At 34.3% G+C, this 72089-nt stretch overlaps 1 long non-coding RNA gene across 1 annotated transcript; it reads right to left on the bottom strand.

Annotated features, from left to right (window-relative positions):
• Positions 1-29061: 29061 nt before the first annotated feature.
• LOC309846498 lies at positions 29062-58776 on the bottom strand. Its single transcript, XR_014301963.1, has 4 exons — positions 58702-58776; positions 52936-53042; positions 35091-35179; positions 29062-29096 (listed from the first exon to the last, which is right to left on the bottom strand). It is a non-coding gene; the product is annotated as an uncharacterized lncRNA (long non-coding RNA).
• Between the last annotated feature and the right edge of the window lie 13313 nt (positions 58777-72089).

Raw genomic sequence — 72089 nt, 5'->3', positions numbered from 1 at the left:
TGGGAGTCAATTTTTAGGTTTCTTCAGGCTTTTACTGAGTGGTCTCTCTAAAACAGAAGGCCAGATACATTTTTTCAGGAGGGGTTCACTCATTTCTCTGACTGTATACTTACATATATATGTAAGTATGTACATACATATACATACATATATATGGTAAATACCATATATTTATATGGTCAGAGAAAATTTTAAAAAATGTATTTTTTATTGAAAGAGTGAGCAAATGTGAATGGAGAAGGGGTGGTGGGGAGGGGCAGAGGGAGAAGGAGAGAATCTTAAGCAGACTCCACACTGAGCATGGGGTCCAAGGCAGAGCTTGATCTCATGACTCTGAGATCATGACCTGAGCCAAAATCAAGAATGAGAAGCTTAACTGAGTGAGCCACCCAGGTGCCCCACTCTGACTTATATTTCTACGTTGATTACCATCCAGCAGTAAAACATCACACAGCCTTTCTTCCCCACTTCTCTGAAGAGCCAAGAGGACACCCCAAATTATACCGCTGTGTTCCTCTTTCCTGTAAGTTTGTCAGATACTGCCCCAGGTCTAAGTCATATTCTCCAGTATAAGCTTTAGCTGGTTGAGTGTATATTTTGTTGTCTGTACTCAGAGACCTTTGAGAATGAATGCACATAGCAAATAGAATAAATACATGTTTATCATTTAGGCAATCTCAATTTTATCACCTGTAAAGCTGATATATGGAGTCTATCTGATTTGCTCCTATGCTTTATTACTCAATTGAGTAAGTCCTTATGATGGGAAGAATTTTGCTATTTTTGGATCCCTTCAAACCCCAACACTGATCATTTTTAAAAGTTTTCTAACTTTCAGAGCAATGACTTCTAAAAATAAATTACCTAATTAGTCAGTGTCAAAGAAAAAAATAAATCTGGAAAGCTATACCAAAACTGCCAATACTGATTTTTCTTTTTTTTTTTTCCTTTTAAAAGATTTTATTTATTTGACAGAGAAAGAGATCACAAGTTGGCAAAGAGGGAGGCAGAGAGAGAGGGGGAAGCAGGCTCCCTGCTGAGTAGAGAACCCGATGCAGGGCTCGATCCCAGGACACCGAGACCATGCATGACCTGAGCTGAAGGCAGAGGTTTAACCCACTGAGCCACCCAGGTGCCCCATACTACTTTTTCAAAGGGCAGGGTATTTGGTTTAAAAAAAAAAATATATATATATATATATATATATATATACACACACACACACACACACACATATATATGTAATATACATTGCCTGAATATGTAGAATGATATCTATCCTTCTATATAGTATCTGAATTTTTATAAGTATTTCTTAGATAATCAGGAAAATGAAATTAAAGAAAAAAATCTCATGATATCTAGTGAACATCCTTTAATGTAACTACCCTTGCATTATCTCACTTAACTCTATTAACAACATAGGAAGTGGGTCTTATTTCCTGCCTTATTAATTAGGACACCAAGACTCAAAGATATTGTGTTTAAGTAATGGTGAAGCCAGAATTTTAATGTAGGCCTGATTGGGCCCACAATCTATGAGGTTAATTGTGGTGTTATGTTGAGGTTAAAAAAAAAAAAAAAAAAAAAAATCTCTACATCCAATGTGGGGCTCGAACTCATGACTTAGAGATCAAGAGTCACACGCTCCTCTGAGCAAGTCAGCCCAGAACCCCGGTGTTATGCTGTCTTACTGTTTAGCTCATGATGGCTGATAATTGAGTTGGGAATTGATAGCTCATTTCTCATTTTACTCTATGTTATGTGTCTGGCTCATGTGTGAAGATAAGTGCACCTGAGCTCAGTTCTCAGATCAGCAGTGAGCACTCATTTCTAATTACTGAGAATATCTAGTATCAATTTTCATAGGCATAAAACTACTCCTTCACATCTAACAGTCACACTCCTACCTCAGTAGAAGTTTTACCAATTGGTTGGGATATCTTGCCTTCTGTAATATGATCGATTTGCATGTCTTGGATGTAAAATGCTACACATGAGCCATCTTTCCATTTTGCAGTATTCAGCACATTTTCTGCTATTTTTGTTTTGTTTCATAACTTACTGTGGAATCAACAAATGTGTGGACGCACATGAGTATGAGATGGATTAAGGACAATGTACTTCATTCAATTGTGTGTGCTGACAAATGGAATTAAATTTCACACCAAATCTTGTATTCCATGTAATAGCTCACTCTTTTCAAGGGAAAATTTACTTATGCTGAAAAATCATCTGTGAATGAATTAGATTTGGAGAGGCTGGAATGGAGGCCTGTGAAAATGACTGTGTGATCTTCTTCTCCACCAAAAATGCACTGATTTTAAAACATTAGTGTTTTAATTAGCTTTGGGATAATCTTTGTTTGGGACTCAATATAAGGAACTGATCTTAACCTGAAGAGATGTTGTGTTGTGATCAGCTCTGCAAGTGGTGAAAATCAAGGAAAACAGCTGGGAAGAATGAGCGTGAACAGACGTTATGACAAAAGGAACACAGGTGCTACCGAGGACAGTAAATGGTTTATTCCATGGGAAAACTTTAGGGGAAAAAACCCCTCAATTGCTTTGGAAGTCTTTATGATCAACTTTATGAATATGTTAACATTAATTTTTGAAGCAGAAATAACAAACAATAGACTTCTAAATATTTTGTCACCCCTTTAAGAAATTTGTCTAGTCCTAGGGTTTAAGAACGATCTGTTGTTAGACATTAAAAAAAAAAAATCATGTATTTCTACCACAGGTTATGATTAGCATACTTTCAAATACTATTTGTTTTTAAGCGACAACTTATCTATTGATTTAGTAAGCAGATATCTATTGCACATCGTCATTATATACAGTGTGGAAGACAGGATATGGATACAAGGAGTTACTTCTTATGCATAAGAGGTCATGATCTTGTTGAGAATATAAGCATCCCCTTGTCAGGAAAAAAGTTGATTCTTTTATGAACAGAAACTGCTTAGATTTCTCTAGGTTGAAGTAAAACTGAAACTCTTATTTCTAGAATGATTAGGCAACTTGAGAAAAATTGAAGTAGGGTTTTCTTTATGGGCACTCCCTTTTAATAAAGGAAATAAGTTCATATATTCAAGACCAAACATCATATATTAAAGTAGTAAAGCTTTACCTAGTGAAGAACATTTAAAAGTTTACAAATATTTTGACACTATGAGCTAGGAAGTAGATGGTTCACAGTAAATGGTCAGTATGTTTTTTCTTTCTTGTACTCAAATTATATTGGTGTTTATTCTTTAGTACAGAATTTTTAAAAAATATGATTAAAAAAATGAAAGCATCCTCTTTCCCAGAGCATTTACTTTAGTCTTAGATCTCAACTTTAAAAAAGAACCTTGACATAAAAATTGTATTAATAATTCATGGACTATATTAATGGCTGAGTTAAAACTTTAACAAGTTGGTGTTACAAAACTGTCAAAAACGTAACAGGCCTGCCTTCTTTAATTTCGACTGCTTCTGATGAAGCGTAGGGAAATGCCTTATTGGTGTGCAGTGTTACCAATTATCTGACAGAGCCAGAGTGTATTTCCAGCTAATCAGAAATAAGAGTGCAGAATTAAATCTCCCGTGTGAAACTCATCATTTACATATTTATGATTCAGAAATGATAATAAGGCTAATGAGAAACTCACATACTGCCTTAAAAGTCAAGTCAATCTTACAGATAATTTTCCAACGGATAAAGCTCCTGATATAGGGTTGTTGAAAGATGACGTCTGTTGATAACAATTTCGTTTAATTAAACATTACAAGTTATTTGTGTGGACTTATCCGTACATTATATAAAGGCATTTGTTTTTAAACTGCCACCTTTGAGCTAAGAGGGAGACATAAGTTTAATGGAAATGGGTGTAACGCAGAGTTTACAAATACAGTGCACTGGGGGAGAGGGTGATGAGAGTTGCACACACACACACACCCAACCCTAGCACTACTTTATACGTGTCCAGGACCAGGAGGTGGCCGGTTGTAGTTTGTGAGGGGTCTTTAAAGCTGTTAAGAGCTCGGAGTTGTGTGTGGCGTATACACTTCTGAGTTGAGACAATATGTCACGAGCTCTGATTATGCTCATTAAGTGGCACTACCTTCAGAGCCAAGGCATTTGAATATGTTCACTGCTCAACATTATTAACTTAAGAGGTGGCATGCTGCCACCCCCACACCCACTTTTGCTGAGAAATGCTTTATACAAGTCATCAATTTGCTGATGCTGGCGTATGACCCTTTCTGTGTAGGATACAGGTGTTAGTTCTCCGTGGGCATTCTTATCTGTGTAAGGATTTTGTCACACTTTGTGTAATCCAGCATTGACACAGACCTTATTTTCAAAGCACCCTTGTTTTCTTCCCACTGAGGTAGTCTTAAAAAAAAATGGAAACTTTAAGTGCCATAAGGTGTGTTTATTTCTATTTTGCCTTCTTTTTTTTTCCCCCTAAGATTTTATTTATTTATTTTGAAAGAGAGTGAGCATAGAAGGGGGAGGGGCAGGGGCAGAAGCAGAGGAAGAGACAGAATCTCAAGCATACTCCACGCCAAGTGCGCAGCACAATACAGGGCTGGATCTCACAACCCTGAGATCAGGACCTGAGCCGCAATCAAGAGTTGGTTGTTAACTGACTGAGCCAACCAGGCACCCCATATTTTACCTTCTTTTTAAACTCTTTTCCTAAGAAGAATTTTTTACATTGAATAACATTGCTTTGTAGAAAAGAATAGAGACTTGGGATTTTTAAGCTCGGTTACAATATTGTTTAGTGCCTTATCGTTATTCACATTATGATGATAATGTAATAATGACAGTCGAAATACCAAAAGCATTAACAACAGCTCATATGGTCATGTAAACCGCACAGGCCAAATACAGCTGCATAAAAATAAAATATCATGGCTTACACAGAATCTCATATCTACCTCACTATAGTACTTTTCTATTGCTCCAAAGAAATTATAACAAAGTGACTTAAAACAATACACATTTATTATTTTGCAGGTTTTTCTGGTGCCCAAAGTCTGGGCACAGCTTTACTGGATTCCTTGCTCAGGATCCTATAGCTGCATTCAAGATACTGGCCAGTGCTGTAAAGTTCAGGGTTGTCTTCCAAGCTAATACAGTCGTTGACAGAATTAATCCCTAGTGGTTGTAGGACTGAGCCTTTAAGAATTTAGAGTTTATATAATTTCCTTCTCTGTGGCTTTCTCCACTGGTAGTTCACATCATAACAGCAGAGGAATCTACTGCTCTAGTTCGCTAAGACAGCATCTTACATAATGCAACCTGAGTATAGGAGTAAAGTTTCATAACCTTTGGCATGCACCATTGGTTAGAAGCAAGTCACAGGTCTTGCTTTCACTCCAAGGGATTATATAACTTTGTGAATCATTGTAGGTGACCTTAAAATGTGTCCACAAGTCCACCATAACCACTGAAAGGCAGCAGAGAATACTAGTCATGAATACAGGTCCCAGCTCACACAGCCTCAAATATCAGCTCTATCATTTACTGGCTGGCGGACTTTTGCAAGGTACTCAACCATTCTGTGTGTCATTTTTTTGTGTCTTTAAAAGAAGGCTAATGATGAAATCCAGGCCTAATATTGTCGTGAGGATTAAATGTAACTCGTTTTAAACACGTAGAACACTGTCTGGCACATAGTAAGTTTTTCATAATTCTTACTGTTGCTGACTATTATGGTGAAATAAACACTTCTCATTTCCAGATTCTTTAGGGAGGAGGTTAGCACTGCATATGTAGATGAAGCCAGTGACCCTTGTGATGAGATGACAAATTTCACTAGATGATTTTCCTTCAGATTACCAAGTTATCTTATGACACTATTCATTGAGATCATTATTTGCATTAAATCCTTGTATCTTGGCCTTTGAAGAAGATGACCTAGTGAGTAAAGTTTATGCCTTGAAATCTCCTGTACACTAAACATAGCAATGCCGGATAAAATTTTTAAAATAAATAAAACAAAATGACTCAAGTAGAGTATTAAAAAAAAAAATCCATGCCCATCACCAAGGTACAGAAAAGAACTGGAAAATGTTAAACAACTCTCATGGAGGAAGCAGCTTTACAATGAGAAGCAGGGAGGGATATCTAGAGTTTGGCTCATATGGGCTAAAGATGACTGAAAGCATTCTATGTAAAACAGAAAGCTGAAGCCAGGCAAATGTCTTAAAACTGGGGACTGAGTCTGGACTTCTGTAACCCTCAACTATTACAGAAGGTGATGAAAAACAAAATCCGTGTCTATATTTTCCATGGGAAATGAACAACAACATAGGCGCATGCATACACACGCGGTAGAGACACAGAAGCAAATATGAGAGCTACCTTCTATGAGAATCTGCAAGAACTTGCTTCATGGCTCTGTGCTGCATTTGCAATACAAGAACACCACAAGGCAACAGGAAACCTGAACTGGAATTGTAACAGCCCTCCACCTGGTATTAGGGGTTAACTTGGTTCAAATGAACACACTCCTTACTTGCAGACCTAAGGCCCCTGATCTGTCACAAAGCTAATTTCCTTTCCTTGAGATTCGCGGACCACTAGCTTGAGGAGTGGAGGACCAGAACTTTCCCAGGCCACAGAGGCCAGTAAGTCTGCTTGAAGCCTCTTCTGCTTCCTGTTTAGCCTAGCAATTTTTTTTTAACAAAATGTTTTTCTTCCCTTTAGGTCACACAGATGATTTTACTGATCTCCCTTCGTGGATTTGTAGACCATGCCTTCCTTTGCAGAAAGAAGAGAGTCCTCCTGCGTATCAGGAAACAAGAACCAGACCCTCTCCCACAACCCTGGAGCACTGAGATCACACTTGTAGCTGGCATCACTGAGTCTGCACAGGATCAAGACATGTTTGCAGGCCACTGCACTCCCTTTGCTGATTAACTTCCAAACCCCTTTAAAAACCCCTGATCCAGGCAGTAACCTCAGAGGAGCTGGCTTTTGGACAAGAGTCTGCCTTCTGTCCAGGTTGCTAGCCTCTTAAATAAAGCTCAAATTCCCTTCCAACCAAAACTTGTCTCTTGAGTAATGATCCTTCATGAGACAGGCAGCCAAACTTGGGTTTGGTAACAGATTTACAAGATCTAGAGATGGAAAGGGAACCTCGAGTGTTGGAGAAACAAATGCAGGATCACATGCCCATGTGGAATAAGCACAGAAAGAAGAAGAGAGGGAACAATTGCATAAATAATAACAAAAGAAAACCTCCACTTAAGATGAGTTTGCAGACAAAAATGCTAAAATACATGAAGAAACAGAATGCCAAAACTGAAGGGCAGAATGTGAATTCATTGTAGCTAAAATTAATTTCATGCCAATATCTCTTAAATGTATAAAATAACTATTTTATTATGACCAGCAAAATAAAATGAAGGTATGACTTCCATAAGAAGTACAAAAAACTGAAATAAATACAGACAGAAATTATGCTAAACAAGGTTAATATTCCATGCATTAATTTAAAATATTTGAGAATAAAATTATGTATGTATATAAAAATAAAAAAGGATAAAACCTAGAGTGAACACAGTAACAAAGAAACAAGTGAACTAAAAGGAATTCTTGAAGCATTCTAAAAACAAACCATAAGGAGATTTGTTTTTTTTAAGCCTGGTAGTTAGTTTCTTTCTTTCTTTCTTTCTTTCTTTCTTTCTTTCTTTCTTTCTTTCTTTCTTTCTTTCTATTTTTTTAATACAAAAGAACATTTAAGAGACATAAAGGACAGACTGAGAAACACCAGAATTTGTCTAATAAGATATTTGGAAATAATGAATTATGGAAATAATGACAATATATATGTAAAGAAAATTGCTGAGACTTTTCTAGGCTTAAAGGGAGACATGAATTTTCACTTTGAGTTTATTTCGAGTACCTACCTGCAATTTTTAGAATGTAACAGTAAATGCATACCAAGAAACACTATGGTAAAATCACAAGAAATGAAGACAAAAGAAACAACCTACCAGAAAGAAAAAAAACCACATTGATACGAACAAATGAGTATTATTAGCAATAATAATTTCCAGAAGAAAATATTGTAATTGCTTCAAATAGTTAACTGTTACACTGGATTTACTCTGAGTTGTATATAACTTGTATATTTCATAAGGTAGCTATTATAATTACTCCCATTTTACAAATGAGAAAATTGAGGCCCTAAGAAGTTAAAAGATTTTCCTAAATTTATATAGTCATTAAAAGTTGAAGTTATCTTGTGTTTTTATACCTCGCTTAATTGTTATTTGACAGTGAGAGCAAATCAATATTTTTCAAGGTACTATCACGAAGAATTTAGCACTCTAAATCACTCAAATAACTCATGGAAACTGTACTTGATTAAGAAGATAAGTAAACTCTGAGCACATGTGTATATATAAGATATAAGAAAGAACAGAAGCATAGAACCTGACAATGTCAGAAATTTTGATTAACTATAAATTTGATTGATAGTCAAATTTGATTGGCTGTAAGAATAATAACTTTTTTGAGTTGAAAAGTAAGATGAAACTTCCAAAATATTAAGATGTGTTGATTGGGATGGTAGCTGTAATGGGCAGTTAATTATGGTAACATTTGCTGTCACATTGGGAAGAAGACAAAAATATTGAATAATAATTGATTTTGTTAGATAAATATACCAATAATTTATATAAAATTATACTCTAAAATATATATAGCATAGCATACATGTTATCTATTTTGACTTACAATCTAGTAAATGAATAAAAGAAGAATATGGGTCATAGAAAATAGTATTAATTTAATAGTAGAAGGTAGAAAACAAAAAAAAGAGTAAGTGTAAAATTCAGAATAAAATGGTAGGAAAAGCTAACCTATATCATCACAATAAATGTAAATGAAGTATATACACCTACCAAATTACAGATTTTTTTTGATAGGAAATAAAACACTTACCTACTGTCCACTTCTAAAAGATATATTGCAAATATAGCCATGTTGCAATGTTCCAAATAAAGAAATGAACAAAGATATATCGAATAGAAAGGGTTCAGAAGAATGTTATTATACCAATACAATAATAGACAAACTAAAAACTAAGGCAAAAGCAGTAATGTAGATAAATAGATAGCATAATAATCAAACAAAAATTTACCCAGAAAACATAAAAATTATAAAATGTATGTACCTAACAACATAGCCAGGAAATTAATAAAGGAAAAATTGTAAGTGTCATAAATTCACCAGACACTGGTAAATCAAGCAGATAAAGAAATACTTGCACTCAACATATTTTTCACACAAAACTGACTATAATTTCAAAGAAATGATTACCCACAAAACACATTTTTAACCATAAGGTAATGAAAATGAAAACCAACACCTAAAAGATCAGTTTAAAAAATAAAATATGCTTCAAAACTTTGAAAGCATTCAAAAATGTTTCTTTGAAATGTGTTTAAATTTTTAAAAAATCTAAATGCAGTATTTTATATTCAATCCTTTTCCATTTCATCTTATTAAATACTTGGCCCTTTGTTTCAACCTGACAAGATCACCTCAGACATTAACTCTATAACCAATGTAATTTTCATTCCTTCATGATTGGTGTCACTTTTTATATTAATAAACATGTCTTCCACACACTCCTTTGAGTCATTTATAAAAATGGTAAATCTGTTAACATGCAGGACAGAAACTTAAATTCCTAATGTATCTAATTAGTGATGGAACAATGTGTTAGCCCTTCCAATTTATAGAGATTTGTATTTTAATTATCTTTTTTAATTCTCTGATACTGTATAAGATAGTAGCAAAGCAGCTTCCCTTTTAAGCCTATATCTAATTATGGACCCAAACTATTTTTTATTGATCCATAATAAGACTGAGAAAACATTGAAATATTAAAAAAGGAAAAAGACTTTTCTAAAGGCTTAAATGTGCAAAGAAGGAATAAACTAACACATGAATCCTCAGACTTGTAGGTCTAACACACTCAGAGACATAAGGGTTTTTCTTTATTGACATAAGATAGAAGAAAGATAAAAAAAGAACCCCCACCTCAACATACACAATGACTTTCCAGGTCCTCATCTTTCTACTCATAGGATAAAGACTATCCAAAACATCACCTCTAAGTAATGCAGAAAACAAAGGCAAAGGAAAAAATTAAATTTCCTTACTACTTACAGGTAGTCCTTGAAACAGGCAGAGTGACCTTCTTCAGGGAGCTCAGTTGCCTCGATGTTTACACTTTGCTAACAGCAAAAGTCAATCTTGGATTACATGATCCCAACCACCCAGGATCCTGAAGTCTTCTTTGACAGATAAAAATTCCTCCGGAAACTTCCTTTATCTCTACCTACCAAGATACATGTTAGCAATCATCCTCCAAGCCTATGACCCACCAATATACATCTGAAGGGTCTCATGACCGGGGTTTTATTAGATGGTAATGAGTGACCTTTTCCTACCAATAGCTTGTACCCTTATGACTCTGGGAAACTTGCTTCCAAAATTCTTTAAAGACTTAAATTATCTCTAACACCATCCCAACTTGAAAGTATATAATCAGTCTCCTCTCACAACCCCAGTGAAGCTCTTTCTGTTCATGGGTACTGTCCGTGTGTTTTAAGAAAACCACCTTTTTGCACCAAAGACACCTCAAGAATTATTTCTTGGCCATCAGCTCTGAACCCCAACACTTCCCACATCATAAGGTGCGCCTTTACACAGCAAGATCAATTAGTGAAGCCCAAGTACGAGGACAAATTTATCCCACACACCATTTTGTGGCTGATCTCTAATTTTGTACATCTCGTCAAGATAGCTATATCTTAAGAGACAAAAAGAACACTAATATTCATATCAGAAGAGTTCCACTCATATGGTCATGGAGGGAATTGTTGCAGAAATACATTACATTATCTAGGTATGAAGTAGCTTCATTGCTAGTTCTCACTGATGTCAACACTGGAGTGTAAATTTGACCAAGATCTTCCCCTCTTTGAGCCTCAGTTTTCTCATTGGCAGAACGATGGGGTTGGATTAAGTTAGGTGTAGTTCTTGTTCTCATCTTTTGCTGGGCTACAATCTTCCCACCCACTCCATCTGTTCAAAGTTTGGCTCCCTGTAAAAATTGAAAAAAAAAACAAACAACCAAAAACCTATTCTCTCTCTACATATCCCAACTATCTAGAAAAAAAAAAGCTCTTTAAAAAAAAAATCTCTTGGCAAGACTATTTCATTTGTTTCTAATTTAAGCCTATGCTCTTCCTCCTTTAGTTGACTTAGGTCTCCCTTTTCATGGGTGTCCCAATTATGTTTCTGGTCTCTCCGCAGTAATGTTTTAGCCAGCTGGCTTTTTTTACTTTCCTGGTAGAGAATTAATTCCTATTTAGCCTCTTCATTTGTGAGACACATTGAGATTTCCTTTTATTGCCTGGGTCTTCTTTATGTAGAATGTTTTCTGCTATTTCCCCAAGATTACTGAAAGTAAGTCTTTTGCCAAATGCAAATATTCCCCAGTGCAATAGGCTTCATGACCCCAATCTTCTTCAGGCATATCCTTAGCCAACAGTACTCTGCTGACCCTGCAAAGCTGTTTTTAATCCCTTATCTTAAAAATGCATTTCCTGAGCAAAGTCATTAACTTTCCCTTCAGATGGCTATATCAACAACTTTTGTTTGCAGGCATTAAAGAATACCAACTATCTGACGTAAGTGGTCAGGTCCCTCCTTGCATTAAGGTGATTTACCATGAAATTCTATTGTCCAGTCACCTCACTCTTCAATATGCCATGAGTTGGTGGCAAACATACCTAAATCTAAGAGAAGCACCTTTGTTATTTAAGAGATTCGCACATACTAATAAATTCCAAGTTAGGGCATTAATCAGTAGCAGCTAGTTTTTCATTTCCCAGTTAAATCTCTAATTGTCTTAGAGAGATAGTGACATTTTAACATGGCGTTGAAGAAGGAGTAGTCATTCAGAGAGTAGAGGGAGAAAAGAATGTCAGGATCTAATATGGAAGCAGGAATAAATATTCTGTGCTTAGAATGAGAGAAATGTTCAGATATGTCTAAAGTATAAAGGATGTTTAGAGAAGTATTACATGAGATTAAAATAAAAGGCTGATGAACATTATCCAAGATGTAATCTTAAAGAGTTTCCTTAACATTACAGCAAAGGGCAAGCTTTTCAAAAATATCTTTGAGAGTAACATAATCAGACTTCTGTTCTAGCATGATCACGAAGAGGAGGAATTAGAGGGGATGAAAGTGGAGGTCAGATAAAGTTAGAAAATGGGAACTGAGGTTGTGACAGAGGAAAATAAGATACTTTATGACAAGGAGCTGGTGAGAGGAATAGAGAGGGTGAGACGATGTTTATAGTTCAGTAAATGAGTAAATGGGGATGTTATTAGCATAGCTGGAAAACAGAGAAGAGGTACAAACTTGGGAGAGCCAAAGGGAGACACGATTTCAAACTTTAGAGGTGTTTGAATTTAAAGTTGAAGATAGAAATTTGAATCTTAAAGGAAAGTTGAGATGTAGAGGTATGAAATTTGGGAGGTGGCTGAGAAACAAAGACAGTCCTTCTTAATAATTATGTCTATAAAATGAAGGACAGTCTTTACCGATATGGATGTCATTATTGTTAGCAAAGTCAGCTACATTTATTCTTAAAACGAAAGACAACTAAATTTATAAAGATAGTGATTTTATGTTCATTTGACTTCTAGAATGTAAACTTCTTTTTTTTAAGTCCATATTATGAAATGCCCTCAGCATGTTTTAATAACACATTTGCACAGTTAGTTTTAAACTGTGTCTAAAATAAACTAACATGTCTAAAATAAATTAATGGGAGACTTTAATACAGTAGTCCCCCCTTATCTATGGTGGGGATATGTTCCAAGACCTCCACTGGATGTCTGAAACTGCAGGTAGTACCAAACCCTATATATATCATGTTTTCTCCTACACATGCATACCTATACCTATCAAAAAGTTTGATTTATAGGGGCGCCTGCGTGGCTCAGTGGGTTAGAGCCTCTGCCTCCGGCTCGGGTCATGATCTCGGGTCCTGGGATGGAGCCCCGCATCGGGCTCTCTGCTCAGCGGGGAGCCTGCTTTTTCCTCTCTCTCTGCCTGCCTCTCTGCCCGCTTGTGATCTCTCTCTGTGTCAAAATAGATAAATAGAATCTTTAAAAAAAAAAGTTTGATTTATAAATTGGGCATAGTAAGAGATTAATGATAATACCTAATAAAATAGAACACTTATAATGATAAACTGTGATAAAAGCTCTGTGGGTTTGTTCTCTTTTTTATCTCAAAATATCTTACTGTACTGCATTCATCCTTCTTGGGCCATGAGATGCTGAAATGCCTATGTGATGAGATCTAGTGAGGAGCATGACGTAGACACCAGGACATAGCGTTAGACTACTACTGACCTGTTAATACTCCATCGGAAGGAGTATTAGCTGCTTCTGGGCTGCAGTTGGCTGTGGGGGACTAAAACTGCAGGAGGTGAAATTGTGGATAAGGATAGACTACAGTAAACATAGTGATGAGAAATTTTATGTTAAAAACTATCAGACACCATATAAGGCTAAGGCGATCTTAGCTGCCTATTAGATGGCAAGCAAGACAATCTGTCTTTGGAAGTTTTTAATTACATTTGACAAATTCCTTAAGTGAAAAATTGAGTGTTTCTTCTAATGTGTGCAGATTTATTTATTTACAAGGGGCGGTGGGTTTTCTATTTCTCCATGGTTCCCCAGTGCCTCAAACACCTGCCCTCAGTCTTTAGGATTCTTTTAACCTCTGCGTGTTCCACTTTTCCACATTTCTTCATTCTATTAGATCCCAATTATTTTTCCATTCCATCTAGAAGTAGCAACATAGGACTTAGAGTAAGGTAACTATTTGTTAATATTTGGCCACAATGGAAGTGATATCACATTGCTAGATAAGTAGCATATTAGCATTAGTGGTATTATTAATTCACATTGTTAAAAATTAATTTGCCATGCATTCCTTTTCTCAGAAGCTTTACCCAGCTCATCCTAGTAGAATCCTGGTCTACCAGCACACATTCGGTTCAACATATATTATCCCACACTTGCTAAACCACAACCACTCACCCCAAATCACATTCATCATATTTGTTTATAGCAGGAATACAGATAGATAGATAGATAGATAGATAACTTCTTTGTTTTCATCTCAGTCCTTTAGGACATACTCAGATTGCCTCAACTTCACAGAAAATAAGTACACTATAATATATCCAAAAGTAGACAAATTTTCTCCCTGAGAAAAATTCTGGAGGTGAGATCTTAAAATACCACTTTTCCTCTTCTACTATTATAAATTTTTCACCAGTCTCATCATATGTCAAGTTATAGTGAATAAAAATTCTTTCCTTCTATGAAGTTCTATTAGGTATTTCCCCCCCTTAAATACACTCAAAACTAAAAAAAATGACACATGGGTCACTTAAATGATTGCTATTTCATTTTATGGGAATGAGTTACAGTGTAAGAAACATTCTCTAGAAATTGATGATAAAAATATAAAAGCAGTTATTTAACTCCTAGAACAAATTCTATGTTTCTTAAAATTACGATAAAGCACAAAATATCTGAGTTATGACAGAGATGTTCATTTAGGGAATAACACACAAACAGAAATTTCCTCTTGGAAAGCAGGCTCCAGGAATAGAGCGGATGTGAGAAATGATGAGGAAGAATATATCGAAGATGGAACAATCCTGCCTAAAATTAGTGGTACTATTGCACACTGAAAGTATTATGGCTTTATGTTGTTTCATCCACGTGAAGTGTTTTGTGGTGAAAAGGAATCCTGGCATTAGTATTATCTTATCTAAGAAAGATGAGAACATGATGGATGAGTTTTCTCAGTATAAGAGGGTTCTGCACCTGGGAGAATCTTGTCAATCTATCAAAGAAAAAGAAATAAACCAGACAAATAAAGTTGATGAAGACCAAAAGCTCTAAGGAGAAATATAATTCCACAAATCCATAGAGACAAGTCTCTAAAAAGAGCCCATTCTCAAAGAAAGAATAACCCTGAAGCTCTAAAGATGAAAGCTCAGATAGAAATGGAGTGAAAATCATTTTGTCCCAGAGAGATATCCATGATACTGACCATCCAGTGCGAAGATCTCTCAGTATCACAGATCTTAACTTCTCCAGGAAAACTGTCTGTTCTGATGTTCATTCTGCTTGGATTCAAACGAACTCCAAAGCCATCTAGTTTACTTAACACTTACTTGAATAATACATCCATGTATTGCGCTCCTATTTTGTCCTAATTTTATATGTATGACTTGCTTTTAATTCTCCTAATCTTGTGAAACTAAAGTGACCAATAACGCTGTTATGATTTAGTTTATATTATTTACCAATATTATGCAAATAATTAACTGTGTGCATGAGATTTGAATCTAGGTATGTCTGGACTTAAATCACATAGTCTTATAGGGTTATAACTTACTTAGTCTTGGTAGAATAGAGGGCTGGAATATAAAAGGGATGAAAAATATATTAAGCTAGTCATCAATTTTAGGCCAACGAAAACTTTCCATTATGTAACATTTCAATTTTCTGCTACATAAGGATTGGAAAATTCCTTCACTCTTAAGAGACTAAGACCACAGGTAAGTATCACAGAGTGATACTCTGGGCAGTGATTTAATGCATATGTTTAGGCTCAAACTGAGCTCTTACTCTGCATAGCATTTAAGTAGAGGAGTCCACTGAGGAACGGAAAAAGGGAGACACTTTGGGAGGTAAGGGGCAAGTTCAAATGTATATGAGAATAAAATTCTACAAGTTTGACGATATCTGCAGTACCAGACTTTAGAAGGGAAAAGCAATGATTTGCTTAGTTGTTTATGACATACTTGTTCTTACCTGAGGACATTTTAAATGGGACTTCAGCTATGGCTATACTTGATGCCTAGAGTGGCTAAAGCAAGTAGTCTAGATCCCGTAAGTACACAGATTTACGCAGCAATTTTTTCAATGTAATTTCCAATGGGAACTTTTGCATTTATGATTGCAACTCTCATCATGCTCGAAATCAACGTAACTGGCCTAGTGTACTAAATTAAATGTAAAATTCGTAACAGTATAGTTTGAGTTATATGTATTTTATTGCATTAATATTCTCTAAGATGTATAAATGGTAACAGCCAAATGTGTATTATAGCTACTCTATTATTTGTTAGAAGAATAGAATTTGTGAAGTTTTGTAAAATGTATCTTACAGGCAACTAAGCGATAGTAAGAGCATTAAGTTCCAGGGCACCTGGATGGGTCAGTCAGTTAAGCATCTACCTTCAGCTCAGGTCACAATCCCAGGGTCCTGGGATTTAGTCCTGCATTGGGCCCCCAGCTCAGTAAGGAGTCTGCTTCTCCCTCTTTCCCTCTTCCTACCCCCTGCTTATGTTCTCTCTCTCTCTCTCTCTCTCAAATAAATAAATAAAATCTTCAAAAAAAAGAACAAGTTTCAAAAGGCATATTTTTACTTTATAGTTGATATGCATATGCAAATCCCTCCATATATAAAAATTCTTTTTTTGTTTTTGTTTTAAAAAATTCTTTAAAAAGTATTGACAAAAACATCTATTTTCTTATCCTCAACCCTAGATAGAGGAGGCATATTCTTCCTAGTTTGAAAATGAAATAATTTTAGGCTATAATGTATACTTGTGAGGTTTGAGTACTTGCTGAAAATAAATTCTTAAGAAAGGATACGAAGTTTGATTTACATGAGAGGTTTTTATAATAATGTGTGCTGTATTTCACCACTTGGTACTATGCTGATCAGCACTGTTTATAAATATTTAACATAATGGGGCAAAGTTAACTATTTTAGAATAACAATTATTCTTTTCTCATACTGCTATTCTTTTATTAAGTTCATCTGTGTGCTATGGAAAAGCAGAAAAGATATTTTTGATCTTCTAGAAATAACCACCATACTCTTTTCCCATGAGGCAAATTAATTCAAAATATTATTTTCCTCTGTAAGTTTTAATGTTATGCTAGTAAGCAACCAAATGTCTAGAGTAAGCCATTAAAGTTATTACCTGTTTTTATTCATTCACCAAGTATAGGGTAGGCACAGAAAGAAGTCCAGAAAGCTGCATAGGGGTCCCCTTGAATCTAGACACAAGTCTCTACATGCAGAGGGTAAAGCCCAACTCTGTTGGATAAGAATAACTTAAGAGGCAAGAACACTTCATAGGATTATTGTATGGAAAGTAAATCCCAGAGCAGGCATGGAGTTGGCAATCTTGTTCCTCTGATGCCAGAGAGGAGTAACTTTACTGACTTCACAGGTAGGTAAGTAAAGACTAGAGGAGGCCACTTGCAGAAGTCAGGTAAATTAGCTCTAAGATTAAGGCTAACTTTGATCTCTTCAAAACAAAACATTCCAAAATTTCTGAAATGTCACTAAGAAGTGATTAGAGAGAAATCTATAACATGCAAAGCTTAAATTAGCAAAGAATGATTTCAAGATGGCTGATATAAACTTCCATTTTGAGAAACTACTAAGATACTTTAAAACACAAAAAAGTCAAAGAACTAGAAAATAATTCCATAGGGAAAAGAAATCTATGATAAATCTCAAGTCATACAAACCTAGATGGAATAAAGAAGACACAAATTCTTAAAATCAGCAATGTAAGAAGAGACATCATACATTCTACAGATGTTTTAAAAATGCATACAGAAGGGAGAGCTTACAAGGGGGTATAAGGAAAATTTGGGAGATGGCACATATATTTCTCAGATTACTGTCAATATTTCACACATGCATACATGTGCTAAAACATTTCAAGTTGCAAACTGTAAACACATACAGCTTAGTGTATGTCAACTGCATCCTAATAAAGTTGTTAATAACTGTAGCCATTTCTATACATAAAGAAGTGTTACTGGGCTTGTGTGGTATGTATATATATTCATGCACATGTGTATGTGAGTTTGTGTATGCCAGTAAATATACATTTGCAGTTTTACTAACAGTTACTTGTAGCATTTACTTCTTTTTTTTTTTTTAAGATTTATTTATTTATTTTGAGAGAGCAAGAGCAAGAGAAAGAGAGAGAGAGAGGGAAGGAGCAGGAGGGGCAAAGGGTGGAGAATCCCAAGTAGACTCTGTGCTGAGCATGGAGCCCAACACAGTGCTGGATCTTACGACTTGAGATCATGACCTGAACCGACATGGAGTTGGATGCTCAAGTACCACCACTCAACTGTATCACCCAGGTGCCCCTTGCAGCATTTAATCCTGACTGATCTTTTCCTATCATTATTAAGAATACATGCTTTTTCCTTAATTATTTTTACATTACAATATAGTGACATAGTTAGGATTTCTAGTTTTCTGACCTAATACTCACCAACAGAATTAATATTCTAGCATATATATGATGAAAACATTTTTTTCTTCATTAAATAGAAATTTCCTACTGCATATATTGCTGTTCCAAAGACTCATTTATATTTATTATGCATTATGTGACACAAACAATGCTAATTTAATCTATGAAACACCCTCTAACGTAGTTAGTTTTATTATCTGATTTTATAATTAAGGATCCTGAGATTTAGAGGAGTGAAGTCATTGTGTGAATATAGCACACAGCTGGTAAATGTTGGCACTTAAGTCTGGCTGACTCAGGACCTGGTTCTTTTTTTTTTTTTTTTTTTTTTTTTTTTTAAAGATTTTATTTATTTATTTGACAGAGAGAAATCACAAGTAGATGGAGAGGCAGGCAGAGAGAGAGAGAGAGAAGCAGGCTCCCTGCTGAGCAGAGAGCCCGATGCAGGACTCGATCCCAGGACCCTGAGATCATGACCTGAGCCGAAGGCAGCGGCTTAACCCACTGAGCCACCCAGGCGCCCTAGGACCTGGTTCTTTATTTACCAGCCTGCCCTGCTGTTGTGGCCGTGGTGGATGCCCATACTTGAGCATTTTACCTGGACTGTAACATGTGGAATGAAATGGAAATCATATAATAGTGGGAAATGATCACATTTAAGAAACATTTACAGGGCATCTTCTTTATCCCATACATTGTGCGGTACCTGAGAATCTAGAAATAGGTTTTCATCTGGTTAGGTACCGAATGAGTGATAAATTGTTCCATACATGTATATATAAAATCCTTATTGTCATTTTATTTGTAAATAGAATTAGAAGTCCATGATTAGGCTCAATAGCATGACGTTTGATATAGCTTTTCCTGGTTGCTGAGATTTTTTTGGCTGGCCATTTTAAACTGCATGTTTTATTTTATTAGTTGCTATCAATGTACTTATATTAGAAATGGCTTTGGGTGCCTGGATGGCTCAGTCGGTTAAGCAGCAGCCTTGGGCTCAGGTCATGATCTCAAGGTCCTGGAGTCAAGTCCCACATCGGGCTCCCTGTTCAGCAGGGAGTCTGCTTCTCCCTCTGCCTCTCCTTCCTGCTTTCCTCTCTCTCTCTCAAATAAAGAAATAAAGTCTTTTAAAAAAGGAAATGGTTTCATCTCTTTTGCTGCTTCTTATTTTCATCTCTCGGTACTTAGAAATTTCACAATAGTTGTGACTGTCATTGATTTATAAATGCAGTTTCTACAGCGCCCTCTGATTTCAGCTGGTTCTCCTCATTCATACAGAGAACTCAGCAAAATCAGAGGCTAAACACATTCTGTAGAATGAGAGACAAAGGAAGCATATCTCAAAGCAGTTTCTGAAGTACCTGCATAAACAGCTCCTAGGAAGTTCACCAAAATGCAAATTCCTGGCTTACCTCAAATCCAAGGAATCAGAATCTACATTTGCAGCCAGAGAGTCTGCATTAACCCTCCTCCCCCAGGCAAAACTACAGTCAGAGAGGTATTGGTCAGAGAAGCTGGCCCCAGAGACCAAAACCTATTGACCTTAACTACAGGGTTATCAACAACTCCTTTATTCCTGAAAGCTGCCTCTGTGATGGTAGCTTTTTATATCTTGTTTCCAGAAATGTCTTCTTGTGTTCTCTTTTAATATTTGTGTCATCGAGACGCAATCCGCTAACTCTGCAGAATGCCTACCCAATCTAATGGCTTTGGTCACCTTCCAGAGATCAAAAAAATTACCATTCACTTATGGTTTATATTTAAAAGCCAAGAGAAAACAAACAGGCTAATCCCCTGGAATCAAGCACTTGAATTTCCCTTTATCACCCCAGCCATGCCCTTTAAAAGGACTTTTTTTGTGTGTGAAATTTCACAAGCATGACAGAGAGCCATGAGATCTCAGATTTACCTTGAACAAGAAACTTTTCCTACAGCTCTAATTAAAAGGAAGTTTCAAACCTACAAATTAACAGTTTTAATATGCTGTTCCTGGTGATTAACTGCTTCATTTTTAACAGGCATTCACTGTTAACGCTGCAACTGTTAATTTTAACGGCTTGATTTTTAAATTCCAAGAGGAGTAAAACTGGTTCAAATTGATTTCTATAATTTTTACCATTGGCCTAAAAATCTTTATTTAGAAAATCTTCTTGAATAACATTATTCTCCTCTCAAGAATTTTTCTCTTTTACCTAGAATAGAATAGACACTTAAAAGCAATTGCCTTCACTTTTATTTTTCTTTTTTTGGCCTGTACTTCGAAACTACAGTTACATGTTACTATGCCTCTGGAGAGTTGATGAGAAAATTGTCTTAATAATAATCTTTTTCAATCAAACATTTACATATGTGTTTTTTAGAAAACATATAGTTTTTAGAAATAAATCTTAAAAATCGAGCCAAAATATAACCAATTATAGTGTATATAAAAACATATGATAAATTAAATCTCTTGAAAAATCTAAAATAAATATGTAAGGCCATCTTTGTAGAAAGTGACTTCTGACTTTTTGCTTATTCATTTGTATCTTGAGAGGACGCACAGTTCCTAAATACCAAGAATACCAAATCCACAGATAATCCAAAAAATTCCTTTTAGTCTTTAGTTTTAAATCTTTTCTTGAAACGATCCTTCTTCAAAACAGCTAATAAGCATCTAGAGTGGATAATTTAGAATGCATTTCTGATAACTATATATTATATGTTTATATTAAATGTCACTTGTATCCATTCTCTCCGATTTTAATCTCCATAGTTTTCAACCTATTTGGACCTACCTCCTACAATAACCAGTATCATTCATTTCTAGTTTATTCTTTCTTTGTGTTTCTGTTCATCCTTTCTGTTCATTTCTTTATGCACAGAGAAATATACAGTTCGTTTTTATGTATTTTATACATATAGTAATACATGTGTATGTATGATTATATAATCATACATATATTATTTCATATATAAATATATATTATATGCTATATATACATATATTTTATTTTGTTCTTAAGAAAAATGTAAAACTATAGGTATTTTCCCCTTGAGAATATATATCTTGAAAACCCTTCCATATCAGTTCACATATACCTTAAATCTTTTATACAGCTGCATTGTACTATGTTATGTGTCCTATAGTTTACACGGCCACTCTTTTGTAGTATAGTCATCTATTTTATTTTCGATATGCAATTATAAACAATGTTGTGATGACTAATCCTGTGCATATATATTAAGTTTCCATATGTTGGAAGTATATCTTCAAAGTAAATTCAAGAAGTGGAAATGTAGGGTCGAAAAGTAAATGGAGGAGGGTCTCTATCTCCTTGCAATTGTTCTAACAGAAAATTCTTATTTTTTAGTAATTTTTATTAGAAATTTATTTTCATATGTTTTAATTTATGCTAATATATCTCATAAATATCTTATTATAATTTTTATTTTGAGAAATCTAAGTATGATTGAGAGTAAATATCTTTCATGTAAAAGCCATTTTAATATGTATTTTTGGGAATTGTTCATATCTTTACCCATTTCTTTTTTCTGTTGGGTAGGACCTCAACATGAGATATTCTTCATAATTAGTGCCCCAAATTTCTTCTATCAATTCCCTTTTGCTTTTCTGGGGTGTTTTGCTATGGGAAGTTTTAAAGACATCTTAAATAGTCAAAATCGTCTATCTTTTATTCATTGCATCTTGATTTTGAATCATAGGTAGAAAACCATCTCCTGTACCTACCTTGCTGACAAATTTACTAGTGTTTTCTTTTAGTATTTGCATAGTTTTATTATTATTTTACTTTTAGATCCCTGATTCCCTTAAAGTTTATTCTTGTGTGTAATGTAAGGTGAGAATTGAATTTCCTTGATGGTTAGTCATTTACCATAGTTCTATTTTTCTTTAAAGTTCACCCTTGAGATATTGTGGACTCTGAGAAACAAACTCAGGGTTTTAGAGGGGAGGGGAGTGGCGAGCTGGGTGAGACTGGTCGTGGATATTACAGACGGTTCGTATTGCATGGAGAACTGGGTATGGTGCATAAGCAATGAATTTTGGAACACTGAAAAAAAATAAAATAAAATTTAAAGTCCACCTTTGTTCAAGTGATTCAAAATGCTAACATGATCAGATATTAAATATCTGTATGTGCTTTGGCTAATTTCTGGGCTTTTTATTCAATTCCACTGTTTTGTCTATTCATGCACAAGTAACACACTATTTCTACTACCAAGGTTTTAATGGCTGAGAGTTTTGTCCACCATCACAGGTTTTTGTTTTAGTGTTTTCACAGATTGTCTTGAATGTTAGTCTATGTCAGTTTTACATCATGTAATGTTCATTTATATGTCAATTTTAGTAACAACTTCTCTAGTTGGATTGAGAAGTAAAACTTGCTAGTATTTTTATTTGGATTGAATTCAATTTATAAATTAATATGAAGATTACTTTGCAATTGTTGACTTTCTTTTTTCAGTCAAGTTATTCATGATTTTTTTTTTCAATACTGCAAAGTTTACCTTGGATTATTGACTAATTTGTGCTTCGCTTATACACTTACGATTGGCCTCAGAAGTGGGGGGCAGTTTTGTGGGACTGAGCCCTTAACCTTTGGGCTTGTACTAATTACAAGTAATTGGTGTCCAAATGAATTAAATTGTAGGACACCTAGTTGGAGTCTGCAAAGAAATGAAGAACTGTTTGGTGTGAAAAATGCAAACATTTGGTATCAAAGTTTTTTTGTTTTGTTTAGTTTTTTAAGATTTTTTAAATTTATTTGACAGACAGAGATCACAAGTAGGCAGAGAGGCAGGCAGAGAGAGGAGGAAGCAGGCTCCTCGCCGAGCAGAGAACCAGATACGGGGCTTGATCATGACCTGAGCCAAAGGCAGAGGCTTTAACCCACTGAGCCACCGAGGCGCCCCTCAAAGTTTTGAGAGAGTAGAGAAAAATACATTTTCCTTGCTCATATACATGGACAGTCTAAAAAACTTTCTTGTGCTTTATTTTCAAGTATGAATAAAAAATACAGACCAAAATACATTTTAAAAATCCTCATATAGGGATGCCTGGGTGGCTCAGGGTTTTTAAGCATCCGACTCTTGATTTCAACTCAGGTCATGATCTCAGGGTCCTGATCTTAGGGTCGTGAGATTGAGCCCCATGCCAGGTTCAGTATGAAGTCCACTTGAGATTCTTTCTCTTCTCCCTCTGCCTCTCCCTCTGTGCATGCTCTCTCTCTCTCTCTCAAATAAATAAATCTTTAAAAAAAGAAATAAAAGCTTCACATAAATATTACAATAACAAAAAAAGAAAAACAAGAAGAAAGGACAATGGAAAGAGTAGAAGAATATTGCCAATAATTATAATTAATAACTCATAGAGACAGGGAGATATTTATATGCATGAAATAAGAACAGAAGTTATTGTGGATAAATCAGAAGGTAAACTATAACCCTGGAAAAGTAAAGTGTATAAGCAGGAAAATAAAAGTTTAATGAAAGGCTCAAAATAAGCAGCTGAGAAATAATCCCAAAGTGGAACCTGAAAGGAAAAGGCTGCAAAACAGGGTAGAAAAGTAAAAATCAAACAGGCATTGCAGGAAGGGCAATATCTGATTAATTGGAGTTTGAGAAGGAAAAAACAATGAAACTGTTAGAAGATAAATTATCCTAGAAAATGAGTTTCTATACTTAAACACTCTGGGTTTTCCAAATCACTACAATAAGTGCAATTTCAGGACACCAGAGATAAAGGTATCTTTAGAAATTCCAGAGAGAGATTGGATTCATTGCTTTTGGTTGTTTTGTTGAGGAAAGAAAAATGAGACTATATGCAACTTTGGTGTTGTTATAATTGCTCCATTTATATAAGTTTTCAATTTCAGGTAGCTCTTACTGTTTGCATAAAGATTCCCAAAATACCTAATATTGCATATGTCCATTGTCACTTTCATTTGTAGAATAAGAATTTGAGATTATGGGTGTATGCTGAGTACAATTAACACTTACATATCAAGTTCTCCAAACGTAGTATCACATGTATGGAGCCATATAGTTATGATGGAAAGAAGGCCTAGATTTGGATCTCTGCTCCAATTCTCGCTGAACCAGTCAATTGCTTTCATGAATCTGAGAATGATTAGTACTTTTCCTGCCTTACCTCGCATTACTTTCAAATGAACTGATGACCATAAAAACCATTTTAAAAGAACGCCATGCGTATATTCTCTTACCTAAATAATATAGCCTACATTTCCTCATCTTTAAAATATCTTCACTTTAAAAGATCTATTCACAGTTAACTAGACAGGAACTGCTCTTCCCAAATCATCCTCATCTCAAATTTAAGTCTATATCATGCATATGCTGCGTTATCAGCCTCAGTTATCAGGAAATTGTTTTAGTCACCACACTGATTGTTTTTCCATTTACTATTTCTTTCTGTTCTGCTGTTTTGTGAAGTTTGGCTATGCTCGTACTTCCTTATTGATGCTATCTATCCCACATTGGGAAGATTTTACCTCTCTGTCTCTGACAAGCGGCTAGTAGTATGCCTCCTCTCCCTGTGCCAAATTCTGACCACGAAACGAAATTAAATGAAAAAAGGGGGCAACACTATTACATTTTGTTAACATGAGTAAATTTTCATATTGGAAATGGTTTTGTATGAATAACAGAAAATGTGTATATTGGTCTCTGCCCCCAGTCCCTGGTTCCTCGCACCGGGCTCCTAAAACCCTGGTCAATTCCTAAGTGATAAGAGTGGTGGGAGCATCTTTTGTTCTATTGAGGCAACCCTGGGTGAGGGTTTTATTTCCTATTTCAGCTTTAATTTCCTAGAGGGATCCTGGGTGGAGCTGGTCACCAGAAGACCAAGTTTTGATTAGAAGCTTGGAATTTTTCAGTAGCCCCACCCCACTTCTCCAGAGAAGGGGGAGAGCCTGAAAACGGAGTTAGAATTACCATGTCTATTTGGGGAAGCCTCCATAAAATCCCAATAGCATAGGGTTCAGAGAGCTTCCAGTTTGGCACATACTTCAATACCTGGCAGGTGACACATCCCAGCTCCACTGGGTCAGAAGCTCCTGTGTTAGTACCCTCCCCGATTTACCATATGCATCTCTTCTTTTTCTTACTCATCTGTATTCTTTATCAAATCCTTTAGTAAACTTGTACAAGTAAACAAGTCTTTCCCTGAGTTCTGTGAGATGCTCTAGCAAATTAATCCAACCCAAAGTGGGGGTTTTTGGAACTTCCAATCTATAGCCAGGTGGTCAGAAACACAAGTGACAATCTGGACTTGTGCCTGGTATCTCATAGGAGGGGACAGGAGGAAAGTCTTGGACTGAGCCCTTAAACATGTGGAATCTGATGCTATCTCCAAGTAGAGCACGTTGGAATTGAGTTATATTCTCAGACACCCTACTGGTGTCACAGAGAATTGCTTGTTGTGGGGAAAATGTCCATACATTTGGTGACCAGAAGTGTCAGAAGTGAAGTCCAGTGTGAGCACTGAAGTATGCACGCAGGGAAGAAGCATGCAGTAAGGACTAGGTTTTCCCCCACCTAAGAACTAGGTTTTTCCCTACCTAAGAAAGAAAAGAGACGGGTTTATTTTTCCACTGCATTTTGTTTGTAGTCTATCCAGAAGCCAAGAATACTCTGAGACTTGTATAAAAAATTCAATATAATACAGCTTTAATTTCCAGAAGATTTCAACACTGTCACTGTTATGGACCCATAAAGTGGACATTGGCAGCCTGGGTGTTTGTTTTCCTTTTCTCCCTATGGAGCTAATTTCTATATATTTCTGGATAGTTTCTGTTTTTGATGGTTACATTTACTTGGCCAATAATTATCAGTGCTATTTTTGGACGTGAATGTCTCATACATTGTATTGGCACTGGTTTTTTCATAGCAGTGTTGCCATATATTTGATCCAATAAATTAGCATAAGCATGCAGTTGATATATTTGTCAATAAAATGAATTCATATTCTTATATATGGGTTTGTGTATGTTTTGTAAAAAATATACGTTATATTTTTTCTGTTCAAACCATTAAGCCCCAATATTTCCTTTTCTTATTTTCTTATAGCAACAATCCTGATCTGTGCTAAGAATTTGCCACTCAATGGGAAGAAGGAAAGAGCTATAGGAAAAGGAAAGAAACAGAATTAGAATATGTTTATGATGAGAAAGGTAATCTTATTTTTTCTGACCCAGTTAGGTACGAAAATTATGACTCTACATACCCTACTCAAGTTATTAAGTTCAAATGATACTTGTTTTCCTTTCTGGGAAAGTGGAAGCCCATTCTTCCAGAGTAATCCTCCAAAAACTGTTTAAAGGACCAAAGTTTCAAACACAAAGGAAACCTTACAATAGCTCTATAAAAATTTAAAAACATCATGAACATAAATATTATTAAGGATTTACAATTAGATATGGGACAGTTGGGGCTAGATTAAAAGGTGTAATTTAGAGTTGACTCATAACTCCCCTTCCTGAGAAAGTAGGTCAATATTTCTATTAGAAAGCAACTACTTAAAAGCAAGGATTTGGTCTCTTTTGCTCACTACTGATCTCCTGTGTCAAGAAGATAACCTAGAACATAGAATTATTCAATTAATAATTACTATTTTACTAAATCACTCAATGAATAAAACACTGGGATAAATGAACTTCATGGAATTTAGGTAAAAGCATTTGCAGAATTTACCAATTATCCTATAACTTTGGAGGCTCATGGACTGGAGTTCTGACTGAATTAAGATGAGGGATTTTTTGCTTGAACCTCCCTTTCCAGTGGGTGTTAAAAACACTTAGTGGGATCTGTACCTGGGATTAAAAGCCAAGAGTAACTCCATTAAACCAAAGTCCTTGGGTTGCACAGGTTGCTTTCAAATGAGGTTTTCCCACTTTGGATGAACATATTTAAATTTTTCCCAATGGCACATAATCTCTCTTAATGGAGCAGGCAGTCTCTGGTTAAAGGGGTAACCACTGGGGAGAATGCCATTCTCAGACATGGTGGGGCCTAGAATAGACTCCAGGCTACATTGAAAATTAAAAATGAAAAATTGGGGGCGCCTGGGTGGCTCAGTGGATTAAGCCGCTGTCCTCGGCTCAGGTCATGATCTCAGGGTCCTGGGATCGAGTCCCACATCGGGCTCTCTGCTCAGCAGGGAGCCTGCTTCCTCCTCTCTCTGCCTGCCTCTCTGCCTACTTGTGATCTCTCTCTCTGTCAAATAAAATAAAATCTTAAAAAAAAAAAAAATGAAAAATTGGTCACTGACTAAGCAGTTTCAACAAATACAGGCCAGAAATCATATATAGCGATGCTTTCTCTCCTGGGAGAGGTTGTTCTACTAGTTCCTTCCCCTTCACCCACCAAGTCTGTGGGATTCCTAAAATGATAATGTAGAACTACATCATACAGTTCCATGGTTTATGATCTCAGTGGCAGATTCTGACAACGTTTCAGTGAAAGGTAATAGGCCTAGTGAAAAACCACTCACACTACTTTTGTAAAATATCTGCCTAGGAAAGATGTATTTTCAATTAAGGAGAAATAGACTTGAAACTTATGTTCTTTGAACAAATTACACAATATAAATGAAAGGAACGTACATAGCCCTCATGGGGTAGAGGAAAGACTATCGTATAAATAACAGTGTGAATCACAAGCAAATTTTAATAGCATCTGATTTTTACTGTCAAGTAAATGGATGGCAATATAGACAATAAAGCCTGAAAGATTAGATAATGAGCAAGCACACCAATATGAAAAGGGAGCTATCAGATTTATAGACATATGTTAAGTATTTTATATGTATGTATACAAAGTTGATAAACATTCTTTCCCTTCTTATATTTTCAAATACTTTATTAAGTATGGTAAATTTTCCCCTCAAACCTCACTGGCGTACTGGTAAATTTCTGTAGTGAAAATTGTTTTACATTGGTTTAAAAACAAAACTTTAGCCTATGCTTGGCTTCTGGGAATGTGTGTATGTATGAATGAAAACAATTTAAAATTAAGAGTATAGCAAATCACTTTTGGAAATTTCTAGAGAAAATTACTTTATATGTCTGATAAAATATGATGAAACAAATAATTCTAGAACTTAAGTATTGCATTGCCAAAGTAACTTGAGTTAGCTTCATAAATTTACCAAGTAAACGAGGGATCCATCATTTTAGGTAGGTAGTGCCCTTCAAATTATAAGCCATTTAGTATGTGAACATTTTAGTACAAAGGGACTAACTAGCAAGGGGCTTTGGAAGTGTCAAGTCTGTTGGAAAGAAATTTATTTTATATGAGATAGGTGAACTATTTTTAATATGACAAATTTGCCTTGCATGGAAAAATGGCTTTTTCTGTGGTGCCGTGAAGTTCACCAACAGGCATCTGTAACCATATTACCGAAACTTTCCAAATATTTCCCATGTCAATTTTTATATTTTTTCCTTTATTGTCCAAATTCATCACTCTGACAAGACTCAAATAACTTTCTTTATCACTGTCTTTCCAATCTCAAGCAATATATGCATCTGGAAAAGTCTGTCATTCTCAAACATTTATTTCTATAAAAAAGTTCTTTACAATAAGGCTGAGTTCCTTCAACTCTGTGTTGTAGGGTTTTGTAATTATTGGTAGTCACTCTGACTCTTCACTGTGAATGCCAAAAAAAAAAAATCATTCAGAAGCTATCTCTGAAATTAAAAAATAAGACTTAAGTTAAATCATAAATTACTTAATTCATTATGGCAAAGCTGTGGATTTTTTTGTGAACTTGACTTAAAAGTGAAAGTACTTTAATTAAGTGTACACACACACACACACACACACACACACACAATACATTCGCTTTTAAATAGATTCTCAGAAATGATCAAGATCTTCTATTTAAACAATTCAATATATCCATGACCACTCAGGAAATGATAGATTCATTTGAGTATTATTTCTTTTAAAAGAGTTTAACTCAGTAATACTTAAGGAGACTTGTTAAACTGCAAAAAGAAATGAATCAGAAAATATGGGTAAAACTAATTGAAACTATATAGGGACTAAAATACAAGATCATTCTAAGGAGAAATATTTTGAGGGTGTTTTTTTCCCTGTGACAACTGTTCAGCACTCTTGTGAAACAATACAAGTACTCTGTGTTTAAAAGAAAAAAGATCAAGAAAGCTCTAACTACATAGGCCAGATTCAAGGTAACATCTATAACTTTGAAGCCTTTGTAAAACTGATTCATAGCAAAAGAAGAGCAAGATCATTGGAGTTGCAATGATTCACTCACCAGTTAAATTCTTTTTGTAAAGACAAAACTATTCCTTTTTATTATTTATCATAAATACAAGTCATTGAAATTCAACAGGTATTTATTGAATGTGTTTACCACTTACCACGTACTGATGACACATTAGTGAAGCAAACAGATAACAGATCTCAGCCTTTGTGAAATTTTATATTTTCATAAAACAGAGTAAACATTTAAAATATATATATATATATATATATAGAGAGAGAGAGAGAGAGAGAGCATGAGAGCATGGTAAGTTAAACTGGGAGTGTCAATGGCTTGGTGGTACATCAAATCCACTTTAAAACAGAAAGGTAAAAATAGACATCTTACTACATTGCTAAATTCACTTTAAATTCTAGTAGATTATTTTTAGATTTGTTAGGATTTTCTATTTAAACAATGCTGTTGTATGTGAATAAAAACAATTTTACTTTTTCTTCCTCAATATTTATAACTATTATTTCATTTTCTTGTTTATTGCCTTGGCTAGAACCTCCAGTATGGTGCTGATTAGAAATGATTAGAGTGGATATTCTTACCTTGTTACTGTAAGAGATAAAGTTCCAATATTTTACTAGAGCGAATCATGCTTAGCGAAATAAGTCAAGCAGAGAAAGACAACTATCATATGATCTCCCTGATATGAGGAAGTGGTGATGCAACATGGAGGCTTAAGTGGGTAGGAGAAGAATAAAAGAAACAAGATGGGATTGGGAGGGAGACAAACCATAAGTGACTCTTAATCTCACAAAACAAACTGAGGTTTGCTGGGGGGAGGGGGTTTGGGAGAAGAGGGTGGGATTATGGACATTGGGGAGGGTATGTGCTTTGGTGAATGCCGTGAAGTGTGTAAACCTGGTGATTCACAGACCTGTACCCCTGGGGATAAAAATATATGTTTATAAAAAAATAAAAAATTTTAAATAAAAAAAAAAAAAGTTCCAATATTTTATAATTAAGTCAGGTGCTGACTCTAGGTTTTCTGAAGAAGTTTGGGTCTATATTTTAAAAATAATTATGTCTTGGGATGCCTGGGTGTCTCAGTTGGTTAAGCCACTGCCTTCAGCTCAGGTCATGATCCCAAAGTCCCAGGATTGAGCCCTGTGTTGGACTCCCAGCTCTGCAGGGAGTCTGTTCTCCCTCTGACCTTCTCCCCTCTCATGCTCTATCACACACACTCTCTCTCAAATAAATAAATAAAATCTTAAAAAAAAATAATTATGCCAGAGACAACTGAGTGGCTCAGTGGGTTAAGCATCTGCCTTCAACTCAGGTCATGATCCCCTAGTCCTGGGACAGAGTCCTACATTGGGCTTCCTGCTCAATGGGGAGCCTGCTTCACCCTCTGTTTGTGCTCTCTTTCTCTTTTTGACAAATAAATATTTTTTAAAAAATAAAGAAAATAATTATGCCATTTTCTGAATTTTATTATGCCACTTTTATTCATCTCTTATGTTGTTTCTTTAATGTTAAACCAACCTTGCATTCCTAGTGTAAATCCACCTGGTCATTATGTCTTATATTTTTATGTATTTCTGGATTCCATTTGCTATATGTTGTCTACAAGTTTTGTATCCATGTCCCTGAGGGACATTGGTCTCTAATTTTCTTATCTTGTAATATCTTTGTGAGATTTTGGTGTATTAGTTGTTTTGGCTTCATAAAAACAGGTTGAAAAATATTTCCTCCTCTTACGTTTCTGTAAGAAAAATTTTTGAATTGATACTGTTTCTTAGAAGTTTGATAGAATTTAACAATGAAATCATATAACCTTGAAATATTTTTTATTGAGAGCCTTTTAAATGAATTTGATTTTCAAAATAGCTTTAAGATCATATATATTTTTACTAATCTTTATTTTTCCTGCGTTCTAGGACTTAGCCTTTAGCTAAGAGTCCTCAATTGGATTGTCTGAGAGAAAAAGGAAGGGAAAAGAAAAAATAGAAATCCTCATGTTGATTAGGGGGCATACTCTGTGGTAGCTTTGACCTTAAATCTCTACTCTCCACCAGCAACTGGCCATAGTTTGTTGGCAAACCAGTTCTAAAATCCAAGGAGATATGTTTAATTAGCCCAGCATAAGTTTACAAGTGGCGTTGTAAACTTACTTTACATAAATAAGTAATTTTAATCACTTGGGGTAGCACAGCAATTTTTCATGGTTATTTAAGACATGAAGAAGACTGACTAATACATTTGCCTTCTGTACAGAAGGGACTCGGGGAGCTACCAAAGGTAAGACAAACTCATGGATGTTTTAATATTTGTCTAGGACTTATCTTAAACAACTCAGCACATTTAAAACAATGAACCAAGGAAAACAAGCAACCTAAGTAGAGATTTAGGTCACAATAGCTGAGGAGCTTCATTGAAAATAATCAAACAAGCCTGATCCACATCATGGGCTCTGTGCCTTGCCTCTTGGGTCCTACTCAAAGCTGGCAGTGCAATTTTTCTCTTCCAAGCTTGACCCACTTGTGCATGGTGCTGATAATTATTTCAGTCTAAATTCAGTATTTTAAAAAGCCTCCCAAGTTTTGCATAGTGCTGTATAAGACAATCATTTAAAGAAGTAAAAGTTTAAGTATAAAGTTATGGGAAATCAAACAATGTACATGATGAATTAACTGTATTTGAAGCCTATACTTAGGAATGTCAGATGGAGTCCTAGACCCTTTACTTTTTTTTTTTTTTTTTGTATTAGCTACTAAACCAGGAAAAAATTATTTACTATGTTGCTTTTTCTTGTAAAACTATCAAAAATTTTTCTTATAGTGGGTCATTTATTTGTAAATGGGGTAGAAAAGTTGTTGCAAAAGGCAAAGTTTGGAAAACTAAGTGAAAGAGAAAAAATTCCAAAAGCATAGAACTTAAACTATAATTAAGAAGCTAAGTTTTCCAAAACTATGTTATTAATTAAAAAGACTCCATATAATCTTTTTATTGAAAAGGCTATAAAGTCATTAATTTAAAAGATCCCATGTAGTCTTTTAAAATAAATATACCCCTTAATTCAACAGACTGATAAGAATATTGAAAAAGACTTAAAGTTGTTTTGCCTATAACACAATAATTATAGACATTATGTAAGAATACAAAGCTGTAGCAATAAATCCCGTGTAAAAAGTTATGAAGCATATTAGTGAGGTAGCAACATAGTGACCCATATAATTCATATTAAAGATTATCACTGAGGTGCTTGGGTAGTCAGTTGCTTGAGGCTCTGACTCTTAATTTCGGCTCAGGTCATGATCTCAGGATCATGAGACTAAATCCTGCATCAGGCTCTGTGCTGAGCCAAAAGTCTGCTTGGAATTTTCTTTCTCCTGCCCTTTTCTAACACCTCCAGGCTCTCTCTCTCTTTCTCTAAAATAAATAAATAAATCTTAAATAAAAAATATTTTCCTTAGTTATTGGCTGAAAGTTCCGCAGTTTTGTTCATTTCAATTCTTTGCTGTTAAAAAACATGCTAAATATTCCAAAGTATTCCAGATTAGGGAAATGTCATTAACTCAAAAGTTAACCACATGATGATTATTAAGAAAAAACTTACTTTATGAATACTAAGACATTTTAATTAAATCCTTTGTAAAATAGAAATGAAAGATATAAATAATTTAAGAGTCAGGTCGATGAATTAAGATAAAATAATGAAAGGAAAAAATGAAATATGGTTATCGAGAGTTGTGTCCTTAACTGACAGAGTAAATGATGATTAATGCTTTTAAAATTAATAAAACATATTCCCTATCAAGACTCAAAATAGGATATGAATGCACATTTTATTATTCATCATTCCATAAGGTTATCATTTTGGGGAAAAGTAACAATTATATGTATAGATAGATAGATATAGATGTAGACATATAGACAAATGCAGGACATATGAAATAAAAAAATTAAGAGTCTAATTTCAAAAAAGTTAACATATACTTCAAGCAAAAATAAACATCCCAAGTGTAATAACAGCTCTTTGATATATTTTCTAGGATTATTTATTTAGTAGTTACAAAATACAACATTTATAGCATTTCAGGGTTTCAGGCTTTCAAGAAACCCATAATTTCTATGACATATATATCATCCCAGATCATTATAGATAAAAATTTCCCTCAAATTAGTAAAATTGTGAAATTAAATCAAGGCAAAACTATAAATATTTGCAAATAAAATATTACTATTGTCATTTTTTTTTTTGCTTTATAAACATATCCTCATGTAAAAATAAATAAATAAAATCAGCAATAAGTTAGAATTATACTCATTAGTTTGAGGAATTAAAAGGCAATATATCTACAGTGGTTTAATTCTCCAGTATCTTGATGTTAAAGTATTCAGCACAGCTTTTCAAATGAAAGAGGAAATTCTGACCCAGATCACTTTCTGAGATGTGTGGGAGTAGAGAGGTGTTAGGCTCAGAGTGAAATAATAGCTACCACAGAAGACTGAGACTCCTTCACTTCCTAAACCAGGTAATCTGACTCCCTGAAGACTATTCACTTGGTCCCATATTAGGTGCTTGACCCCAAGTTTACAACCACGAGAAAGGGGGCCAAGATACCTATAACAAATGTAGCTCTCACTGAGACTGAAGAGGGAATTTCATGTGATCTACTAGTACTGATCAATAAAGACCTTCAGTTTTAAACATGGCACCACAACAAAGAATCAAGTATTTGAGGAAATTAGAATCATGAAAGAGAATCAATCACAGAAAGAGCACAGTTAGAGCCCCTGGGTGGCTCAGTAAGTTAAGTGTCTGATCTTGGCTTCGGCTCAGGTCATGATCTCATTTAGGGTTGTGAGATCCAGGCCCTGACTGAGCTCTGTGCTCAGGGCAGAGTCTGTTTGAGATTCTTTCCCTCTCCCTTTGCCCCTCCCCCCCTAAAAGAAATAAAATATTTTAAAAAGCATAGAAAAATTAATATACAGAATAAGAGTAATTATTAGAGAAATAAAAGATAAACACATGTAATTCAAATCCACTGAGATTACTGAGAGGGTGTTATAAGAAGTTACTTGTTATATAAAAATGAAACACTTAGAGCACTGAAAATTAAAAACCTGGTGGGTAAAATTAAAAAAGAAACAGATAATAATAATAATAATAATAATAAAGAAAACAGACCATAAAATAAACCTGAACAGACTTAATATTAGGAGAAACATATCCAAAGATTGAATCTTGATTTGGTCAACAGATTGTCTCATAATATTCCATGAAAAGATAAGGAGATGAGAACATTAGGACAATATTGCAAGTTGGACAATCTCTCTAATAAGAGTTGTAGGAAGATTGAAGGAAATGGAGAAAAGAAAATACAAAATAAGTAATTTTCTTGAGCTGAATGAAACCTCAAGCTAGGTTGTTGGTGTTGGTAGTGAAGGAGATCTACAGACTACGTGTAAAAATTGAACAATTCCGAAGCTTCATAAAGAGTTTCCTATGAAGAAAGACCGCAAACACAAGATGATTTTTGTCAAAGGAATCATAATTAAGCTAGCAGAGGATTTATGTTTTGTAACTCAGGATATTAAAAAAAAATGGGAATATTTTAAAATCCAAAACAAAATGGTAAATGTAGAATTTTATTTACTTCAAAACATCATTAACTTCTGAGGGCAAGTTAGTGACATATTCCAGCTTGCAGGATGGTCAGAAAGTCTTTCAAAAACAGTAAATAATCTACTCTAACAAAATAAGAAAGCATGAGGTCAAGAGTTATTGAACTCATAAAATATGAAAAACAGGGTTGAAAAAAGAAGCCAGCAAAAAATAGAGTTAAGTATACTTGACAGACAGTATGACTACAAACCTTGAGACAATCAACAAAATTTATATCTAGAAAAGTAGAAGCATATTGAAAATATAATAAAAACCAGAAACTAAAACTCAAGAAGATTTCAACAAAATATGGGATATTGGAAGGAAAAGGAGAAAGTGACAGCTTGCAAAAAGTATTTTTATTTGGAAGGAAATGTTATAGTTGCTGATTAGTTCTCCATGTTGATGGAGAAATATGTTTAAATATTAAACAAATGTTTAATATAAATGTTACATAAATAATGGTAGAGCCACCATATTAGCACTGGATCATCTACCTCAAAACTATTTTTTACATGAGGAATTAATAAAGCTCTGTCTTTTTAGATTATTTATTCCTATATACAGCAGAAGCTGATTCTGACTGATGTGTCTTCTCTTTGAGTGAAAAAAATAAGCTCACCATGTTTTTTCTTTTTTAATCACTTGAGATTTTAGCTTCTATTTCTGCTAATTTTTTACAACTCCCTTTAGATGTTATAATACATCATTTTTCCTCCTCCTGATTGTTTCTTGTATACCATCTTCTACTTAATATATTTTTCTTGATAAAATGCATCCTCTAGTTACATTTTTTACGATAGTATTTTGAAAACAGTATCTTCTTACATTCAATGTTATAAGTAGGAAAGCTAGGATCAATATGATTTCTGTCATAGCAAACTTGTATAATTTTTCTCTTTTACTTTGGAGTTCTAAGATTTTGCTATGGCATTTCTAAGAGTGATTTTTGGATATTCTGCTTGGGACTTGGTATGCCCTTTCCATTACAGGATTTTAAAATAATATTTATTTTAATTGATTTTATTTTTTTTAAACAATACATTCTTCTTTCTAATTTGCCTTTTATTTTTCCTGTAAGAACATATAGGTTTCACTCCCTTAGCATATTTGAATTATATAATATGATTTCAGTTATATAATGAGTTGATAACTATATACACTACTTTTTTTAATGGGAATTATGTTGTGTGGGAGGAGTACCAATTGTCCTGATTGTTCTGGACCTGGAAGTTGATCGTTTATAGCAAGTCTAATATGTGGTTGTGTGTGGTGAAACTTCCCCCTGAAAAATGCTTTGGTTTGACTTTTGTCCTGAGGTAACTTGAGCTGATGTGGCAAGGCAGCCCAACTGATACAAACATAGAATTTCTGGATAAATTATAACAAGTTTCAAAAGAAATAACTTCCTTAAGCAAAGTGAAATTTTAGATGCTAGAAACAAAGAGAAAAATCAAAACCAGTTCAGAAAGTGAGAGTTGGTAATGCCAATGGCCCTCAGGAGTTTGGGACTTAGATATGGACCCTAATAGGTGGACACTGAGGTTTTCCCTTGGATCTCTAGAAAGGAAGAGACTGGAAAGGGAATCTGTAACATAAAACTTCCAGGTCCAAAGAGCTGTAGCCCCGGTGAGTAGGAGCTAGACATCTTCATTCTCTTTCTTGGGAATCAGAACACAAAAGCTGTCTTTAGGTGGAAAAAGTGAGAAATCCAGTAGAACTTGATGTAGAAGGAATTAGAAGGATAAAAAGTAAAATATGTGAATTCAGCGTCACTGGCTCCTTCAGAATACAGGCAAACAAAGAAGTACTCTGTAAAAGAACTTCCAAATTAGGGACAGGGTTCACTTGTATTTAAAAAAAAAAAAGTAATAATAGAGATGATCTCACAATGACAGTATTACATTTTGCACTGGGAAATCACTCAAAAGGTGAAAGATTCAGTAAACACAACAAACAGAAAAATAGTATACCAGGAATGGAATATCAGAAAGTTCTGAAAAAAATTCTGAAGACTCACAGGGATCATTGGTTGTTAATGAGCTGAAGCTATTAGTGTCTTAAATTGTTTGATCTTCAGTATTTACAGATCTTCCCTATGACAAAATTAAATTAATTGAACTATCTAAAAAATACATTTTAATAATTCCTATTTTAGAATAATATAAAAATTCTAAGAATAATATTAAAAATCAATGTAAAGGTTTGGTTTGTACCTCTGTAATAAAAGTTCCTAGGCAAAATAAAACAGAAAATTACAGAACATTATTATCATGCTTTTTGTCCCATGGAGGTCAAAACAATTTTTTTAACCTAATTTTTTACACTTTTTTAAAAATACTAGTATGTACCTATAGGTAAATTAATTTATCTGACCATGAGTAGTAGATATTGACATCATTATAAATTGCTTTTGTATCTTAACACTGGTCACAGTTTATGAAAATATATCAGATTTCTATAAAAGAAGATTTTTCTCAAAGATCTACATTATCACTTTCTGTTTTCCTACTTTGTATGTTATGTTTTGTGTGTCTATGTATAAGTTTAAAATACTTAATAATAGAACATTGATGCATAGGCAGTGAGGTTTGTATGGCATTAAATGGTATGTAATAAATAGGAAAGCAATCAGGTAATATATTGAAATCAAATTTTATTTTTTTCCATCACTAGTTAAATTAGTTAAAAACATAAAGAACATGATTTCCAGACTAGATACTTTTTAAGTTTTTCATAAAATAAATGAGACAAGAATTAATTTGATATTAAAATAGCTAGAATATTCAAATCAGACCTGGTAAAGTTTAGAGAAAAGGTGGTCAAGTACTTTTTTCTAAAAAATAAATAATCTACACAACAAAGGCATCTTTTATCACAATTCAGTATATACACTGGCAAGCATATATACATGATTGGAAACTGATTTTCATATTTATCCTTATATATACAATACGATATAAAAATCTTTCTTCTACTTTATTTTTTAAAGGCTTAAGTGATTATTTTAATCACCTAATTGATTTTATGATCTACTAAAAGTCCTTAATAAATCAGTTTTAAAAGCCACAGATCTAAATTAATCTATTTATCTTAGAGATTAAAGAGGAAGATCCCTGAAAAACAAACTCCCTGAAGTACTTGTGCTGGAATTTGGTAAAATCTAATTTTTTTATTGTTAGTCCCTTTATTTTTCCCCATAAAATATTATTCTGTTCCACTTAGAAGCATAAGCATAATAAGAACACATGTAATTTAATTTGACTATTATGTGAAGAGATTTCATAATAAATTTCTGAAATCTAAAGGGCTGACCTCTTCCAGGTTAATAGCATAAAACAGCATTTTGTGGAAAAGTTAAGTCTTTTGTATTTTGAACTCTAGCCACTCATTTCAGAAGAGGGTGGAAGTCACTGAAAGTTATATTCCAGGGAATCTGGGAGGCCAGAGAAGGTCAGGCCATTTGCTTTTGCAGTTTAAGTTTGTATGATTTTGACTCATTCCCACTCTTGAGGTAGGATGTACTATGTTCTGACATACTCCTAGTTCTGACACACTAAATAGACCACTAAATAGACCTCTTTCTTACTCATTAATGTATTTAAATTTTATCAAATTCTTAGTGCGTGTTAAGCCAAGTACTACAAAAGACAGTAATGACCAACACGCAGGCACTATACTACAGCAGATCACTGAATTTTGGTAGAAGTTAGATCAGGCTGCCTATTGAGAATGTTTCCCAAATCCTCATCTCCTCAAAATGATTCTTTCATGTGTTCTGCTCTCCTGATTTGACACAGTTTGTCTATGTATTAACTACCTTCCAGGATTTACTTGGAGCAGAAAACATGAGATAAATGACTATGGGGTGCCTGGGTGGCTCAGTCTGTAAGCGTCAGACTCTTGGTTTCTGCTCAGGTCATGATCTCTCTCTCAGCCACCTGGGTGGTTCAGCAGGGAGTCTGCTTGAGATTCTCTCCCTCTGCCCTGCCCCTGTCCACAGGCTCTCTCTCTCTTTCTCAAATAAATAAATAAATCTTTCTAAAAAAATGACTATGCTTATACATAGATAGGTTTCATAACAGGACTGGGAATGTTTTATGTAAAAAGAAAATACTATCCTAATGCCATAATGCATTGTACTAGAAGCACAATTATGAAGGTGTTTTTGTTTTTGTTTTTCTAAAGGTTCATTTATTTATTTAGAGCTGGGGGGAGGGGTGGCAGAGGGAGAGACAGGGCATGGGAGGGGAGAGGTCAGAAGGAGAAACAGATTCCTAGCTGAACAGGGAGCCCTATGTGGGACTCCATCCCAGAACTTTAGGATCACGACCTGAGCCGAAAGCAGTTGCTCAACCAACTGATCCACCCAGGTGCCTGAGAGAGAGAGACTCAAGCAGATTCCTGCTGAGGACAGAGCCTGACATGGGGCCTAATCTCAGTACCTTGGGATCATGACCGAAGCCAAAATCCAGAGTTGGTCACTTAACCGACTGACCACCCAGGTAACCCTAAGGAGGTATTTTTTTATGGTTCCTTTGCTAGATTACTCATTTTAAGAAATTTAAACTCAGATGATTCATTTTTGAGGGGAGTATAGAAATCAATAGTAGGATGTTCACAGATTCTGCATAGGGTATTTAGAAAAAAAAAAAAAAAATATATATATCCAAATATCCCTTAGGGCATGGTCAATCTCCAACAATGCTCCTATTCCAAAATGGTTTTCATAGTTGATAATAACAAAATCAGATGACAAAAAACCAGTCTAAGAAGTAAATAAAATTCTCAATGAGAATATTATTGAAGATAAAATATCGAGCCAGTCATATAAAGAGTTAAATGACCTGAGGGTTGCTGGGGGTAGGTGGGTTGGAAGAAGGGGGGCGGGGTTATGGACATTGGGGAGGGTATGTGATTTGGTGAGTGCTGTGAAGTGTGTAAACCTGGCGATTCACAGACCTGTACCCCTGGGAATAAAAATATATGTTTATAAAAAAAAAAGTTAAAAAAAAAAGAGTTAAATGACAAATTAAAACTTTAGTATAAATGAAAGTATAATGGTACAGTTAGTGGGGGGAATCTAAGTTGAGAAAGAAAATAAACTAATCAAAAACAACAGAAATAAAATCTACAAAATAGGTTGATATCATCTAAGACAAAGAACAGTATACAAAGAAATGAGCAAAAAGAAAAGTTATAAAAAAGTTATATATACCAAGCCAGCTAACTCAGCAAACTAAAACTGAGTGGAGAACAGGACAGAAGGCAGAGGAGCATTCTAGATGTTTACAGTGTTACAAACCAATAGCAACTATATAATTGTCTTCTAAAACCTGGTTATTCCTGATAGTCTTTCCCCAAGGAGAATCTAAGGAAAGAAATTAACTCATTAACTCACTTAAATTTTTTCATCCTTTTTTTTTTTTTTTTAAGATTTTATTTATTTATTTGACAGAGATCACAACTAGACAGAGAGGCAGGCAGAGAGAGAGAGAGAGGGAAGCAGGCTCCTTGTTGAGCAGAGAGCCCGATGCGGGTCTTGATCCCAGGACCTTGAGATCATGACTTGAGCCGAAGGCAGGGGCTTAACCCACTGAGCCACCCAGGTGTCCTTCATCCCTTTTTTAATGATAAAGTATTTCAAACAAAGAGATATAAAACTTGTATTTTTCCTCATAAATATAACATGTTCCAAATATTTAAATAAAGTTACGTAATGGTAAACAAATTTTTGTCTACTGATACATCAAATCTTACCATTATCCATATTTGCTTCAGATATTTTGTTATTTAATTTTTAAAATTTTATTTATTTGACAAAGAGAGATACAGTGAGATAGGGAACACAAGCAGGAGGAGTGGAAGAGGGAGAATTAGGCTTCCTGCTGAGCAGGGAGCCCAATGCAGAACGGGGTACCAGGACCCTAGGTTCATGCCTGGAGTCAAAGGCAGACAATGACAGAGCCACCCAGGCCCCACGCCCCCCCCCCCCCGATCAATATTTAATAGAATATAAAACATTAAAGTTAAGGCTAGAGGTCTGTTTAAAAGATCTCATTTGCCTTATTCACACTGTAGAAGTAACTACTATTTTATGGCTGTTATATATTTCACTACAAACATATGCTATCAATTTTACTATAGTTATATAGACATTAATGATATGTAATACTGGAGTTTGTTGTAGCTTTATTAAAATGTGCATAAATGTTATTATAGGTTATTCATTATTGTGTAACTTATAGCATTAATCTTTAAAATACATACATTATTTATTTATGTACCTAGGACATTCACCTCACCTCAACTATGGTCTTTTTTTTTTTTAAGATTTTTATTTTATTTATTTGACAGAGAGAGATGACAAGCAGGCAGAGAGGCAGGCAGCGAGAGAGGAGGAAGCAGGCTCCCTGCTGAGCAGAGAGCCCGATGTGGGGCTCGATTCCAGGACCCTGGGATCATGACCTGAGCCGAAGGCAGCGGCTTAACCCACTGAGCCACCCAGGTGCCCCTCAACTATGGTCTTCTATTTTGATATCTGAACATGTTACTTTATTTACCAGTTTCCCTATTTATGAGTCTATAAATGATTTATATGAGATAATACATTACATATACATACACATATATATATGTATACACACATATCAAAATAATGCATTTTCTCTTTCTCACTAACAACAAATTCTTTTGATGCACAACTACATATGGAACTAATGGATCATAAAGAATTTGCCTCTTCCCTTTACTACATATGACCAAATTTTTATATAAAATTCTTTCCCACCAACATATGACTACTAACAATGTAAATGTTGCCAGTTCCTTACAGCCTCATTGATATTTTATATTATCAGTCTTATAATTATGCCAATCTGCTTAATATGACAGTAAACTATTGTTTTAGGTTGTGTTTTCCTAATTATTAGCAAGACTGAGCATTTTTTCATATGATTATGATCATTTAGATCTCCTCTATGAATGGACTGTTGAAACTTTTCTCCTGTTTTAAAACTTTTGGGTTGCTTGTCTTTTCTTATTGATTGAAACAAATTCCATTATATAGTCTAAATATTAACCTATGGTCAGCAATCAATGTTACACTTATCTTTCATTTATTTTGTCCAGTATGTTGGCAGTCTTTACATTTTCGTGAATCTACCATCTACCTAATTTGTGATATACACAATGGCTTTATAAACACTATTTATAATATATATTAAAATACATTTCTATTATATGTTACTGGTATAGGGAATTCTATATTTTTTCTAATAGTTTTGTTTTCAGTTTTAATATTTATATTTTTATTGCATATGGAATTGATTTTTATATATGTTCAGATGAGGAATATAATTTAGTTTTTCTGTCCATGGAGATGACATTTATTTAAACATTACTGGATAGTTTATCATTTTTTTCACTGATTTATAATGCCGGTTTTTTTGTGCACAGGTCTATGTTGTGAATTATGAGACAGCCCCACCTTGTAACACTGGCAATATAAGCTTAGAATAATTTCATATACTTGAGAAATTTTCTTTTTCCCCACTTATTTTATACTATAGCTTGTATAATATGTACTTGTGTATCTTTAAGTTTTGATAGGACTCACTTTAAAACCATCTGTAGCTCTCTCTCTCTCTTTTTTAAAAAAAAAAAAAAGCAAAAGAGAGCACCCATGTGTGTGGTGGGAGGGAGGGATAGAGCGAGTGAGAGAGAGAATGGTAAGCCCACTTTGGGTACCAACTCAGGAGGGTTCAGCATGAGGCTCAATGCAGGGCTCAGTTTCACAGTCCTGAGATCATAACCGGAACAGAAACCAAGAGTCAGACGCTTAATGAACTGAGCCACCCAGGTGCATGTATCTGGGACTTTAAAGACAAAAAGTTCTTCAATTACAATTACTTAATAGTTATTGTTGATACAGATAAAAAAGTTCTTCAATTACAATTACTTAATAGTTATTGTTGATCCAGATAATTTTTTCCTATTCATGTTAAAATATATATATATATTTGGAATTATATATCTTTTTCCTTTCATTTGTTTATGCAAATATTCTTTTTCATCATCAGACTCACTAAAAACTTAACTTTTAATAAATTTTAAGAGATAAGATAAATTTCTGTATTATTTTCTTATTTTTGTTACTTATTATGTTAATTTAGCCATTATATTTATTATTGATCTTTTCTGGGTGTCTTTAGGTTTGTCCATTTAAATTTTTCTTTTTCCCCCCTACTTCTTAAATATTTAGATCACTTTCCCCAATATTTCTTATTTTCTGGTAAATGATAACAAAATCACCTCTAAGTAAATATTTTTGTTCTGCAAAATCTGTCATATATAGTGGTGAATTTTCATTCAAGGTTATAGATTTTGTATTTGCTCTTATGATTTCCTCTGTAACTCACTTTCAATTTAATAGAAGAGTTTGGGGGCACCTAGGTGGCTCAGTCAGTTAAGCTTCGGTTCGGGTCATGGTCCCAGGGTCCTGGGAGGGAGGCCACATCGGACTCCCTGCTCGACCGGGGGCCTGCTTCTCCCTCTCCCTCTGTCTGCCGCTCTGCCTGTTATGTGTTCTCTCTCTGTCAAGTAAATAAATAAAATGTTAAAAAAATAGTTTATTGTTGATTCTAAAACTTTTCTCTATGTTTCTATTACCGATTTCTAGTTTTGTTCCATTAGAATTATGGATCTTAGTCTATGTAAAGTTGGTTATGTTTTTCTATTTCAAAATCTGATGTAATAATATATAAATCAAATATGTTGTTTAATAAATGTTAATGATAAACAAATACTCATTATCCCAACGCTCACCTGAAGATCTAAAACACTAGCTTTTCCAAAGACTGCTTATTCTCCCTTCCATATCCCTTCCCTTTTACTCTATGGTAATAGAAGTTCTAGCTCTGCACACAGATGTAGAGTTAAACACTAGAATTTCAAATCTATATTAAAGCTTGATGTGGTGATATGATTAGATTCTCAGTAAAATGATAACAGAGACAGTGACCTATGAATCCTTTAAACTTTACTTTTTTAAAAAAGGATAATAATTTATGTCTCTCCTTTCTTTTTTCCCAGTCCTACGGGCTAGTAGAATGATGTAGTTTTGTGCTATCTTTAAAAATGCAAATTAAAGGTGTCTTGTTCAACAGCGCTGTCCAGATCCCCTATAAGCACAGGACTTTGCCATTTGCACTGGAGAAAGAAAGAGAGACAGACTGAGACACGGAGAGAGAAGGAGAGGGACAAAGGGCGTCAGGGAGGGAGAAAGAAGAAAAAGGAGAATGAGGAAGAGGAGAATAAGAAGGAGAGAAAGAAGAAGAGTAAGGAGAGAAAAGAAGGAGGAAGAGGAGGAGGAGAAGGATGAGAAGAAAAAGAAGGCAGAAGGAGGAGGAGGAAGGAGAGGGAGGAGGAGGAGGAGGGGGAGGAGGAGGAGAGGAAAACAACAAGGGGAAGAAGAGGAAAAAGTAAGAATTTTTCTTAGTTAAGCTACTATATTACTATATTTTGGAGTTTCTTTTTCCAGCAATATAATATGAATGCTAGATAATGCTCTACTATGATTGATAAACTTCTTGTGTATTCTCTCCTGATCCTTTCCAATGCCTCTCTCACTTGAATCATAAACACCATCTTGACATTTTCATTATTTCCATGCTTTTAAACTTATGTGGGTCAGCACCTGACAAAGTTATGAAATCAATGAAAGAAACGATGTTAAATTATTTATTTATTATATTTCCAGGGGAAAGGTCATTATCCCTTTTCTAAGTATAAAGTATGTTGTTTATTTGACCCACAACTATCTCTCATTGGTCTGTGCCAATGATTTTAGTCATTGTAGTTACTTGTAGTTACTGATGGAAATGATTAAACTATCCTCAAGTGAAAAGTCCAAAAGAAAGAATAAATTCTGATTGTATGACCTGGTCATAGAAGAAGACCTACTTATGCCACTATTATTTATGTCACTATTATTAAATATATGCACTTTAATAATGACTGTGACATAACTTTTCCCTTTCTTAAAAAGAAATAAAAAAGAGGTGAATAAACCTACTTCGGGTTTCCTGACTTGTAATCTCTGACTCATCAATTCAGTGAGAATGTCAATCTAGCATTAAGCTGCTGCAGTCAGAGGGTTTACTTTCTTCTTTCCTTTTTCTCAAGAGATCATAGTCCAGCATGGTTTAATTGTCAAACAACTAGAAATATTTTCTTATATTTTAGTTGTTTCCTATGTTTTAGTTGTTCAGTTGCTTCATGTAGCTGAGAACTTCATATTCTAGTTGTTTAATATATTTCTAATTGTTTAAAGCAAGAGAGTAAATCTTTCACTCTTATTCCGTCTTGGTGGGGAACAGAAATCAAAGCATTTTCATTACCTCATACATTTTTTCTCATTGATTTATAGGATATCTTTGTGTATTCTGTATAGTAGAATTAAATATATGTATTGCAAAAATCTTTTTCTCATCTCATTTGTCTTTTCAGTTTTCAGTAGATGTAATGGATTTTTTTTTTTTTTAGTGCAGACTGTTTAAGAGTCTCTAATTAACCAGTGGTCATGAAGGCCTTCTCCTATGTTTTCTTTCAGATGCTTTATTATTTTACTTTTCTCATTTGTGTCCACGATTCACTATGAATAAATTTTAGTGCTTATATGAGCTACTTTTTTTCCAAAAAGATATCTAATTAATCTGTCATTATTTATGGAAGAGATCATGTTTATCCACTTGCAATTCAGCACTTTTGCAAGAACACATGTGACCGAAAATATAATCCTGGTCTTTCTCTGCTGAATGTTGGTGCATTTGTCTATCCTTGTACAAAAAGACACCACACACTATATTAAGTATGGTGAATATTAAGTTTGATAACATGAGTCCTCCAACTTCGTTCTTTTAAAATATTGTGCTACCCACCCAAGATGTCTTAACTTCCAAATTCACGTTAGAATCAGCTTGTCAGTTGCAGAGATTTAAATGTTAACAATATTGATTCTCTTCCAATATAGAAACCTGTATATTTTCCTACTTATTTCTTTCTTCTTTAAATTAAGCCTAGAAGATTATTTCTTTTTTAAATTACTTGCTCCATTCCTTGTAGCTCTACAAATAGGTGGTTTTATCCAGAAGCTTGCTTATATTCAAGTTAAATTTACTACCTTAATTTTAAGGACAATTTTTGTATGCCCCATATAAAGTTACAGAAGTAATATACATTTGCCATGATCCATTGATTGAAACAAAAGGTTTCGTAGGAACATTCACCCCTGCTGCAGAAAAGCAACATTTATCATGTACAGACTTCTGCTGTCCTTTCTCATACCAATTTAGACTACCATACAGTCAATCTCCATTATCTTTTTTTTACATGAATAACATCATGTTAATCACATTGCAATTGAATTTGTTTTTGTAAAATAAAACACGACTAATAAAACATGACCATTTCTGCTACTCAAGAGATCAGGGCTACGGTGTTTTTTCACGTATGTTGCAAAATTCTACTTTCTAAGAAAGTTGATAATACAATCAAACATTTTCCTACCAATGGACAGTATGCTTGCTTCCAATTCAACCATAATGCACATGTCAGGATGACTCTACATCACTGATGGGCACAGTAAGCACTTCTGTGCTTGTTATGCTTTCAGAGCACTGCATTCTATACTGTTACTAAAGAGTGGATTTTATATATCTAGTTCTTGTTTATATATGGTTATATAATTCTTTGATTTGAGTAAACAGAATCCTGAAACCACTAAAATCTCAACTATTTTATTTCATTGCTTGGTTGCACTTTGTATTTCTTTGTTTCTCTGAAGACATTTTAATATATTTCTATTTGGCTCTGAGACAGCTTAATGCCTCCATTCAGACCCTTAAATCATTATTTTTTCTATTTTGAATAAATAAGGGTCTTCACTCCACTGCACACGTCACTAAGGTTGTAGCTAAGTTTTTCATCAATCTCTTTACAGCCTGATTGAATTTTTTTTTCCATATTCTTCCTTCTTGGCAGAGCTGTAGATCTTCCAACTGAATATGTTTTCGAAGTTTAAGGCACAAAAATAGTTTTATTTAGAAATCACTCAAATAAAACTTTTGCTACTTTACTTCTTATAATGAGAAGGAAGCATGGCCTTAGAGTTTTGTCTTAGTTACTATGAAACCAACAAATCTAGAAGATACTTATAGTTCTCAAGATTTAAAAATCTTACTTATGAACAATTTAAAAAATAAGAACAGAAGTAAAAGAAGCAAATATATCAATATTCATGAGCTAGAAAATTTAGCTTTTGAACCAGGGAAGATATTTGCAAAGATGCACTTCACACATTGTTTCGATTACTGTTTTCATATATACTTAGAACCTCCAAATATTTTATTGTATCTATTTACACTAGGTATACAACAGATGTTGAGCTGTGTAAATCTGCTTCCAAAACAGATGAATCAAACAGAAAATTCATGAAAATTTAATAAACTATTTTCTTCAATTACTGTTAATAAAATCGTTTTGGTGTGGTGCTATTTAAGCCCCACTTAATTCCATTCTTTCAGTAGTACGTGAAAGATCAAAGTCCAGCATGTGGAGACATAAAGCCCTCTTCAGGTAAAAACCCTAGGAATTAAAGCTTAAATTTATGATTCTAGTAGAAAAACACCTTGCATCACCTCTTTGACTTCTTTATTGATGAAAGATCTAAAACTGAGAATCTCTCAAGACTGTCCCAAAACTGACAGTGTCAATGAAGGAGACAGCTTTCCTAAGAGCCTTGGATCAAACAGAAGATGATTCAACATGGACAGGTTCAAATCAAAAACCTTCATTCTAGATCAAGAATTCTAAATGTCAGAAACCATCGGTGGTCACATTCTTTCTTGTTTCTTGGTTATCAAATTTTAGGGTGTACAGGTGCTGCTTGTCCATGAATATAATTTTACAGAGCAAGAATCTAGACAGAGTTTTACATTTGGTATCATAAGCATGAGTTGCAAAAATAAAAAAGTGTTATTGTAAGCATGAGTTGCAAAAAAAAAAAAGTAAAAATTAGAGTTACAGTCTAAGCTTCCTATATTAAAACTTCCCCTTTTGATACTATTTAGGCAGAATTGAACAAATATAAAAAGGAAACTAAAAAACTAGACATAAAATTATTCCTTTAACTATGAATTATATTATGATTCCACATAACAAGATTTACTCATACCATAGAATCTTGCCCTTGCCATGTTGTTCCTAATAATTGGATTAATCAAAAGAATGACTAACTTTCTTGCCAGAAAATAGTGCTTCTTTATGAAGCTCCGTTAAGGTAATTATCTTGCAATGCAGTAAACTCTGTCTTTCAATAAGGGATAAAACATTATGATCAAAAAGGAAATAGCTCCAAAATTTAATTACATTTCAGGATTCTCTGCTGATTCTGGTTAGGTTTGCAAAACAGATGCAAAATATCATTAAACAGGTTGTACAAGAATTAAAAAAAAAAAAGAAAAGTTGAGAGAATGATTCCAATACAAAGTTATGAAATTAATTATGGCATTGGCTTGATAAGTATTAAGTTTTAGGGAGCTCTATAGATAGATATAGATATCTCTGAACTGATTGTTGATATCCTAGAAAGTTAACCATTCAATATATGTCACAATTGAGTCCATAAGACCAATTAAAGTATGCAATAAGGAAAATAGCAGGCAAATTAATAAGTTTCTCTTCATATTTCCAACCAAAGACATAGTCTTTGTTTAATTCACAGGTTATGAACACATAGGCCATTAGTGATCATTAATTCATGAAACAATTCTTGAACATTAGAAGTAGGTTTGAGTTTCACAAGTTGCATTTCACATGATGGAGTCAAGATTACTCACTATTTTCTGATGCTAACACCTGTGATTAAAGCATAAAGCTGATACAGCAGCATTTAGCTCTTTGTATAAACACATAAGCAGAAGGATAAGTCACAAATGTGCCAATTGTTCTCTCTACTGAGAAGATTAGCTGGTTTTCACAGCATATGCATATGGAGCTTTCTAAATGCAGGTATTCTTCCTTACAGCCAGGTTAGAGTATTAAAATGCTGGTGTCCATGATCAATCCCAAAAGGATAGATGGAACTCAGAATTTAGGATAGCATAATTTTCTCTGTTCTTCTTTTCTATAACAATGGAGGTTCTGAGAAAACCAGACATTCATATTTCACAGGCTAACTCTATGCCTTTTCTGATTTCAAGAGGCAATACTTATACCTTTTTCCTTAAAAATTTAAAATGGGTGAGACAGGGGTATGCACCATTGCATGTATGGTGTCTGTTCTTTCATTTCATTGGAAAATGTAGGTTTTGGTTGTCTTTACCAAAACTGATATGTTTATATCTTCATTGCCTGTTTCATATTTTATATAAGATCCTAAGTATAAACAACATCATAGTATTCATCCTATTAATAAATATGGAAGTCTTTAATAACAGATGTATAGATTTTGTAGTACAAATCAAGTAAAACCTTTATTGGTTTGATGCAAAATGGAAAGTCTTCAGTTCTGTAGGCCCCTAAATTATGTATAGACAGAATAATTAAATCAGTTAGATAGAAATGATATATTTGAAAGTCACATATTACTTATATTGTCTATTATATTATTGGGGCGATTTAAATGTATTTTATAGAAAGCTAACTTACTGATTTGTTATAATTTTCTCTGATTCAGGTATTTATAATACCAACTGACATTGCATACTCAATTAAATTGAGGGAATCTGATCCCAGCTGATCCTGCCTTTTCCCAGATTAGAAGTGATCATTCAAACTTCATATTCTGGTATTGCTTCACTGGCATATGTTAAAACCAAAAATTGTGTATTTTAGAACTAGGAAAAGCTCCCGGGGATATAAAAGAGATTTCTCTGACAATGATGCCGAGGCTACACAATGGGGAAAGGATCATCTCCTCAACAAATGATGCTGGAAAACTGGATATTCATATATTAAAAAAAAATAAATTGAACCTTTATAGCTATATAAAAGTTAACTCAAACTGGATTAAAGATTGAAACACAAGGCCTGAGACTATAAACTTCTAAAAGAAAATATAGAAAAAAAATTTTTCACGTTATTGGATTTGGCACGATTTCTTGGATATGACACCAACAGCATAGGCAACAAAAAGAAACATAGATAAATGGGACTACATCATTCTTAAAATTTCTGCTCCACAAAGGAAACAATCAACAGAGTGAAAAGGAAACCTACAGAATGGGTCAAAACATTTGCAGATATTTGATAAGGGGTTAATATTCAGAATCTATAAAGAAGTTCTGCAACTCAACAATAAAGAACCCCAAATAATCCAATTTAAAAATAGGCAAAGGACTCGAATAGACAGGTCTCCAAAGAATATATACAAATGGACAAGAAGCATATGAAAAGATGTTCAACATCACTAATCATTTGAGAAATGCTTATCAAAGCCACTATAGGATATCATCTTATATTTATTAGGATGGCCACTATAAAAGGGGGGGGAGATAATAACTGTTGGTGAGCATATGGGAAAATTGGAACTGTTGTGGATTGTTGGTGGGAATGTAATTGGTCCAGTTACTATGGTAAACAGTACGAAAGTTCCTCAGAGAATCAAAAATAGAACTACCATATGATCCAGCAATCCCATCTCTGGGTGTGTATTCATAAAAACTGAAAATAGGATCCTGAAGAGACATCTTATTTGCAATAGCTAAGAGGTGGAAGCAATATTAATGTCCACTGGGATGAAGAGATAAGGTATTAGGATATGCATACAATGGAATGTTTTTCACTTAAAAAAATAGATATCCTTTCATATGCTACGAATTGGATGAATTCATTATGCTAAGTGAAATAAACCAGTCACAAGAAGAAAAATACTACATGATTCCATTTATATGCATTATCTAAAAGGTCAAATTCTTAGAAACAGAAAGTAGAATGATAGTTTCCAGTAGCTGAGGGACGATGGAAAGGGGAGCTATTCAGTAAGTACAGAGTTTCAGTTTTGCAAGATGAAAAGTTTCTAGAGATCTCTTGCACAACAAGATGTATATATTTAATGCTACTATACTGTACATTTAAAAATTGTAAAGATGGTAAATTTTTATGTTACATTTTTTTAACATAAAAAAGAAAACAGAAAGGAAAAATCATTTACTGTCAGATAAGCTAGGCATCAGGTGGATTTGGGGAAAATGAAGCTCTAAGCAAAATACTGTCTCAGAGATAAGAGAGGACCTCTGTTTAGACATCTATATTCTCTGATTAAAGAAATAACAATGAAAAAATGATAAACATGATATAAAATTATGAGCAAGGTAGAACTTAAAAGAAAGCCAAATTAAAGCTTATACAGTTTAAAGATACTAAATTAAATACTAGACATATCATTATACCTCTATGTGTACTGAATAAGGTGAAATTGGAGTTTTATAACTTTGAAAAAATTTGAATACATTATTTTTTTATGGTGCCCTAAATTCTGATGTTAGCAAAGAGATAAGAGATTAGTGGCAATTATTTAGAAAATACAAGTTTTTTCTCTTTGACGATTTTTCACTTAGTTTAGCATAAAAATGAATATTTGAAAGATATAAAGAAATGGAGTTATTCATTGTCCCCTAAAATGCTGTCTGAATACACAGAGATTGTAAAAAAGTGATTCAAACCATGAATATAAAAAAATTAGTAGATTTAAATTCAAAGCATACTTAATTATAGAATGGCATATGTGAATTTTAAGTAATAAGATACACATTCATTAAAATTATTTAAAACTTCAGTAATATTAAATAAATGGGCCTTTAATGCTCTATTTCACCAGGACTAGGACGATAGGAAACATAGGGAATAAATGAGAAATTCTAATGTTTTAATTCTCATTTCATTTGATTTCTGTTTTTTTCTTTGTCCCTACTTTATCATTTTTATCAGTAGGAATCTGAGTTTCATAATGACTACCATTAGTGATTAATATGTGAGGCTGTATACCTTTTCTTCAGAATAAAAACCAAAATTGCTTTGATATTAAAATAGTCCAAAATTAATCTTTATATATAAGTGAAAAGAGACAATTAAACACTATAGTTTCCCAAACTGCTAGATGCACTTAATTGAACATATGAATAATAATGCTTTATATATTTTTGACATTAAGAAATTTCAATTTGCGATAATTGTGCAAACTTTTGAAGTGAAGTGGATTCAGATTCTGTGAAATATTGATTTTGTAGTGACTGATTGATGCCTTTGCCAACTGTCATTGCTTATTTACAGAAATGCCTTATTTACAAATACGAATTTTCTAGATACAGAGTCAGGTAATACATGGAATGTAATACAAAGAATGTACTTCTTTCCCCTAGCATAATGTTTAAAGTTCACACATGCTGTAGTATGATTTAATACTTTCTTCCTTCTTATTGTTGACTATGACACACAAGTTTTTGTATTTTATCATAGATCTGATTTATGATACAGATATTATCAATTCTGTTATATTTTTCCAAAATACAGTAATGTTTTTGTTTCAGTAGATACCTGAATTGACTGGACTCAAAATGCAGACTATCATATCTCTGGAGGTCAGAGGCTCGGATCTCAGTTCAATTCTTTAAAACTCAATTGTAAGTTGCTTTCAATTTGTCCTGCACATATGCAAGTAAGAGGTTAGGAGACACTCATTCAAAAAGAGGTCAAAGTTTACCTGTAGTTTATTATATGCCTTTCTCACTATCCCACTGTAACTGAGCTATCTTTGGGACAAAGCCACAGGGACAGGAGCAATGTACTCTAGGACTGTTACTTGCTCCGTTATGGTCCCCTTCCATAATTTGCTACGGGGTTTCCCCGCACCCTCCACAGCCTAAGGAGTTGCTTATAATGATTATGATTATTTTGTATTTTATACAGCATTCATAGCTGTTATTTTTTAGGAGAATCCGTCTGTAAGCATATTAAGAGCAGGAATGGGGAATACACTTTATAACATAAAACAATTGCGGGGCAACAATCTTTTAAGTTTTGATGAGAGGATTGTTGTAAAAATAAAACCAAGCAAAAGAGAAACAAGCAAAAAGAAAAAGAAACCACAAACAGAATGCAGATTAAGCTCTCTAATTTTGTATGGAGATAAAGTTGGTCAAAAAAAATTTTTTTTAATATTTGGAACCTAGCATATTTAAAGTGAGGACAATGACAACAACAATGAATATTAGTCAGCCATAATCTTTCTGGCTCTCCTGTCAGTTCATTGTAACCAGGAACTTTTTTATTTGTGCTTATATGATGCCCACTGAGAGCATGGCTGAGGGATAATACTAATACATGGTTTATGTTCCTGGAAAATTTTTGTTTATGGTAAAAAAAAAAAAAAAAAAAAAAAGATTTTAGTTATTTATTTGACAGACAGAGATCACAAGTAGGCAAAGAAGCAGAGAGAGGAAGCAGGCTCCCTGCCGAGCAGAGAGTCTGATGTGGGGCTCGATTCCAGGACCCTGGGATCATGACCTGAGCCGAAGACAAAGGCTTTAACCCACTGAGTCATCCAGGTGCCCTGCTAATGGTATTCTTTAGGTATGGTACCCAGCCTGAGAAAAAGAAGCAGGAATGTTCAAGGTGATAGAGATTTGATTTTGGGACAATGTTGTTATTTTTGGTGGCCTCGTCAGAAGGGATGGACAGGTACAGAGGTCAGTCCCCTTCCTCACACATCATCATTTTTCCATTTACTATTACTTCCTTTTCTTTCCTTCTGTCCCACTTCCTTCATTTGAGGGGACTGGAGTTCATATTTGGGGGGAAATTTCCTTTTCTGGTGGGAATGACCAGTAGTTGAAGAATTCTAAGCCCTGGATGTTAAGATCCAGAGTGTTTGTAAGAAAGACATGATTCTAATTGTTATGATTCGATATTTCAGGGATAGCTGATTGAATTAATGGTAGTTATGGATATTGGACTAACAAGGCAAGAGAGAAACTGTAAATTTAACTGTATCAATAATTACTAAAGCTTCTTATAAGTTATATAATTTATTCAGTATATTATGCATATTATGCATATTACTAAATATATTAGGCAAACTTTACATTTAAAAATTGTAATAGCAAATTCTGAGTGGGTCAGTCAGTTAAGCGACGGACTCTTGATTTCAGCTCAGGTCATGACCTCAGGGTCAGAGAGGGAGCCCCACGTAGGGCTCCACACTGGGTATGGAGCCTACTTAACATTCTCTATCTCTCTCACCCTCTCCATCACCTCTAAAAAAATTATAATAGTAAATTCTATCACCCTATTGTTAATTTTTAGATTTTTTGGTTCTTGTGGAATGGCTGCTATTTATTAGTAGTAATGATGGGATATTGTTCTCTTTAACATCTATTATTAATACCCATCTCCACATTCAGCTCAGCTTTTGTCATTCCTCTTTAAAAGGGTTCATTTAAATACTCAAATGGAACGACTCACTTGGATAATTTATCATGGTTCTTCAGTGCTAGCCTCTCACAGTCTTTTCTTTTCTTTTCTTTTCTTTTTCAGCATCTGCTGATAGTAAATTTCTGACTGGGTGACTGGACTTTGCACTCATAGCTTTGTTTCTGGTATAAGTATCCTTTGGTTCTTATTTGTCTAACGGGACTGTTCGATCTGCTGCATTAATCCAGCCTAATTTTTGATACATTCTTTGTTTCTAACTTCCCTCCTTGCTTCTGATTCAAAAAACTTTTCCCCTCCAGAAATTAAATTTTCCTTCATTCCTCAAGGATTTCTCAACTTTTCTTTTCCCAAAAGCTTACTCTGCAGTCACCACGGATAAAATGAACTACATTGATTAAGTGCCTACTATGCGCCCAGTAGTGAGATAAATGACATATTCATAAAAATGAAAAGTTTACAGTATTCTGCCGCCTCCCTCAGCACGACAGACTCCCTCATTCTAATGAGCTATGTGTTTGGTAACAGATTTCATCATTTCACTAGTTGCCAAGTGTCTACCTACCAACAAACCAGTTTTTCTTTACTATATGCTAGCAATAATTGTCTTCAGTGTCAATCACTCTATCCTGAATCACTAAATACATGGTATTGTTATTACTATAATTATTGCTATTATTGCTATTGTATGTCATTTCTGAATGCAGAGGGGAATTCTGAAGAAGGAATATTTTGAAAAGGATGGTACTGACACTTTCACTAAAAGGAAATGAATTATGCTAAACGTGAGTCAGAAATTTCGAGTCACTAAAAAGGAACAAATTGAATGTGTCTTGTTAGAATTTTTCTTGCTAGTAATTATAGTATCATTCCTTTTCCTAGCTGTCTCAGAATCAATAAGACGAACCTGTTAGAACCCCTTGGCTATACAGTCCTTTCTCTGTTGCTAGCCAGGTAAATTGAAGAGATCAGGGTAACTGGCAGGTAGCCATGCACAAACCAGACCCTGGACCTTTACATTTTCACAGTCCACTCAGAGCTAAAATACCTGAAGAAAACTCATTTGAGGTTTAATATTTTGCCATTAGACAAGATGCACACTCTCTAGGAACACAATCTTCATTTAAGACCTTCATACTTGATAATATGTGAGCAAGCAAGAGGGAGAGAGGGAGAGGGAGAGAGAGAAACCGTATTAACTTCTAGGTGTTTTTAGGAACATTTATGGCTCACCCGGTACTAATTATAATATGATTTCAAATGTGTTAAGTTAACATTTCATGAAGTCCTTTTCATATGCCAGCCTTAGCAGGTCTTATTTTTGCTTCCTGCATATTTTCAGGCACTGAGATAAGTGGTTCATATTGCTTCTTTTCCTTTTATAACTTTTTAAATATGTGTGCACTCAAACATTATTTCTTAACTGGATCTGTACTGCTCCCCTTCACTCTTTAAGCTCAGATATTTTAATTGTACCATTTGCAATATATTCAAAATACAAACAGCATATGAAATGTGTCAGTCTTCACATTGAATTTATAAATAAGTCTGGTCACAGTCAAATAATTTCACACATTGCCCAGCATAAACGTCAATTTAAAATATGAGGCTCATAAATAAAATGAAAACTGTTACCCAGTGGATCTAAAAACAGTTATTATGTCAGAGTTAATCTTTGCACCAGCTCATGGTCTTCCTACACACTGCATTAAATGTGAACCCCTAAATACCAAGGGTCCTGCATAATGAATCTTACTATGGTAAATGATTTGCACATTTAAATAGGGACAACATCATCATCTACCTGAATGGAATTTAACCTTGTGTAAAAGAAGATAATTGTATATTTGTAAAGGATGTCAAAATAACGTGAGATGATGCATTTTTCATTGAAAAATAAGTCAGGCTGTCACGAAGTCTTCTAGAGTGCCTGAGAAATACCATGAAAGCATACACAGTCTACTGAGTCTTCCCTGCAGCATTATCATAGCCTACTGATTCTTTTCAAGGAGTGGGAAGTAGTTCTGGCAGGTCCTATACTTCGAACCACAGCAGTAACACCTGACCATTCATTGCACAAAGTATAGAAAACACAAGCGGAAAACAAGACTATACCAATGGACCTTCAGTTTACAAAAGGGTCTGCAGGGTTAGTACATATTTTAAAGAAGAGAACACTATTCTACATTCTCCCAGAAGAAACAAAGATAAATAATTTCACTTCTACAATGAAGTTTACATTACTTATGCAGAAACAAATAGAATAATGTTTAGATATGCTGGTGAGGACTTGCCTGCATTCCAACACTCACTGGCTCCGCATGATGATTGTCCATATTAATTCTATTTTTATCAAAAATCTTTTATTTTTTTTGATCACTTTTGTTTATGTTTATAATGAGAATTTGTATTTGTAAATTATACTAACAGTGAATTTTACACCTGCGATTATCCCAATGCTCTCTGCAAAAAGTCTATCTTTTTAACTGTTTGGAAGTGTACAGGCTCTCTTTCAACTTTTTGAACAATTATAGCTTGATTATTTGCAACAATTTTTGTTTTGCTGATTCCCAAAGCCACTCTGATTTTAGCAGCCATGAAAATAATGTTTTGTTGTTATTTTTTAGTGGTGGCAATTTCTTCTCTTCTACTTAGATATTTAAATGCTGCTTTCTTGAATTGTAGAATTTCACCAAATTTTTCCCTAAATGCCATAAATTATTAATTTTGCAAAGAAAATTATATCTTTTTCCAAAATATCTAATTATGGCTCTTTCTTTAAGTTCTGATTACTTCTGTGCCTCAATATTCTTATCTGAAAAAAGTGACACAGCACTTATCTCACGGGTTGTTTTATGAGCTAATGTATATAAAGAATTTAGAATGGTAAGTCATTTAACTGTTTTTTTAACTGTTTTTTTGACTTTCTCTCTTTTTTTTTAGCAATTTACCCTAAATGCATAACTGTCAATGTTCTCTCCTAAGTGTTTGCCATCTTCTGTCATTTATTGAGATTTCCATGAACAAGATACTTAGACACGTGCATAAATTTTAATCTGTATTTTTTCAATGGTCATGTCAGGTAGATATCATTTCCATTGTACTGAGAAAGAAATTTTGAGACTTAGAGACGTTAAATATCTTGCCTGACAGTAAACTAAAGTAAATGGCAGCGCTATAACTCCAACTATGGCCTAGCTGATGGTCTAGCTGACCTCAAAAACTAGGTTCTAAATTCTAAGTGTATTTTACCATCACCTTGTCCTTCTTCAGGCAGTGTGCATACATACACAGTGTGATGTAGACACATATACCTTGAGTCTCTTACCTGTTTTACTGACGTAGCATTCATTCGGGTTGGTTTTATTAGCCAATGTTTCTACTGATGATCATATTTATTCCATAAGTGAACAATTTCTATTTCTTGTTATTTTAAGGTAACAAGTGTTCTTTTTCCTTTCCCAGAGAATAGATGGTAGTTTTTCCCTAAACTCTTCCTTTCCACAACTGTTACTAAAAAGATGCCATTTATTTTTCTGCTGTCTTTGCATTTTTATAATGCTCAACTTGATGATGACTGTTAGATTTTGTTTCTTCTGCTCACTCAAGCTTGCTTGGTAAATAGGCTTTCAGGGGCATGGCTCCATAATCCTGTTTATGGTGAGACTTCATGACAGTATAAGTTCTCTGTGCTAATGTTGGGTGGAAGGGTTAAGGCTATTGGAGGTATTTTTTAAGTACATGTTAAGGTTAATTCTATCGTTAATGGCAAAGTTAGAATGCAGGAGTAGAGTCACAATGATCCAGCCTGCAAATAATGACCTAAAGCTCAAATCCAGTCAGCCAGGCAAGGGTCATCTATAGCATTTTTACCTGGAGTTGGGATTGAGGACTCTGACAGGTGATCCAGAGCTTTTAGTCCCTTGGATTTCAGACACTTGATTTTCAACAGAACTTTCTTCTCATATTTATGATGAAAGCAGAATGTTCTAGAATCACTGCAGTTGGACTCATATGGACTGTGAGGGTAATACTCAAGTGATTCTATACCTCCAACTCTAAAAATGAGAGAGTTTCTTAGAGCAATCATTCTCAAATTCTAGACCTTGAAACTCTGGCTTTGGAATTATCTAAGGCATTACTTCCACTGAATCAGAATGTTCTGGAGTTAGCTAAAAAGCCTTTTGAAATTACCCTAAGTAATTCTATTGCACAGTGAAATCTGAGAAAGAAAAATATCTTTTAAGAACATGGAATAAACTCAATTATTTTTTTTCTCTGGAGATATTACAAAATTTTTTCAAATGTTTATGAGATCTACAATAAATAATTATATAAATTCTTACTCTTCCATTTTCTGGTTAATCTCTACAGGAAAATCTTATAGTAAAATATTGTGAAGTATGATAACATAGTGTTCGGTACTTAAAATGGAGTCTTATCATTTGCCAGTAATAATCGTTTATAGAAATAAAATTCTCTGGCCTTACTTGCAAGAATTCACTTCTCTTAATGCTTCATTCTGTTGGCCAGGTAGACAAGAGAAAATCAGGAGAATTAAGAGTTGTTAAATTTTTTTCCCGTTCATTTATCACTCAAACAATGAAAAGGAATTAAGATCTTCAGTTTAAAAAATGACCTACGAGATTTTTTTTTTTAAATTCACATTCAATTTACTTAACATATAGTGTATTATTAGTTTCAGGGGTAGAATTTAGTGATTCATCAGTTGCATAGAACACCCAGTACTCAGTTACATCAAGTGTTCTCCTTAATGCCCATGACCCCTCCCTCCTACCTCCCCTCCAATGATCCTGTTGGTTTCCCATAGTTAACAGTGTCTCATGATTTGTCTCCCTCTCGGTTTTTTATCTTATTTTATTTTTCCTTCCCTTCCCCTATGTTCATCTGTTTTGTTTCTTAAATTCCACATATGAGTGAAATCATAGCATCTTTGAGTAGATTCTTTTATGTGTAGAAATACAATTACACTGTATATTAAAACATCTTTGTTTTAAAGTGTCTTTCTCTTATAAATCATGTGAATATAAAACTATTATAGAGTGTTTTCCACGTTTCTTTTTGTTGTTGTTCTATTTTTTGTTTATCTGTTTTCCACATTTCAGAAGGCAGGTATGTAGTGTTGACCCTTGAACAACATGGGTTTGAAGAGCATGGGTTTACTTAAATGTGGATTTTTTAAATATATAAATACAGTATGGTAAATGTATTTTCTCTTCCTTATGATTTACTTAATAATAACTTCTTTTTTTTTAGCTTAATGTATTGTAAAATTGCAATGTACAAAACATATAATGTACAAAATGTGTATTAACTGTTTATGTTACCAATAAGGCTTCCAGTCAACAGTAGACTATTAGTAGTTTTTGGGGAATCCAAAGCTTTTTGTGGATTTTGATTGCACAGAGCAGTTGGTTCCCCCAACGCTATGTTAGTGACCTTCAAGGATCCACTGTATTTCTGTAGCCATTGTGTTCAGTAACAATCTCATTGGAAACCATGGGCTTGTTTTAGCACCCTGATTCTAGAAGACATACATACATTATATGTTATAAAATAATATGAGAATAATTTATAATATTCATAGATGACATAATATAAGAAAATGAAAACAAAATTAGATATCTTTTGTTCCTGAATTTAAGTTTTAATTAAAGAACAGAAATTTGATAAATCCAGTAATGAATAAAGGCTTTAAATGGAGGTTTATATGATTTTTAATACAAATTTTAAACTTGCTGCTCAATAATACTGTATTATATTAGAAAGAGTCCTATGTTAGAAGTCAGAAAACGTGAGTCCTTGTCTTGTTCTACCACTCAGGCAAAAGACACCAAACAAGTCACTTTAAATTTTCAAGTATAAAATTAAGAAACTTTTAACTAAGAAACTTAAATTTTCAAGTATGAAATTAAGAAAACTTTTTTTTTTTTAATCTTTAAGATATAGTCTTGACTTCTAAGGCTCAAGTCAATTTTCTTTTTCAATCCAGTTTAAACGTAAAAAGTCTTTGATTCTAATTCTGATTTCCAATTGAGAGAGACAGGGTAACTATTTTAGCATAGTGAGAAAATACACATTCTATGACAACAAAGAACTGTTAAATTGTTAAAGGAAACTAATAACAGATATCATACTCTATTAAGATTATTCATTTAAATCTTTTAAAACATTTATTTTTTTCCTACCAGATGTTTATATATCTGTCTAATGTCTTAAATTGAAAAAGTAAATCAAGTAATAATTTTCTTGCTGCATTAGGTCTAGGTCATGATGCTGAACATTTATTTATTTATTTATTAACATATAATGTATTATTTGTTTCTGGGGTACAGGCCTGTGAATCATCAGTCTTATACAATTCACAGCACTCACCATAGCACATACTCTCCCCAATGTCCATAACTCAGCCACACCATCCCTCAGTTTGTTTTCTGAGATTAAGAATTTCTTATGGTTTGTCTTCCCCCCTGTCCCATTTTGTTTCATTTTTTCCCTCCCTGCCCCCATGACGTCGCACCCTGCCTCTCAAATTCCTCATATTGGAGAGATCATATGATAATGTCTTTCTCTGATTGACTTATTCTACTTAGCATAATACTGTCTAGTTCTATCCACATCATTGCAAATGGCAAGAGTTCGGGTTTTTGGTGGCTGCATAGTATTCCATTGTATATATATATACCACATCTTCCTAGATGTCCAGCAACAGATGAATGGATAAAGAAGAAGTGGGAATTTATTTTTATATAATACAGAGCTGTTTTCACTGCTTTGTAAATGAAATCTTTCCCAAAAGTGTACTATTAAATATTTCAAATATTCACAAAGTGAAAGAATTGTACAATATTCATATACCTACTCCCTAGATTTTACAATTAATTTTTGCAGTATTTATTTTGTTAAAAAGCTGTCCATTTATAGATCTCTCAATTCATCCCTCTATCAATATTTGTCATGTAGTTTTGATGAATATGTTTAAGTAAAACATAGTCATTGATGGGGTTTAGGGCATGCTATCCTCAAACATGGCACCTTGACATATTAAATATCTTAAGCTAAAGGAGTTTATGAAAATGGTAGAAGTAGGAAGGTAGCACTGACCCTCCCCTTCCTGTCCTTCTTCCCTGAAAACAGAGATAAATGTCCCATGTGAAGTAAGTATACCCTCCCAATACCAAGAGATATAGCATGCTTATCACCAGCCACAGGGAATTTAGGACTGAGAAGGTTGCATAAACAACCATTGTTACTTCTCCACCATTTACTACCCATGGTCCCAACACCTTTTTTGGTAAAATATTCACATATATATTGTTTGTTTGTTTAAGAGACATAAAGCATCCTTCTCTGATTCCTTCTTGGGGTCTTCATTCTCTTGTGAGGTCTCATGGACATGTAACAATTCAATAAAGCTTGTATGCTTTTCTCCTGTTAATCTGCCTTATGTCAGCTTAATTCTTGGGCTCAGCCAGAGACCCAAAGAGGGTTGGAAGAGAAAGAGAAATTTTCCTCTCCTACAACATTTTACTCTTAAAAACATTAGCATGTATATCATTAACTACATTTCAGTGTCTGTTTACTGTTCCTTTTGTTTTGTTTTGAGATAAGGAAACATGTGTGCGCGTACACGCACACGCGTGTTCATTTCCCTGATTGTATTCTATAAATGCTGCTTTGTTCAATATAATTTCTAATGTGTTTGTATCTAAGTGAAATAGCTAATAATTATCATGTCTTTTGTTTCTCTTGAGGGACTTGGGTGACTATTGCCTTTCCCTCCACTGTCTGGCTTTAGAGAAGAACTTTCCAACCCAAATTGCGCCCAAACTATCTCAGGTTTGAAAATGGAAAATTCTTTAGTGTGGATGGTAGGAATGAGAAGAGAAAGATGAGTATAGGAGAAAAATACTGAACTACAGGCATTGTTGACACAAGAGGGGAAAGAAAGATTAGTATGAGATGAATGAAGCTTTGTAGCACTAGTTCATGAATAGGTAAGCAGGAAGTTTTCTACATGGTTCGTGTTAAATAAGGTGGGATCCTTGTTTCATTCAGAGATCTTACATCTTAGACCACAAGATCCTCTCTAACTTACAAACATACAAAATGAATTTATTAGGGAGTGTTAAATGTTTTACCATTTCTCTGGGAATACGGCACCAGAGAATTACCATCCAAGATTATATAACCAGGAAGAGTACACATATATTACATTGCCCGGCAAATTTCAGATATAATGGCACTGCCACTGAATACTGGCACTACAGCTTACACAGCAGCCACTGAGCGCAAGAACCCAAATATGGCAAAATTTGTAGCACAATCTCTGTCGTTGCTGGTTCTGAAAGCTTGAGTTGTGTTTTCCCATACTCTGCCACCCTTGTAACAGAATGGATTTTTCACATTGATCTCTTTCAAATCAATGTCTATTTTGACTGTATCTGGTTGACAAAATCTAGTTCACAGGCCATGTACTAAGGGCAAGAATCGCTGGGAGAGCGAGTTACCTAGCTCCTACACTGGGAACACAGAACTCATTAAATAAGGGAAACTGCCACAAAGGCTGTTCAAAAAAATATGGTATAAATATTCATTAGAGTCTTATCACCATGATACCATTTTGTCCATTACTGTTTTCTTGTTTTCTGAAATCAATGTATGTCATGCCAGCATCTTTCTGCTAATCTATCATTTGGTCATTCTGTTACACCCCTGCATACCTACATCCTCTCACAAAATTCTGTGTTCCTCACCTGTTTTCTTTTGGACGTTACGTTTGAAATCTATCTTAACTGAAATCAAAGATTATTATACTGTTATCTTAAAATTCTCAATTCCCAGTTTATTTTACCAATTTATACAATTACAAAAAAACCAGACAGATAAGTTTCTTAAAGTGTTTTTGTATTCTGTAATTCTTTCCTCCTTTCTTCCCCTGCTCTCTCTCTTCCTTCCTCTCTCTTCCCTCTTTACTCCTTTCTTTTTCCTTCCCTTCCCCATTCTATCGTTTCCTTCCCTTTATTCCATTAGGCTTGGGATTGATCACATCATTATGACATCAGAAAGATAAGCCAAATATTTATGAATGTCACTAAACAAAATAGGTGATACAGTCCTTGAAATCAGTCATATTTATTTTACCCCCTTGAATAAATTTGATCAAATGGGAGAATCTGACATATCTTAACACTGAAACAGACCTCTTACAGTAGTTATGAAATAATCACTTAAAAATCAAAATGTTTCAAATTTATTCAGAAGTTAATAGCTGCACTGGATGACAAAATGCTCACACCTAGGGTGCAGGGGATGATCTTCATGCAGTGTGAGGTCTCATTTTTAGAAGAAAGAAGATCTAGTCACTGGATAAAAGAGGGGTTTATTTACATTTGTGAAGCTTTGAAATTATGTTTGTAGCATAAATATATTTATGTATATAAGCTTTGAAATTATATTTACAAAAGTTTAGTATCTAAAACAATCATGAATAACAGAAGTCCTATTCTAGACATTTTATACTTTGGAGACATAAATGAGTATGCTAGAGCTAAGAAGCAAAATATAAAAATTAATTGCTCAAGGGACTGGATGAAAAGATATGGACTTTATTCATGGAATTGCTGGATTGATGATTGGCCCATTTCCCTCTGGTTTATAGGATTTTGAAAGTAGAACAGAATGATAGTTATTAATCTCACTGGAAGTGGGTAGTTCAAAGATTATGAAAGAGTAAAGGTGACAGAAATTTTAAAAGAAAACTATTAAAGATATTTGTCATGCAGCCAAACTCAGATCAAGTCACAAGATCTTAATAGTGATCAATGAAAATCAAGCTAGTTTCCTTGAAATTAAAAAAAAAGGTAATGATGAGCAACCGAGGCTTAAAAGATGGTTAGGATGCTTGACTCTTAATTAAGAGACAAATTAATACATTATTATCTTGAAGCATTTCTTTAAAGATTTTATTTATTTATTTATTTGAGAGAGAGTGCATTTAAGCTGGGGTGGTAGCAGAGGGAGAGGCAGAGCAAAAACCTCAAGCAGACTCCTTGCTGATCCAGGAACCGGATATGGGGCTTGATCTCATGACTCTGAGATCATGACCTGAGATGAAATCAAGAGTCCCATGTGGCTCCTTGCTCGGGGCAGTGCGGGGTAGGGGGTCTACTTCTCCCTCTCCATCTCCCTCTGCCCCTCCCTGGCTCAAATAAATAAATAAAATCGTTTTTAAAAGGGCGGGGGAGAAGTCCCATGGTTAACCTACTGAGCCACTCAATTAAAATTCTGGGCCCCTTGAGGTATATTTTCTATTAAACTGTTTACTCTAAAACGTAAGGAACATATCATAGCACTGATTAGAGAATAGTTCACTCATCCACCTGTGTTTTACATGATCATCTTTTTTTTAGATCCTCTATGGAAAAAGTGAAAAATATTTGAAGATACCGAATGTGGAGATTCTGAACGGCTCTGTTTATCAAATAAGAAATTGTTCAATAAAATGATTTAGTAGAGACAAAAAATCACTGAATCTTACATAGTTCTGGAGCAGGAAAAACTTTCACCCCATTTTTTTAAACCTATTTGCAGCCCCAATTCTTAGGTGGAGAATTGTGACTCCTCCTCCTACAAGCTGCTCCAAATCCTTGGGCATAGCTATGTTCTGTTTGCTGATTCTAAAAAAGTACAAAGTGAAACAAATTGATTTTATGCTGTAGCTGAAATCTAAAGTATATTATTTTGTTTTGAAAGGGGTCCTGTTTATATCTACCTTAAAACTGGCATCATTAAGAATGAGAAATTTTTCATTCCTGGTTAATGAGTCAAGTGTCTTGGGTTCTGGGTTCTGTTTACCACAAGCTTTTGGATATTGAAGATTCTGCTTGGGATTTCAGAATCTAATCTGTCAAAAAAAGGTCAATTTGAATTACCCCATTTCTAAGTTTCTTTCTTGATTAAATACACTCTGTTTATTTGCTCCAACAGAACCATTAATTCATTAAAAATTTATTGAACATCTATCTACTAGATGCCAAGTACTCTGTGTCTAGGGATATAACAGTGAATATACAGAAGATACTTCTTTTTTAATGGAGCATAAATTGTAGTTGGGAAAACCACCTTACTTACTTTCTTATACTTAGCAGTGATATTTAAAAAAATATTTTATTAAGTTCCCTATGTACAAAATTATTTTCCATTTTTATTTGCAAAGCACCTTCAGTTTTTATCATCATAGTTTTCATGTCAACTATGATAATAACATTTGATATATAGAGCAATATATCTCAAAACCTCAGTGCAGTCCGTATCTTCTCCTCCTTGACCTACATAAGAGTTTGATATCTGCTTTAAGTTATGTCATCCTAACACTGAAATGTTTCTTCATCCTGAAACTATTTATAGTGCCTCAGTCCTGTGCCAGTCACTGTTCATAGCTTTAACTCTTCTTTCCCATTCTTGATGTTTCTCTCCTCTACTAATCTAATAACATCACAATTGGTTTCCTCGACCATTGATCCTACACACTATAACTTGAAGAACATTCTCAATACTTAACCCTAATTATGTTGTTCCCTAATTTAGAAAGCACCAGGGTTTCTTAATTTCCTTCGAATTACATTGAAAATTCTTAGGTTGGTGAAAATTCACCCTACCTGGAAGTCACTGGGCTATTAGCATTATGATATTATTTCTGTGGAAAGGCTAGACTCTGGCTACATGAATAAAAGAAAGAACAAAGTGATGTATTTACTTACTGAATACTATGTAGGAACTAGTGGTAGGAGCAGTATTTCTTTTGGGGAATGTGCTAGGGATGTGGTTCTAAAATTTCATTGTCAGAATCCCTTTAGACTCCTATAGGTTAGGAAGAGTTTTGTTTATGTTGGCTACATCTATCAATATTCTAAGTATCAAAATTAAAACCTAAGTACATTTAAAATATTTAGTTATTAATTCATTTAAAAAATAACAATAATAGGGGTGCCTGGGTGGCTCAGTCATTTAAGCGCCTGACTCGATTTCAGCTCAGGTCATGATCTCATGAGTTGGATTGAGCCTCATGTCAGGCTCCTTGCTCAGTGGGGATTCTGCTTGAAAGATACTTTCCCTCTCTCCCTCTTTCTCTCTCTAAAAGTAAACAAATCTCTTTAAAAAACAACAATAATAAGTAATTGTTAATGTAAATATCATTTTTGTGAAATTTAACTATATTTTCCCTAACAATTAAGATAATAAAAGGAAGAGTGACCTTTTTTACAGACCTTTGAAATGTCTGGCTTAACAGGCTATAGGTGAATTGTCATGTCTGCTTTTCTGCATTCAGTCTGTTGCGATATATTGTCTTGGTTCAAGTGTATTAAGAAAATCTGGCCTCACACAGATATGTAGTTGGAAAAGGGAGGAGTATTCTAATAGTCCTTAAGATAATCAAGAATGTTTATATTTATCTTAATACGTTATCAAAACTTGATTAGTAGTTTCCTAAATGTTGAAATCTGAAATCATATAAATGAAATTTTTGTGCAAAAGTGATAATCTAATTGACATAAAGGTCATTATTATTATGAAAATGATTTTTAACTGAAAGGGCCTTGAGAACTACATAAAGGAAATAAAAAATAAACTGATGCATTCATCAAAATGACTGAGACTACAGACTTCAATTTCAGAAAAAGTCCTGTGCCTCACATGTTACATGGCGTAGGGTAGTTTATGAAAGTTGTCTAGGTAGTCCTTTCTCCCTTTCAATTAGTAATGATCATAATAACAATATTAATTTTAAAGAGTTATTATATTTGAATGATGACACAATGCATATCAAATGCTTTGGCACTATGCTTTCTGTATTATAAAGTCACAGTAAATGTTGACCATAATATTATTAATGAATATTTAACATGTGACATGAATCAAATGATCAAAAACTGAGTAAGAATGTAAGTTAAACAACCCTACGTAAGTGATCTATATTTTGGAATAAAGTTTCCATCTTCTTGGCTAAAAACTGCAGGGCATCTTCAGGAGTAATAAAGTTTCCAGAGCATCCATATGGCTCAGAGTAGGACTGAATTATCACAATAAAAATGGCTCAGTGAAATAAAAATCTTAGTATGCCTGCAAAGAAGATTTTTGCCTCAAATAGAAACAAAACAAAGCAAAATATGTTTATGTAGTTATAAGAGGAACTAAACCAAGAGAATGAAAAAAAAAAAAAATCCTCAACCGCACTGATTGCAATGAAACTGAGTTGGACCATGTTTGCCTTGTTTGGGAAAAACATTTTTCTATCCTTTTATTACCACATGCAGTCAATAGTCCCATGTGATTAACAAAATCATCTTGAAACACTGGCATGTGTTGGCCACAGATGAAAAATTAAATGGCATTTTTAAATTCCCGCCCCTCATCTCATTTAAGAGAGAATGTTGTTGCACTTGGACTCCAGTCCGTCTAATCAGGCAGCACATTTCCTATCACGTCTAACACCTGGCTGACTCCCGTGTGCCAACTGTGCCCAGTGCAGTGATATGTCTGGAAGTAATTATTTCTATCACCCACATAAGGCCAGGGGATATGAGACTCATCACATGCTTACCTTTTACATGAACTTCATTTTTCATTTTAGATGCCTGTGTGAGTTGGCCCACATAGATTTACCTGAATCCCTAAAAGGGAAATTTGCCCCCAAATTACAGCTGGGATGAGAAGTATCATATAAGAAAAGTACCCTCACCAGTGACTCAAGTCTTTTCCATAAAGCAAATACACACATAGAATTTTGATAGTGACATCTTTTCCTAAGTAAATGGATATCAACTGTATTCATGCCATAATGGTTTGCCATATCCTTATGCCTTGAAATGACATCCCCCCCCCCTTAGGATAACGTGTCCTACAAACAAGGAACAACTCATGGCATTGTCCTATCCTTATTATAGGATTTGATCTAATTTTGGTATATGTGTGAATTCTTTTTCTCTCTCTCTAATAAATGCATTATAAAAAGATAATAGGTAGAGATTTAAATTGATATAGATATAATATTTTTGGAATCAATATAACTATACAAACTTAAATCCTTCACACTGACATTACAATGTTCAGATACTTTTCCTTTTGCTAAACCTTTGTGTAACAGATATCGATTAAATCATCTCCTCTTTCAGGACCCTTGGGTATTTAGATTACGCTATCTTTGGAGTCTTGTTCTGGCATTCAATCAATGCATGCAAGAGAATATGTTGTATCATATTTAGCAGACTAAGCTCTCTGAGGAAAGGATTAGTGAATAGTTACTGAGTACATTTTAAAAGCAGATTTTTCTCTGTAATATCTATGCCTATTCTTGGAATATATAACCGGATATGTTCAAAATACAGATGCAAAAAGGAGAGACGTCCTAAATAAAGTGTATTCATCTGATCTGCATATTTTGAAAGACCGAATCTTCCCTTGCTTTCACATTTTATTTTTATGTTTTAATTGAAGCTTTGCATAATTTAAGAGTAAGATGGATAATCAATACAAAGATCAATTCAGCATTAATCCCTGTGTGAGATCACTACAGTTTTCTTGGCAAAATGCTGCATAAAACTAGTTTAGTGTTTCCAATTAAGATAATCTATTAAAATAGCTTTTAATAATATATAAGCAAGTACAGATATATAATATAAGGGAAATCAGAGGAGGAACAGCACAATCTTATGTGAAATTAAAAAGTGATAATTTTATGTAGTAATATTCAATTATATGGATACTAACAAATTGTAATTCAAATAAAGAAAATACCGATCCCATGTAGACTTCCACCATTTTCTATTTCTAACCCAGTGTTCTCTGAATCCTTCTGCCACAGGGCCCAGTTATCTGAAAGCATTCTCACCTTGATTCGTTGTTAAGAGAGAAAGTGGCTGCCTGTTTGAAGTAGACATGCAATGGGGGCATTCTGCTGTTAACCACATAGGGAGAGACCATTCTGACATTAGCTACTATCTGCTCTGAGCATTAGAGTTCTATATTCACTGGCAGGAGAAGGAATTCCATGACAACAAATAGCTGACTTTCAACTTAGGAATCATATCTCAGGAGATCTGAGAAGTGAGATTGCATTCTAATTTGAAATAGATGGCCCTTTTTTTCATATATTACACAGAAAAAAATATATGTATAAAATGAAATTTCATTTTGCGATGTATAAGTTATGGTATAGAAGGAGAATTTACTTATCAACATTCTAATATTATTGAACTTTATATAAAATACAAATTTAATGTATCAAAAATGCAATACCTATAGAAATGGACACTAATTAGTGGTTTCCAGGGGTAAAAATGGAATATGGTGGGAAGAGAGTGGATATCGTTATTGAAGAGCAATAAGAGGGATTCTTGTGGTGTTAGAAGTACTATTCTTCATCTTGCTAGGATGGTGGACACATTAATGTACACGAAATAAAATTGTATAGAACTAAACATATACCCCCACATACATATATACAAATACAAATCAGTACAAGTAGAACTGAGGAAATCTGAACAAGACCAGTGGATGGTGTTAATGTCAATATCCTAGTAGTAAAATTGTGCTATAGTTTGGCAAGATATTATTATTGGGGTAAACCAGCAAAAAAGTTCTCAGGATATCTCTGCATTGTATATTACAACTGTATATGCTTCTATAATAGCTTGAAAAAAAGTTTCAAAGAATAAAAAATGTTCTGTTTTCTCATATGAATGTAAAGAGCTTGGAAGGCCTTACTTCCATCATCACAATGAGAAAAAAAGCTGAGTAAACTGAAAACCAACAACTCTTCTGAGATCCTTTATTGAGAATAGAAATCACATGGCCAACTGCTTCCCCCCACATCAATGAGACAGATGGGCAGACAGAGAATCACAGCTTACTAGAGTAGTAGTCCCTGGACAGAAACCATACCTGGAGCCAGTACAGGGTTAAGAAAACTTAAACTACAATTAATCAATTGCTGGGGGTTCCATGTGGACAAGCTTGAAAATTAAAATCCCAGGGAGGGTCAGTCATAGGGGTCCCCACACTTTCCTGAACTTTGCTTTCAGGAGCCCCACCAGGTTTTCACAGTGAAGATTAGTGGAAAATGCCCTTATACTTCCAGTAGGGAGAAGACAAAATTCTTCATTTTGAAATATGCCCAGAATATTATGTACTCCTTAATGAGGCTTGCCTACAAGGGAAACTATTTTACCAAACCCTAAGCAACTGGGTCTTACCAAAGCCTAACTGACCTATGTGAAGGGAAATATATAATATTATCACCCTTTAGTCTTCCAGGTAGGAAAAGGAAATATCCAACTACAGCTGCCTCTGGTCCTCTTGTTTCACCTACAGGGGCAAATAAATTAAAGCAGAGACACACTTAGGAAAGCGACAACCTACGGACACAGATTCGCTAAAAGAATGAGACCTAATCATAAGACTATAAAACATTTCTCCTTTTCCAAACCTTACTATCACCTCAATGATGCTCTTGCATAATAACAGAGTAATACAAGTGAAGAAACTATGCATCTTGGACATCATTTAAGAAATGTCTAGGGAGGGGCGCCGGGGTGGCTCAGTGGGTTAAAGCCTCTGCCTTTGGCTCAGATCATGGTCCCAGGGTCCTGGGATCGAGCCCCACGTCAGGTTCTCTGCTCAGTGGGGAGCCTGCTTCCTCCTCTCTCTGACTGCCTCTCTGCCTAATTGTAATCTCTGTCTGTCAAATAAATAAATAAAAATCTTTAAAAAAGAAAGAAAGAAAAAAAAGAAATATCTAGGGAATTGGGGAGGGTATGTGCTATGGTGAGTGCTGTGAAATGTGTAAGCCTGATGATTCACAGACCTGTACCCCTGGGTAAAAAATACATTACATCTTAATAAAAAAAGAAAAAGAAAGAAAGAAAAAGAAATGTCTAGGGAAATCCAAAGACAAAAGTGGATACAAAAACAAGGACCCCTGAAGTGCTTCTGACAACACAGCTACAACAGTGAGTATGGCTTAATTCCTAGTCAGATAAACATAAAACTTTACACTAAAGACCTATTTACCTCAGTTCCTTTTACTTCCTGCATCATATCAGGCTTTCAGCAAAAAATTAACAAGGCACAAATTGAAAAGACAAAATGTACCATCTGAAAAGACAAACTAATCAGAACCAGATTCAGGTAAAGACAGAAATTTTGGAATTCTCAGACTGGGAGTTTAGAACAACTGGGAT

Source organism: Mustela nivalis (genome assembly GCF_964662115.1).
Source record: "Mustela nivalis genome assembly, chromosome: 13".
NCBI lineage: Eukaryota > Metazoa > Chordata > Mammalia > Carnivora > Mustelidae > Mustela > Mustela nivalis.
This window is presented reverse-complemented; position numbering and strand designations above follow the sequence as displayed.